At 43.3% G+C, this 64873-nt stretch overlaps 3 protein-coding genes across 4 annotated transcripts; all 3 read right to left on the bottom strand.

Moving 5' to 3' along the window:
- Positions 1-4936: 4936 nt before the first annotated feature.
- Positions 4937-7201, bottom strand: LOC124043388 (uncharacterized serine-rich protein C215.13-like). 2 transcript variants are annotated; one of them, XM_046361961.1, is made up of 5 exons: positions 7041-7201; positions 6869-6927; positions 5492-6786; positions 5178-5184; positions 4937-5004 (listed from the first exon to the last, which is right to left on the bottom strand). In XM_046361961.1, the coding sequence occupies exons 1-4, from the start codon at positions 7061-7063 to the stop codon at positions 5179-5181; spliced, it is 1383 nt and encodes a 460-aa protein (XP_046217917.1). In that variant the 5' UTR covers positions 7064-7201; the 3' UTR covers positions 4937-5004; position 5178. The 2 variants fall into 2 exon arrangements, with proteins under 2 accessions (XP_046217917.1, XP_046217916.1); XM_046361960.1 differs by having other exon boundaries at positions 5178-6786.
- A 14001-nt stretch (positions 7202-21202) lies between these two features.
- LOC124043390 (uncharacterized serine-rich protein C215.13-like) lies at positions 21203-23600 on the bottom strand. Its single transcript, XM_046361963.1, has 4 exons — positions 23440-23600; positions 23268-23326; positions 21736-23182; positions 21203-21574 (listed from the first exon to the last, which is right to left on the bottom strand). Exons 1-3 carry the CDS (start codon positions 23460-23462, stop codon positions 21765-21767), a joined length of 1500 nt encoding a protein of 499 aa, XP_046217919.1. The 5' UTR covers positions 23463-23600; the 3' UTR covers positions 21203-21574; positions 21736-21764.
- A 14015-nt stretch (positions 23601-37615) lies between these two features.
- LOC124043389 (uncharacterized serine-rich protein C215.13-like) lies at positions 37616-40009 on the bottom strand. Its single transcript, XM_046361962.1, has 4 exons — positions 39849-40009; positions 39677-39735; positions 38148-39594; positions 37616-37987 (listed from the first exon to the last, which is right to left on the bottom strand). Exons 1-3 carry the CDS (start codon positions 39869-39871, stop codon positions 38177-38179), a joined length of 1500 nt encoding a protein of 499 aa, XP_046217918.1. The 5' UTR covers positions 39872-40009; the 3' UTR covers positions 37616-37987; positions 38148-38176.
- Positions 40010-64873: the final 24864 nt, after the last annotated feature.

Below are 64873 nucleotides of genomic sequence, written 5' to 3'. Positions count from 1 at the left end.
AGAAGGGCCGGCTGTATCGACACACACAAAGGCTGTGTCCACACCATTAGAACAATTCAGATCGTTAGCAAAATATTTGCATATCTGATTTTAAAAAAACACATGGAATCGGATCTTTTGACTTCAAATTTATTCCACCTCCATATGTCGATATGAATCCTGATACAAACCTGATCCTTCATATGTGACCTCTGTCTGGATGCTCAGATCAGATTCCAATTTTTTTGCTCAGAATGATTAATTTTTTCTTCAAAACTTGCCATTATTGGCCTGATCACCAACAATGATGAGACAGCCTACAGGGAGGAGGCGAGTGCCCTTGGAGTGTGCTGCCAGGAAAATAACCTCTCACTCAACGTCAAGAAAACAAAGGAGAGGATTCTGGACTTCGGGAAACAGCACCCCCCTATCCACAGGGAGCACCCCCCTATCCACATCAACGAGGCCGCTGTGGAGAAGGTGGAAAGCTTCAAGTTCCTCAGCGTACACATTACTGACAAACTGAAATGGTCCACCCACACATACAGTGTGGTGAAGAAGGCTGAACAGCGCCTCTTCAACCTCAGGAGGCTGAATAAATTTGTCTTGGCTCCTAAAACCCTCACAAACTTTTACAGATGCACAATTGAGAGCATCCTGTCAGGCTGTATCACCGCCTGGTACAGCAACTGCACCGCCCGCAACCGCAGGACTCTCCAGAGGGTAGTGAGGTCTGCACAACGCATCACCGGGAGCAAACTACCTGCCCTCCAGGACACTCACAGCACCCGATGTCACAGGAAGGCCAAAAAGATCATCAAGGACAACAACCACCCGAGCCACTACATGTTCACCCTGCTATCATCCAGAAGGTGAGGTCAGTACAGGTGCATCGAAGCTGGGACCGAGAGACTGAAGAACAGCTTCTATCTCAAGGCCATCAGACTGTTAAATAACCATCAGTTGCAACTTAGAGGTTGCTGCGCTATATACATAGACTTGGAATCACTGGCTGCTTTAATAATGTTTACATATTTTGCATTACTCATCTCATATGCATATACTGTATTCTATTATATTGTATCTTCTATTCTACTGTATCTTAGTCTGTGCCGCTGCGACATTGCTCATCCAAATATTTATATATTCTCAGTGTTAATACTCTAATCATATTTTGTTCACATGCAAGATGGAGTGTGGACAGTCAGAAAAAAAGATTGGATATAGAAAGAAAATCTGATTTGGGTTCTTAGGGTGGCTGTGTAAACACAGCCCTATACACACATGCGTGCGCATGGACGCACACACAGGCTCTGGTTGGTGCTGAAGTGTTGGGGTCTGCTTTATCCTAAGACTGGCCTTGTTGGGGTTTTATGGCGTGGTACATTCCATCATAATGGTCTCTACCTAACGTAAAACAATGCCTCTTTTATCACAAGACTTCCATTCACTTCAGATTGGTCGACTAGGGGATTGAGCGCTCAGAGAGTTAGAAACGTAGGCATTTGGTCAAAACAAAAACAGCCATGTGAAGCAGAGGGAAATACTGAAACCACACTAATGTGGCTTCCCTCTGAAGTCTTCACACAACCATTCATCTGAGAAGTGTGTGTGGAAGCATGTGTGTGTATGTGTGTGATGGTTCCTTTGTCTGTCTATCTGGCCATGTGGCTTGTAAGAAGTTATGTTCTGTTGTAGCTGTGGTTGTGGTTGTTTAGAGGGGATGAGGTTAGGCAGTTATTAATTAGACATTCAGTGTTCCCTCGCACGCACGCACGCACGCACGCACGCACGCACACACACACACACACACACACTTGTGGGGATCAAACAATTGATTCCCCTTCAACATTTTCCCTAACCTTTAATCCTAACCCCAAACTTCTAACCCGAATTGTAACCCTGAATCTTTAAAAAAACCTGGATTAAGGCAGCCCCCTGCACCTCTCTGATTCAGAGGGGTTGGGTTGAATGCAGAAGACACATTTCAGTTGAATGCATTCAGTTGTACAACTAACTAGGTATCCCCTTTTTCCTTCGTTTTACTATCCTAGACTTCATCTCATTCATGCATCAATGGCCATCATTGTAAATAAGAATTTGTTCTTAACTGACTTGTCTAGTTAAATAAAGGTTAAATAAAAAATGATAAAATAAATGGTCTGATATCTAGTATTGATTTAAGCTGTGAGGACAAAGGGCCAAAGACCAAAACAATAAATTCATCTGGAAGCAGCAGTCATCTCAACACATCAGGGACCAGTTCCCTTTCCCTCTCATTAAAGGCCCACTGTGATCTCTCTCGTTAAAGGCCCACTTGGGGATATCACTCAGTGAACAAGAAGAAGAATTTTAGGGATGGTTTTCCCGAACACAGATGAAGCCTAGCCCTAGACTAAAAATCATGGTCAATGGAGATTCTCCAGGACAAGGCTTAATGTCCCGGAAACAAGCCCTCAGATCTATTAATCTCCTTTTCTCGATTTGAGATGGCATCTCGTTTCCTCACACAGCACATATCTGTCTTGTGAAGTGATTATAGGTATCAATTTACCAGTATGCCTAGTTTACTGAGTCAATTGGGACCTTTTAAATGCAGAAATAAAATGACACAAATGTATATGTAAAATTATTGTTATTGTGGTCAAAACTAAATCTAGATGTAGAGTTGGCAGCTATTATTGTAGTTAATATTATAGTGGCTAAAATAAATGCTTGTGTAATGCTAGAACTCTGGGACAGACTTGGACAGGGCTCTGCTTCACTTGTCATTTCTGATGATGAATCTGTGATCTGCGTGGTCACAGCGGTAGGCATGGCTCTCTATAGGTAGCTTGACCTCTCGCCTGTAGGGTGAGGAGTCTTATGCTTGTTATATCTCAGGTTATTATTACCTTCATTTCTTCACCACAACGACCAGATGCCGAAGCGAGAGGGGGCCTGGCGCGCCCGACAGGGATCTGAAGCACCTGATTGGCTGAGAGGAGAAGTACGTTCTGAAGGTCAAAGGGTAAATCTTCCAGAGAGGAGATGAGAGGAGACACAACCTGCCTGGTGTTGTGCTGACGGTCGCACCTCTCTCTGAATTCTACTACTGACATTAAAACAAGTAAAAGACAGGGACAGTCAGTGATGTAGGCATATACTGTACATCTGTCAACCTCGAACAATTCAATGAAGCCTACCTATCGCAAATATCACTATCACTACTACTATCACTACTGCTACCATCATTACAATCCCATCTACTACTATTATCACCACTATTGCTACCAATTATACTACTGCTACTGTCACTTATACTACTTGGCATAGAGCCAGAGAGCGAGAGATAGATGGAAAGAGAGAGCAAGATGTACGTTGTACAGTATGCCTATTATGATGAAACATCATGGGTGAAGCAGATTGTTCAATGGCCTGACAGAGTGTCATCATCCCATTAGAGAGAACAGTCACCTACGTCCTCTTGATTAATAGATCTCATTTTCAGTATGATTTATGAAACCTTTCTCTTCATGCAAATCTACAATCCATCTAAATGTCCTGTCAGAAAGATAGTTTCTGCTGATGCCAGTGGAAGGAAGAGATTTCTCTTTATTTTTTCTTCCACATGTTTTTTTCTCTTTATGAATGTTCCCAGTCACGATGGAAAAAAAGAGAGGAAACAAAACAGCTCCTAAAAGAGTTCCCTCTGTTCCGCCGCTACTTCCTCTGGCAGGAAATAGCATGGCTTTTATCTGAACCACCACACATGGCTGGTCAATGCATACGAGGTGTCGCTCACTCGCTCTCCATTTAACCGTGACAGACGGGGTAAATCTGTTGTTCCCCTCCTGGCTCGTCATACACCTCACTGTAAATGTCAAACAGGTCATCAATAACCTAACATCTCAAATGTAAGCAGTCATTCTGAATCTTGACTCCACGGCTAACTAGTCGGACCTGTGATCAAACTATTTGATCTCTCAAATACTTTGCGCTTGAGCCTGGCTGGACTGCCAGATATGGGTTTGTACTCTTGGGATTATTCTATTGGTGCCACTGAGCCAGGCACAGTCGACCAAGCACAGAGGAAGACTTGGATTGACTGAATACTATCTGAACCTAGGTTGTTTAGCAATGCCATGCGTCTGATTAGAAGAGGGTGAAAGTGGGACAGACAGCCTCATGGATACAAGGCCTAATGACAAACAGGCTCCTCTTGCTCAATCAGGACCGGACATTAATGAGCCTATCATTAACAGATTGACACCCGCCAGACAGATGTGTTAGAGAAGCATCCTACATAACTGGTGGCAAGGGTAATTACATGTAATATACTACCTAGTTATCCGCTTGAGTCAAATTGGTCAAGCAGGCACAAAAAACAAAAAAATGTTAGTAACATTCCAGGTAGGTTTGCAAAGTGAAATTACAGGTGCGACAAACCAAGACGCTGGGTTATAAGACATGCAAATACCTCAATAACACTGCCATTTTATTACTGTGGTCTCATAATTAGGGCCAGGAGTTCCCCATCTGACCATGTGTGACTCCTAGTCAGAATACATTTGTCTTGCTTATGGTAGGTATTAAGGCAAAATGTAGGGCTCATAAGGGGACATCAAGAGCAGAAATGTCATGGTCATTGGCATTAAATAAAAAGACAACGTATCAGGGGTCAAATAAATATGAGATTGAATTTCTGGAGAAAAACCAAATATATAATCCACTGATGGTTGTGATGTACACAAACTAAGTCAAGGTGCATTAGAACCTGAAGTGTGTTCTGGGTCTCCCCAGCTGCAGGGGGTGAATGAAGCATCAAATGTTAAGCCCAACACAGCTTCAGGCTCATTGTAGAGGTCCAGTCATGCAACATCTTAACAAATGCCAGCATTCAAAAAGTCCTGCTGGACCAAGCAGACATGTCAGTAAAAAGAAACTTAATGGATACAACAGTGAGACTGAACTTGGATAAGATTCAGCGTTATTTATTAAAACCATTGAAGTACAGCACCTGGCATCACTTCATGGTCTCAGCACCTAGAAGATAAACAGTAGATCATTAACAAGCAAACATGAAGACAGGCTGCCCAATTCTGATACTACTACCCCCCCCTCCACCCCCAATTTTCAAGAGCATAGTGGCAAAAAGATCAATAAGCTGCCCGTGTAAACCTAACAGGCTAAGTAGCATAAAAATAAACACCAATAACCTCAACTGGTGGTTACAGCTCTCAATTAGTCATGTTCTGGGCTCCCATCTAGTAGAGTGTGAGACTTGGACGTAGGGCGTGCTGGGACCCTCCTGTTTGGCAGGTGGAGTGTGGTTTTGCTGTGGCTTGTTAACACTTGAGCTGGTTTTGGAGTGGCTAGTGGAGGCACTACGCCCACTATGAATACTGTCTTTGAGCCGACGGATATGAGTGCCACCGTAGCGTGCTGGGATGTTGTAGACCAAAACAACGCTTTGAGGTGTGGTGGTACTGCTGGTCCTGCTCTGGGTAGGTCCTCTGGCATAGCTAGGGATTGACTTCACAGCATTGGGAGTATAGCTGCGCTGATAGCTTTGCCTGGGGGCAGGTTTAGAGGTGCTTGGTTTCTGGATCTCGGTTGAAGAACTGCCAGCCTGGGCAGAACTGTAGAGGATGGAGATTGGCCCACTACTTGCAACATAACTAGGCTGGTAGTCCCCCACCTGACCAGAGACTTGCCTGTGGTTGCTGTCTGCAGGTGTAGTGCTGCTTGGCTTCTGGTTGGCGGCAAGGACATTCTGGCTGTAGATTGAAGCACTGCCACCCTGGTTAGAACTGGAAAGGATGGAGATTGGCCCACTACTGACAACATAACTAGGCTGGTAGTCCCCCACCTGACCAGAGACTTGCCTGTGGTTGCTGTCGGCAGGTGTAGTGCTGCCTGGCTTCTGGTTGGCGGCAAGGACATTCTGGCTGTAGATTGAAGCACTTCCACCCTGGTTAGAGGTAAACATGCTCTGGCGTGATGTTGCACCAAGGGTAGAGCCAGGCTTGTAGGTTCCATAGGAGTTTTTACTAGGCGTAGAACTCTGGGTAAAGAGACTGGAGCTAGACCCCAGGCTAAGTATAGGGATGCTGCTTTTGGAGGCACCATCTATACTCTGGGAATATTGTCTAGAAGTTGAACCACTACTGGCGGAGGCATATCTACTCTGGTATGGCTTGACATATTGAGAGAAGCTGGGCTTGTACGCATTTGTTGCACTCCCACCTTCAGTAGACCCAAAATGCAGAGGACCTGATCTAAATGAAGTTCCTGAAGAACCACGTGAGGGAGCTTGAAGGTAAGGGGTGGAAGCCATTTCCCTTGCGGACTGGTAGATTCCACTTTGTGCCACAGAATTCTGGGGGGTTGCTTTGAATAAATGGCTTCCCAGGAAATTCTGAACAGATCCAGAGTTGCTTGAACGAGGCTGTAATGGAAAGGTTTTTGCTTCCCAACTTGAAACCATCTTCACTGCACTAGGGCTGGTGACACTTTGGCCTGAGGTTATACTGGCACGGGTGTGACGCTTGTTGTGGCTGACAGAGATTCTACTGGCTATAGAGCCAGAGAGGCCTAACATTCTTGGGGCAGGCTGGATAGCGCTTGAAGCAGAGCCTCTGCGGGATAGTTCCTGGTTATGGGTGTTGGGGCCAGTCTCTCTGGGAGTAGCGTCACTCTGGACAGATCCTGAAGTACTAAAAGTTGGTTTGATTGGATCCTGAGGATAGCCATCAGCTGGTTGTTTCTGTTCATCTTCCACTTGTGAAGAGCCAGAATACATGTAGCCTCTTAATCTCTGGGCATCTAAACAGATTAAGGGAATTATGAGTCACCGCAATTTTAAGGCTGATCTTCAACAAAACACAACGTATTGTTTATGCCTTACCATGTGGAGCACAATCAGATCTTAAATGTTCTGAGAATATGGAGCAAAGCAACACGATCCTGTAAAGAAAATCAATTCAGTACCTGTGCAACACAAGTGAAATTTAACAACATCAAAAGGTCAAGCAGGACCCATGTAGTAGATCAACAACACATTGTTCAAAGACTCTTACCACAAATTAATTCCAAAAGCCATATCTAAGTACCAACAGACAAGCCACCACTATAGTTGCCAAGTTGAACCCTTAAGCCCACTGTGATTTACTGCCTTGCTTAGTTGCCATACTAGCTGGGAGTATATTTATTGCCTGAACCTGCAACTGCCATTCAATCACTGGCTCATTGATTGATGACGTTCAGCTTTATGTCTTTGTTGAGAGAACAGATTTTAAATCAATCAAGGATGGAGGAAGGAAGAAGTTAAGGGGAGAATTGCTCTCTCTCCTCACCTCCTTCTCAAAACCCATTGAAGAAGCCGATCAGAGGGGCGGGAACTCTGGCTTTCTCATCCAATGGGTTTTGAGAAAGAGACAAGGAGAGAGGACTCGAAGAGTAAGCAATTGAGATCTTCCCAATCAGAGAGTTAAGAAATTCATCTAAACAAGAGGGCTATCGTTATGACATCACAATGACATGCAGCTGAACATGATCAATCAAGCAAACAGTGATGACGACTGCATTTTCATACAGGCAACCCAATTAAGATTTTTTTCCCACGCTAGTTGTTCTTTTTCAGAACTATTTTTCAGAGCTGATCTGATGGTCAAAAGACCAATTAGTGAGGGAAAAAAATCAGAATTGGACTGTGTGTCTAAACACAGCCAAACATACACCCAACTGATATACCAACTACACAAGGCAGTAAGGATGTGTTTCAACAAGCAGCCCAATTTAGATTTTTTCCCACCACTTGTCGGCCTTTCCACCAATCACATTGGATCTTTTCACATCAGATCTTTCTCAGAGCTTATCAGATTGGTCAAAAGACCAATTCGTTTATTAAAAGAAAATCTGATTTGGGCTGCCCAAACCTATGATTTTGGACCTTCACTTTTTTTTTACCAGAAAATGAACTTTATTCTTTTCACTTTTTTAGCTAGTCTGTACTCAAAAATAAATTAACATAATAGATAGTTATATATCATACACATATATAAGGCACTGCATCTCAGTGCAATAGGATGTATCACATCTGGCCGTGATTGGGAGACCCATAGGGCGGCGCACAATTGGCCCACACTAAATGCACTATGCATTATGTGGGTTGAATGCTGTAATAACACAGAATAAAACAATACATAAAAGTCCCTTGACGGTAGTGACTGCTTATCACTTATAAACCATCATTTATTCACATTACATTACTTTATAAAATATTTCAGTTGTTGTGTATATTACATTTGCTTTATTTTATTACTTTATTATTTAATACCAAATCATCATCTCTGTAGAGCTGCTGCCTATGCTGTCTGACAATATCACAATTTTTGATGTTCTTCAATGTAAATAAGGCCTATAGATCATGTATTTTCAGGTAGATACCTCGCAAAGCAACTGCTGTCTATCCCTCATTCGATCAAGCATGCATCTGTCTCTGCTCTCCCTCCCCTTCTCTTTCCTACACTAACCTAATGTAGCAGGCTTGAAAGAAACACAGAACCGACAAGTAGGCGCAAAATGGATTATGATCATGGTAGTTAATTACATTTTCTGCGCTAAACTGTGTTTAATATTGGCCTGTTGGAAACGCCCTACTACATCGCACAGTTCGGGCTTGATCTGGTATGCACATTGAGCTCACAGAAAAAACAATTGAACAGATGTCTGTCAATTAACCGAAAAACAACCTACATTTCGGCTAATCAGTCAGCACTAGGATTACGTCTGTTATGATTATCACGTCACATTGTGCGATGTACACCCATTTAAAATCTTGATACCAATTAGACTAGATTGTGATTACAGAATTGAAGCAAATCGTACAATCAAAGATTGGTTTGAGGCCACGTCGACTGCAGCGGTGTATTTGATCTGCGCATGTGCCAGCACCAGCAGCGCACCCCTTACTCTATGGATGAGTGAAGTGAGTTCCGAAAAACTGTACATTTTCACAGACAGTAAGGCATGCATGTTAGCTAAAACTCTTCTCCAATAGAAATCCCCGATCACACTTTTAGGTAATGTCATGGTGGCTTTGGCTAGCTAAATTCACGTGTAGAAACATGTCATCGGGTCTAAAGGTCGTCTCGCGCCGAACTGCGCATGTGCTGGCCGTGAACTCAAAGGGTCTCCTTCCATATAAAGTTGTTTGTGACGAAAATGAAAACGTGTCAGTTTGTCGCTTTCACGAAGTTGGAGTAATAACATGTTCAACTGTATGTAACCTGGCGCAAGTTATGACATTATATGAGGTTTCTGTGTTCTGCACTATATTCCATTACCATATATATGATTGAATATTATCTGCTGTTGGCTTGTCTGGATGTATGTATGTGTTATGCAACATAGCTGATTTGAAACATTGTTAACAGTTTCAGGGCCATGGGCCTTTCTCATGATGGAAAAATACAGAGTAGCATGAAGACAGGAACTGTTCAAGGAGTTGAGGGGGGCACATTCAGAGCGGGTTGTTGCGAGAACAAGCTGCCTTTTGTTAGATAACAGGAGCCAGGTGCGAGATAACGGTATCGAGCATGAGCGCATGGATGTTCTTCACAGCAATAGTTACATCTATCAACAGAAGCATCAAGAGGCGGGGACCCGCCTGAGCACCTGCAATAGGCTGAGCAAGTTTAAACCACGCCCAGCCTCTACTGTGATAAACCACGGCCAGCCTCTACTGTGGTTGGAACTATGTCTATCACAGTATAAAGAATACTGTTTACATACATCCTAGGAATAAATGGTGGTAGAAGCGGGGAGAAAAGCTATACAGGGAGTGGACAGAAGAAGGCAGCATTGCCGCGCCCAACGGGCTCCCAGTCGACAGGGAGCCTGGTTTGATATTGGAGACGCTAAAACGGAGAATAAGGAGAATCCTCGCTGAGGAAAAAGCTTGGGTCTTTGAATTGTAAAGTTTTCTGGGAATTGTCTCGGTGCCGGAGTTTGCTAGTATAGACAATTATAATCGTATGGTTATTGGCGGGGAAACTCAATCATTTGAATGGTGTTGGGGTAATGTTTTTGCCTTCGATGCGGGGGACTGGGGTTCGTTTCTCAGCCTTGACATCGATAGACAAAAATTCATTCTGATTGTAATTCAAATATTTATGGGTTTTGCCCGGATTGATACGGTTATTAGTATTTGTTCAAGATATGACTGAACGTTTTGATAGTTTGTTTAGGTTGAATTGAGAGACTAATTCGTTTGAGATAATGGGGAGGGAATTTCTATGTAATATATTGTGTTTCCCAAATTATCACTGGAATAGCCTATTGGGAATGGAGTCGTATTTATTTTATTTTTTTAAAGGTGCTGGGTCATGGGATGAGACAGTTATCTAAATCTGATGAATTCTAAATAATAATGAAGAGACAATTACGATAGATTTGTGCCCATCGAAATGTTCTTATGAATTTAGCGAAGTACATGGTACGTTTACATTTTGGGGTAGAGGAAGTTGGAAGGTCAAACTGCGTAATTACGTTGACTACACAATAACGTTCCTCAAATTATGACAGAGAAAATTGGTTGTGTCATTTAGAGGGAAAATGCGTGCATTATAGCTTTGAGTCACTTTACAGGAAAAAAAAGTTCCAAATATATATATATTTTTTAAGTAGCTGAATATCGTTTTACAATAATTGCCGGTTATTGATTTTTGGTTTGATTGTTCAGATAACACCATTTGAAGTTAAACAGGAGGTTAAGGTATACTAACATTAGAATCTGTTTTCATTATGGGGAACAATGAAAAGCCCGCAAAATGGATTGCAGGCTGAGTTTATTTTATGTTAAATGGACAGTGCACGTTTATCACAATTGTTTGAGTTTATTGGCAGGGTATAAAGCATTTTGGGGGAGACAATCCTTTAAAGAACTGAATGAGTTACATGAAACATTGAGGACATTTAACAAACAAATTATTTGAGGGTATTATTATAATTATTAGGTTTTGTTTGTAGCAAACGTTTTGTGTTTAAGGGGATTTCCATGTTCCCAGAGACAAGATATCTAAAACACTCACATATGGAATATTAGGAGTTTTATTTTCTGAGTTTTGATTAAACAATTTTTTTTAAATAAGATAAAGGGTTCTTTAATATGTCTAATATGGTATGGAACACATGTAAGGGGATGGTGTAACCTTTGACCTGCTTTCATGGCTCGCCCAAGTGGTCTGATCAGCACCAGGGGGGTGCCATTTGAATAAGGAATTTGTGGTCATAGGTAATACTTTAAAAAAAAAATATATATATATATATTTTATTATATTTATTCAGTTTTTATGTATTTTTTTAAGGTAAATTAATTATATAGTGGAGTTTAAATAACCTGTTAAGTCGACCCACTTTTTCGAACATTCTGTTAAAAATCGCGCAACATTTCAGCGCCCTGCTACTCAGGCCAGGAATATAGTATATGCATATGATTAGTATGTGTGGATAGAAAACACTCAGACGTTTATAAAACTGGTTAAATCACGGCTGTGGCTATAACAGAACGTGCGTTTCATCGAAAAGTGCAGGAATATCTGATCACTGAAAATGGAAAAAAATATCCATCCGCGACTTCAAGGAATTGTTCAAAGTGAATCGAATTAAATGAGGCCGAGGTTGCAGTGCCTACAGCTTCCACACGTTGTCTAGAGTCTTGTCATTTGATTCGCAATTGATTATTGGTCTAACCGAATCAAGGGAATCGATTCCCTCCGGTCTCCGACCGGATGTTTTGGTCGAGCTCTCTCCAAGACATTTTTTCGAAACAGACACCTATAGAATTGACATCGCCTCCTGATGAATTTTATCGCTTATTAACGTGTACTAATACCTAAAGTTGCATTACAAAAGTATTTCGAAGTGTTTTGTGAAAGTTTATCGTCGACTTTTTGAATGAAAAAAAATGACGTTACGTTATGAAACGCTATTTCTTTCCGTTTATCACACAGTCTTCATAGATCGATATCTAGGCTATATATGGACCGATTTAATCGAAAAAAAAGACCCAATAGTGATTATGGGACATCTAGGAGTGCCAACAAAGATGGTCAAAGGTGTAATGAACTTCGTCCGCTGTTTGAAGAGAGTCAGACCGAAATGCAGCGTGTAGGTTACTCATGACTTTTAATGAAGAAAATAGCGGTACATGAAATAACTGAAAATACGAAAACAACAAACGAGTGAAACTAATACAGCCTATCTGGTGACTAACACTAAGACAGGTACAATCGCCCACGAAATACAACGCGCACTCAGGCTGCCTAAATACGGTTCCCAATCCGAGACAACGAGAATCAGCTGACTCCAATTAGGAATCGCCTCAGGCAGCCAAGCCTAACTAGACACACCCCTACTAATACACACTCCTAATTAATAAAAACCCCAATACGAAATACAACATATAAACCCATGTCACACCCTGGCCTACCCAAACATATAACAAAAACACAAGATACAATGACCAAGGCGTGACAAAAGGTAATGAATGTTTTATATTTTATTTGTGCGGTTTGTGTAGCGACGACTATGCTAATTATTTTGTTTACGTCCCCTGCGGGTCTTTTGGGGTGTTACATGCTATCAGATAATAGCTTCTCATGCTTTCGCCGAAAATCATTTAAAATATGTTACTTGTTGCCTGGATTCACAACGAGTGTAGCTTTAATTCAATATCCTGCATGTGTATTGTAATGAACGTTTGAGTTTTAACTAATACTATTAGCATTTAGCGTAGCGCATTTGCATTTCCAGAGGTCTAGATGGGACGCCTGCGTGCCAGGTAGGACCAAGAGGTTAACCTATATAAGTACTTTAGAAATTGCCATCAGAGACATGTTTTTCTAAAAAATCCATGAGTTTAGATAAAGCCAAACAGTGAGACATTTAGTTCAAATTTGGAAACATGAGAAAAAGAGCTACAGACAGATAGGGGGAAAAGGCAGACAGAAGAGCCCTCCTCCGCACTGCAGAGACCTTGAAGGTTGGAGAGCAGAGAGGAGAAGTTTTAGAAGGGAGCCAGGACGAGCAAAGATAACAGAATGTGTAGATAACAGTTACTGAGTGGAGACAAAAGGAAGAATTGGACATGTGGAGAATGAAAGGGGCGATACTACATAATAATGTCAGAACATAAGGATAATACTAATCTTACCTAAGTCATTATTTAGAGTAGGTAAGGTTGTTACCTGGGCAGAGCCAGGTATCAAATGGGGGAGGGTGTCCGTATGGGGATTGCATGATAGCCAACTTGGGTCAGTTCTGGGATTGGAGAAGAGGGTATCCTTGTAGTATAGGGGATCCCACAAAGGCGGATAGGTTTTCCATGATATGGGGGAAACCTGGGAGCACTGTTGAACTCTGTAAAGGTGATGAAATCCTACTAACCATCAAAACCATTAAGCTCTCTGATGCAGGCACTTACACCCTCGGACTACAAAGGACCGGGACAGACACGATGGGTGTGTTTTCTATTAAGGTACTGCCAAAACCACAGAGGTCCCAGACGAACCAGAGCCAGACACACTCCTCTACCACCCCTGGATCGAGCCTACCACCCACCACCACTGTGTCAAATCCCAATCAGGTAATTAACGTTAGAGACGATTCATCTATTGATCAATTAGGCACTGAGACTGGTTTTGATGGTAGGGACAATTTGTGGCTGTCTTATATGAGGTATACAGCTAAGACCCTGAAAAGAAAGGCAATAACAGTTGCATCACAGGTACAGGTAGTGGCATGGACTATGGGAGATTGCCTGAAGCTGATTGCAGTAGTAACATGACCATCAATGCCACTTGGCCAGTTGCAGGCCTAAAACAAAACTAGTGGTCTGGCTGATGTGTGGTGGATATGTGGACCCACAAGAATACTGAGACCCATTCTTAGAGCAGACTGGCAAGGTACGTGTGCTCTGACCAGTTTGATAATTCCACTGACCATTGTTGATTTTACTGCTGAACAGCTGTTGGGTTCTGTATCCAGGGGGCCTGAAAACATTACATCCCATGGGAGACATAGATGTAGTGCTCCATGGACGGAGGATGTAGTTGACATACACACTAATCTGTTGGGGTTGCCTGTTGGGGTTCCTCATGAATTTCAGGCATTGGGTAGGAATGACGGACTCTGGCACTTACTACCTATTATAGGTCCAGCCATAGTGGATGCAAGACAGACTGCATGGATTAATTATATCTACTATAATCAACAGCGTTTTGTGAATTACTCCTGTGATGCACTCACTGGTATGTCTGAACAGCTGGAGGCCACATCTAGGGTTGCCAGACAGAATAGACATGGTAGTATATCTATCTGCTGAGATGAAGACCATGGCGGGGGTGGAGGAGTCTGGACTGTTCTCTTGGTTGGGAGCCTGGTTTGGTAAGTACACTGGTATGGCGGTTACTGGATTTCTGACCCTAATTCTTGTATTTTTATTATTGATGTGTTGTGCTGCTTGCATCATACCGTGTTTTAAGAAGTCTGTTACAGATGTAAGGGAATACCCCCCTGTATTGGACAAAAATGAATGGCAAGTCATTGGCATCGGACAAACCATATACACATTGGCCAATACCACCCAATTCGGCGTTGATTCATGCAAAGTGTATTGCAAATGCCATATGGCAATTGCCAGTTGTAACACTTTAAAAATCCAACAGGGGGCGAATCCGCTCCACCGGGGTTTTTCATATTGGAAATGTATTTTGTGGGCCAAATGCCATAAGAAATTTGACGTGCTCAAAAATCCTGCAGAAATGCAAAATTGACTGGCCTGATGAACTCGGGATGGCCGGGCAGTGATAGTTGTTCCTTTCCATCACTCGTTGTGTTGACTTCATCATGTCCATTTTGTGATGTTTTTTCACTATAGAATCATATTGCAAGTGCACGTGCATTTGCAATATGGTTCAATGGACAATTACCATATGAAATTTGACATGCTCAAAAATCCTGCAGAAATGCAAAATTGACTGGCCAGATGAACTCGGGATGGCCTGACAGTGATAGTTGCTCCTTTCCATCGCTCGTTATGTTGACTTCATCATGTCCATTTTGTGATGTTTTTTCACTATAGAATCATATTGCAAATGCACGTGCATTTGCAATATGTTTCAATGTGCATTTACCATATGAAATTTGACATGCTCAAAAATGCAAAATTGACTGGTCTGATGAACAAAGGATGGCCGAGCAGTGATAGTTGTACCTTTCCATCACTCGTTGTGTTGATTTCATCATGTCCATTAGGTGATGTTTTTACACTATAGAATCATATTGCAAATGCACGTGCATTTGCAATATGTTTCAATGTGCATTTACCATATGAAATTTGACATGCTCAAAAATGCTAAATTGACTGGTCTGATGAACACAGGATGGCCGAGCAGTGATAGTTGTACCTTTCCATCACTCGTTGTGTTGATTTCATCATGTCCATTTGGTGATGTTTTCTCACTTTTGCAAAGTCACTGTGCATTTGCAATATGGTTCAATGGGCATGTACCATCACGATTTTGTCATGCTATAAAAATGCTGCAGAAATGCAAAATTGACTGGCCAGATGAACTCGGGATGGCCTGACAGTGATAGTTGCTCCTTTCCATCGCTCATTATGTTGACTTCATCGTGTCCATTTTGTGATGGTTTTACACTATAGAATCATATTGCAAATGCACGTGCATTGTTGTGCAACTGGTAACCCAAAAATTAAAATATGGTTGTAAATGCATTTACCGGGACTCCTATTATCCATACCCGCTATGGGAGTACCCTACTAAGGCCCTCTATCTATGGGGGCAGTCCTGAGTGCTTGATGGACTGTTTAAAATATTCTGATGGATACGCATTGTTGTGCAACTGGTGATTGAAAATAAGCACCTGGTAACCCAAAAATAAAAATATGGTTGTGAATGCATTTACCGGTCATTCTGATATTAATGCCCGCTATGGGAACACAGGATGGCCGGGCAGTGATAGTTGTTCCTTTCCATCACTCGTTGTGTTGATTTCATCATGTCCATTAGGTGATGTTTTTTCACTATAGAATCATATTGCAAGTGCACGTGCATTTGCAATATGGTTCAATGGACAATTACCATATGAAATTTGACATGCTCAAAAATGCTAAATTGACTGGCCTGATGAACACAGGATGGCCGAGCAGTGAGAGTTGTACCTTTCCATCACTCGTTGTGTTGATTTCATCATGTCCATTTGTTTATGTTTTCTCACTTTTGCAAAGTCACTGTGCATTTGCAATATGGTTCAATGGGCAGGTACCATCACGAATTTGTCATGCTATAAAAATCCTGCAGGAATGTGAAATTGACTGGCCCGATGAACTCGGGATGGTTGGGCAGTGATTCTGGTTCATCTCAATGGCTCGTTAGGGTTGATTTCAGAATGTCACTTTTGGTGATGGTACCTCACTGTTTAAACATATTGCAAATGGACAAGAGTCACCAGCAAGTCACCGTCCATCAGTCAATTAGATATCATTCTGACACCAAACTGATACAAACTGACACTAAACCCACTTTTTCCAACCTGTTTAGTAGCCAACTATCACATACTTCAGAGCTGGCCCAAAATTCACAACGCTTTTGGTTCAAACCATAAAAAAAACATAAAACACGTAGTTACGTTCTAGCTGCGGGTCCATTTCTTATGTTACGTGTAGGCCTAGCTGAGGCGACCCCGAATCCCAAGTTTCGGCTCGATCGGTCATTTGGTGACCGAGCAAAACCCTAATTGGTGCTGAAAATCCACTTTTTTCCATGACTTGCTCTCGGTCCGAGAACCGTCTAGAGCCACGTAACTCACCATGCACTATCGACCTGAGGTCTAGAACAGGATTCTAAAGTTTCGGAACTCTAGGTCTGACGGTTCTTTAAAAGTTCCAACAAGGTTAACTAATGCAGGCAGTGTATGTCTCTACGCACCCCAATGGGTCCCTACTTCCAAGCTGTGTGTATGTGTGATTTAGTTTTCCTTTGAAATTTTATGGGGAAAATGACTGATTTACAGTTCATGGGGTTGTCTAATCACATATATGAAGTTTTGGAAAGATCTGACTTTTTTAACCCCTCGAAACAGCCCAAGAGACACCAATTATGGCACTTCCGGTTGGCACCGGAAGCTATAAGTCAACACATATCCTCACCGGGGTATGCTTTTACAGAATCCTGAGTTTTAAGTCCTTACGTTAAGAATTGACTGATTTACACAGGGTTGAATGCACTATGTCTATCAAACTGCAGGCAGGTAATGGAAAAACACTTTTAGGGTGATTTTAACCACTTCCGGTTGGTCCAGGAAGCGTAGAATCAACACAGGTAGACCTCATACTGGCCTGATGGACTGTCATCAAAGACAGGTTCATAAGGCATTCATAACCCATATAGACTTCAGGTTGAATTTAGGGGTGCAGGCAATGTATTCCTATGGGGAGAGAAGTCAATGCAAACTCTTTGAAGTAAACACCTTCTTTTAACTATTAAGGGTTAATGCCACACGGTCAACGTTAGGCTTGCACGGATCGGGAGGACCTTAGGAACGTACCTGAGGTCGAATTGTGCTTCTCACCCTAACGGTTCTCTCACTGTCACCCAAAAGCAAATGACATTGAGGGCCAGGCTTCATTTTGGTTCTGCTTTTTTCAAGGTCACTGCACTCAGAGCGAGCTACGATCAAGCGGGCGTCTCGTTGAACTCGGCACAGTCTGGAGACTATGGTGATGCCATTTTTTGTGTTGATTTCAGAATGCCATTTTGGCGATGGTCCTTCTCCGTTTAAACATATTGCAAATGTACAAAAGTCAACTAGCAAGTCAGTGTCCATCAGTCAATTAGATGTCATTTTGACACCAAACTGATACCAATTGACACCAAACCCACTTTTTCCAACTCATTTAGAAGCCAACTATCATATATGTCAGAGCAGGCCCATAATTCACAGCGCCTTTAGTTTAAAACATAATAAAAACGTAAAACACATAGTTACGTTCTAGCTGCGGGTCCAGGTCGGACATTATGTGAAGGCCTATGTGAGGCGACCCCGAATCCCGAGTTTCGGCTCGATAGGTCCTTCGGTGCCCGAGTAAAACCCTAATTGGTGCTGAAAATCCACTTTTTCCATGCCTTGCTATGGGGTCCTTGAATGAGCTATTGGACAGAAACGTTGGGGTCCGTCTCTATGGGCCGAGCCGGTTTCAATGCACCTAGTCTTGTGTCTCTGAGACTTTTCTAAATGTCGCCATTTTCGTAATGGTCAAAATGAATTGAAGTCATTGCAAATGTACGAGGCTGTTTCTCGGTCCGAGAACGTTCTAGAGCCACCTAACTCACCACGCACTATCGACCTGAGGTCTAGAACAGGTTTCTAAAGTTTCGGAACTCTAGGTCTGACGGTTCTTTTTTAGCTCGAACAAAGCTAACTATTGCAGGCACTGTCAGTCTCTGCGCACCCCAATACGTCCCTCCTTACAAGTTGTGTGTCTGTGTGATTTAGTTTTCCTTTGAAATTGTATGGGAAAAATGACTGATTTACAGTTCATGCGGGTTGCCTAGTCACACATATGAAGTTTTGAAAAGATCTGACCTTTTTAACCCTTGGAAACTGCCACTGTGACACCATTAAAGGCACTTCCGGTTGGCACAGGAAGCTATAAATAAACTCATAGCATGATTGGGATATGCCTTTACAGAATCCTGAGTTTTAAGTCTTTACGTTAAGAACTGAGTTATTTACGGAGGGTTTAGTGAGTGTGTGTTATTTCAGAAAATCATAGAAAATCACAGAAATCTCGCAGAGCTCCGCAGCACACTTTAAAAAGATTCGTAAGAACATCCTGCAACTGGATCTGTAACCGTTGGAAAAAAATGACGATAGATAAATGGCTGGTTCTTTTTTATTGACACCGGAGGCTCCTTGACTTTGACGTGAAGTGGAAAAATAATTTCTCTATTTTAATTTTGGACCTTTAATCCCAGATAAATTGCCATAACTCAAAAACCGTTGAGGCCTAGACGCCATCTTGTTCGGGGCCAACTGCCCATTATGCCGCCCCTACGCTCACCGAGTTTCGGCTTCTAAATATTTTCAGTTTTCGAGATAAGGCCCCGTCGTGAATCGTGATGTTTTGTCCAATAGCAATATGATTGCTTATGCCCTCTTGTGGGAATTTCCGGGACAGCGGAAAAATGACCTAAATCTTATTATTTTTGTAAAACGGAAACCGAATATCCGACAAAGTTCATTTGATGACTTCCTGGTAGGTCCGGCCCTGCCGCTCGGCCCAACGCCGTCCACAAATTTTACAAACGATTTCGGACGTCTAGTAAGGGACCGTACATTTGCAATATGGACTTTCTCACTAACCATGCAGGTACTGCCGAAATCTTCCCTTAAGGTATGTGAATGCTTTAAGCATGATGCCTTTGCTTGATGCTCCAGTTGGAGATGCTGATCCTGAATCATGCTTTCAGGGGAAACATGTCTGTCTCTTTTGTTGAATCTGAGGGTATGTTTATTACAAAACCAGACATCGCAAATTACTTTAATGAATATTTTACAGGCAAAGTGGACAAGTTGAGGAATGCTATGATTCCAACTGATGGCTCCATGTCATATACCCTTATAAAAGATTGTATCAGGCAATGCATGTTCAAATTTCACCAAGTAGAAAGGGAAGAAGTAGAAAGGATGCTGTTGTCTCTTTCGGATGACAATTCACCTGGTACAGATAATCTTCATGCCAAATTGCTTAGAGTTACAGCTAACCAACTATCTACCCTAATCTCTAAAATGTTTAATAAGTGTTTGATGTATGGGGTGTTCCCAGAAGTCTGGAAAGATTCCAAGGTTATTCCACTACCTAAGGATAAAAAAGCTGCATTCACTGGTCCTAATAGTCATCATATAAGCTTCCTGCCTGTGTCCAGTCAATTTGAAAAAAATTGTATCTGTACAAATCAAGGACTATTTCTCATGTAATGGTCTGATAACAGGTTTCCAACATGCATTCAAAGGGTATTCTACGAATATGGCCTTAGCACAAATGACAGATCATTGGTTAAAGAGTATGGATGATGTGGTTGCAAATATAACACATAGACAAATGCATAAGATGTATTGAATAGCTGAACACTAAAAACAGACTACATGAAGGGAAGGTGACATAGCTGCCAGGATAGCTGGACATACCAAGGCCGGAGGGATATACAAAGGAGGGGGTCAGTCAAATGACTAACTGATGACCAATAGACATAGTTTGCATATTTTTGAGCTAAGTGCAGAGCCAAAACATAGGGCTGTAAAACAGAGGAATGTATAGTATTTTTAGTATAGCTGGACACGCTAGAAACTGAGGAGACACAGTCTGCTGATCCTAGATAATACACAAACAAAAGAATGCATTTAGTTAAGTGCAGGAACAAAGCAAGGGTCTTATGATAATCGGACAGAAAGCAGGTATGGGCGTTATTGAGCTGAACAAGCAGGATGCACGTAATTTACATGTGGGATGGGCTCATATGCAATATGTGGATAAATACTGGAGCCAGGGCTCTGGAAAAGGGGTGGGTCCCGCGGGGCACTCCGGCTTGTTATACTCTTGTATTAAAAGTCTATAATTGAATTCAAAGTTCATTGTGTCATATTTGAACCGATTTTCCACTACAATGACAGGAAGTTAGTTGATGCAGTGTTGCTAGATTTCAGTGCTGCTTTTGATGTTGATCATGAACTGTTACTAGGTAAACTCAAATATGTTAAGTCTGCAGCTCTCTTGGATGAAAAGCTATCTATCCAGGAGAAGGCAAAAGGTGTTCTTTAATGGTAGCTTTTCTAACAGTAAAGATATACGCTGTGATCTTCCTCAAGGAAGCTGCCTAGGCCCACTTCTCTTTACCTCCAGTAATGAACAAAGCAAGAGTAGTAATATATGCTGATGACTCTACGATGTATACCGCAGCATCAGAATGTAATGAGCTAACACATGTACTGAGTAGTGACCTAAGAAATGGTGTCTGAATGAGTTGATATGAACAAATTGTGTTGAACTTTTCTAAAACTAAATGTATTGTATTTGGTTGAAGATATATGCTTGCTGATGATCCCTTATTGAATAGAAGACATGTAGAGCAAGTGAAAAAAACGAAACTACAAGGTATCATGTTGGATGCAGCTTTATCATGGTCAGAACACATAGATAATATTGCTATTAAGATTGGTAAGGTAATTGCTGTTCCAAGAAAATGTTCAGAGTATGTAACATCTAGCATTCTGAATCATGTGATTCAATCCCTGGTCCTATCACACATCAAATGTTAAGCCCAACACAGCTTCAGGCTCATTGTAGAGGTCCAGTCATGCAACATCTTAACAAATGCCAGCATTCAAAAAGTCCTGCTGGACCAAGCAGACATGCCAGTAAAAAGAAACTTAATGGATACAACAGTGAGACTGAACTTGGATAAGATTCAGCGTTATTTATTAAAACCATTGAAGTACAGCGCCTGGCATCACTTCATGGTCTCAGCACCTAGAAGATAAACAGTAGATCATTAACAAGCAAACATGAAGACAGGCTGCCCAATTCTGATTACTAACCCCCCAATTTTTAAGAGCAGAGTGGCAAAAAGATCAATAAGCTGCCCGTGTAAACCTAACAGGCTAAGTAGCATAAAAATAAACACCAATCACCTCAACTGGTGGTTACAGCTCTCACTTAGTCATTTTCTGGGCTCCCATCTAGTAGAGTGTGAGACTTGGACGTAGGGCGTGCTGGGACCCTCCTGTTTGGCAGGTGGAGTGTGGTTTTGCTGTGGCTTGTTAACACTTGAGCTGGTTTTGGAGTGGCTAGTGGAGGCACTACGCCCACTATGAATACTGTCTTTGAGCCGACTGATACGAGTGCCACCGTAGCGTGCTGGGATGTTGTAGACGTAGACCAGAACAACACTTTGAGGTGTGGTGGTACTGCTGGTCCTGCTCTGGGTAGGTCCTCTGGTATAGCTAGGGATTGACTTCACAGTATTGGGAGTGTAGCTGCGCTGATAGCTTTGCCTGGGGGCAGGTTTAGAGGTGCTTGGTTTCTGGACATAGGTTGAAGAACTGCCAGCCTGGGCAGAACTGTAGAGGATGGAGATTGGCCCACTACTTGCAACATAACTAGGCTGGTAGTCCCCCACCTGACCAGAGACTTGTCTGTGGTTGCTGTCGGCAGGTGTAGTGCTGCTTGGCATCTGGTTGGCAACAAGGACATTCTGGCTGTAGATTGAAGCACTGCCACCCTGGTTAGAGGTAAACATGCTCTGGCGTGGTGTTGCACCAAGGGTAGAGCCAGGCTTGTAGGTTCCATAAGAGTTTTTACTAGGCGTAGAACTTGGGGTAAAGAGACTGGAGCTAGACCCCAGGCTAAGTATAGGGATATTGCTGCTTTTGGAGGAAACATCTATACTCTGGGCATATTGACTAGAAGTTGAACCACTACTGGCGGAGGCATATCTACTCTGGTATGGCTTGACATATTGAGAGAAGCTGGGCTTGTACGCATTTGTTGCACTCCCACCTTCAGTAGACCCAAAATGCAGAGGACCTGGTCTAAATGAAGTTCCTGAAGAACCACGTGAGGGAGCTTGAAGGTAAGGGGTGGAAGCCATTTCCCTTGCGGACTGGTAGATTCCACTTTGTGCCACAGAATTCTGGGGGGTTGCTTTGAATAAATGGCTTCCCAGGAAATTCTGAACAGATCCAGAGTTGCTTGAACGAGGCTGTAATGGAAAGGTTTTTGCTTCCCAACTTGAAACCATCTTCACTGCACTAGGGCTGGTGACACTTTGGCCTGAGGTTATACTGGCACGGGTGTGACGCTTGTTGTGGCTGACAGAGATTCTACTGGCTATAGAGCCAGAGAGGCCTAACATTCTTGGGGCAGGCTGGATAGCGCTTGAAGCAGAGCCTCTGCGGGATAGTTCCTGGTTATGGGTGTTGGGGCCAGTCTCTCTGGGAGTAGCATCACTCTGGACAGATCTTGAAGTACTAAAAGTTGGTTTGATTGGACCCTGAGGATAGCCATCACCTGGTTGTTTCTGTTCATCTTCCACTTGGGAAGAGCCAGAATACATGTAGCCTCTTAATCTCCGGGCATCTAAACAGATTAAGGGAATTATGAGTCGCCACAATTTTAAGGCTGATCTTCAACTAAAAAACACAATGTATTGTTTATGCCTTACTATGTGGAGCACAAGCAGATCTTAAATGTTCTGAGAATATGGAGCAAAGCAACACGATCCTGTAAAGAAAATCAATTCAGTGCCTGTGCAACACAAGTGAAATTTAAGAACATCAAAAGGTCAAGCAGGACCCATGTAGTAGATCAACAACACATTGTTCAAAGACTCTTACCACAAATTAATTCCAAAAGCCATATCTAAGTACCAACAGACAAGCCACCACTATAGTTGCCAAGTTGAACCCTTAAGCCCACTGTGATTTACTGCCTTGCTTAGTTGCCATACTTGCTGGGAGTATATTTATTGCCTGAACCTGCAACTGCCATTCAATCACTGGCTCATTGATTGATCACGTTCAGCTTTATGTCTTTGTTGAGAGAACAGATTTTAAATCAATCAAGGATGGAGGAAGGAAGAAGTTAAGGGGAGAATTGCTTCTCTCTCCTCACCTCCTTCTCAAAACCCATTGAAGAAGCCGATAAGAGGGGCGGGAACTCTGGCTTTCTCATCCAATGGGTTTTGAGAAAGAGACAAGGAGAGAGGACTCGAAGAGTAAGCAATTGAGATCTTCCCAATCAGAGAGTTAAGAAATTCATCTAAACAAGAGGGCTATCGTTATGACATCACAATGACATGCAGCTGAACATGATCAATCAAGCAAACAGTGATGACGACTGCATTTTCATACAGGCAACCCAATTAAGATTTTTTTCCCACGCTAGTTGTTCTTTTTCAGAACTATTTTTCAGAGCTGATCTGATGGTCAAAAGACCAATTAGTGAGGGAAAAAAATCAGAATTGGACTGTGTGTCTAAACACAGCCAAACATACACCCAACTGATATACCAACTACACAAGGCAGTAAGGATGTGTTTCAACAAGCAGCCCAATTTAGATTTTTTCCCACCACTTGTCGGCCTTTCCACCAATCACATTGGATCTTTTCACATCAGATCTTTCTCAGAGCTTATCAGATTGGTCAAAAGACCAATTCGTTTATTAAAAGAAAATCTGATTTGGGCTGCCCAAACCTATGATTTTGGACCTTCACTTTTTTTTACCAGAAAATGATCTTTATTCTTTTCACTTTTTTAGCTAGTCTGTACTCAAAAATAAATTAACATAATAGATAGTTATATATCATACACATATATAAGGCACTGCATCTCAGTGCAATAGGATGTATCACATCTGGCCGTGATTGGGAGACCCATAGGGCGGCGCACAATTGGCCCACACTAAATGCACTATGCATTATGTGGGTTGAATGCTGTAATAACACAGAATAAAACAATACATAAAAGTCCCTTGACGGTAGTGACTGCTTATCACTTATAAACCATCATTTATTCACATTACATTACTTTATAAAATATTTCAGTTGTTGTGTATATTACATTTGCTTTATTTTATTACTTTATTATTTAATACCAAATCATCATCTCTGTAGAGCTGCTGCCTATGCTGTCTGACAATATCACAATTTTTGATGTTCTTCAATGTAAATAAGGCCTATAGATCATGTATTTTCAGGTAGATACCTCGCAAAGCAACTGCTGTCTATCCCTCATTCGATCAAGCATGCATCTGTCTCTGCTCTCCCTCCCCTTCTCTTTCCTACACTAACCTAATGTAGCAGGCTTGAAAGAAACACAGAACCGACAAGTAGGCGCAAAATGGATTATGATCATGGTAGTTAATTACATTTTCTGCGCTAAACTGTGTTTAATATTGGCCTGTTGGAAACGCCCTACTACATCGCACAGTTCGGGCTTGATCTGGTATGCACATTGAGCTCACAGAAAAAACAATTGAACAGATGTCTGTCAATTAACCGAAAAACAACCTACATTTCGGCTAATCAGTCAGCACTAGGATTACGTCTGTTATGATTATCACGTCACATTGTGCGATGTACACCCATTTAAAATCTTGATACCAATTAGACTAGATTGTGATTACAGAATTGAAGCAAATCGTACAATCAAAGATTGGTTTGAGGCCACGTCGACTGCAGCGGTGTATTTGATCTGCGCATGTGCCAGCACCAGCAGCGCAACTCTATGGATGAGTGAAGTGAGTTCGAAAAACTGTACATTTTCACAGACAGTAAGGCATGCATGTTAGCTAAAACTCTTCTCCAATAGAAATCCCCGATCACACTTTTAGGTAATGTCATGGTGGCTTTGGCTAGCTAAATTCACGTGTAGAAACATGTCATCGGGTCTAAAGGTCGTCTCGCGCCGAACTGCGCATGTGCTGGCCGTGAACTCAAAGGGTCTCCTTCCATATAAAGTTGTTTGTGACGAAAATGAAAACGTGTCAGTTTGTCGCTTTCACGAAGTTGGAGTAATAACATGTTCAACTGTATGTAACCTGGCGCAAGTTATGACATTATATGAGGTTTCTGTGTTCTGCACTATAGTCCATTACCATATATATGATTGAATATTATCTGCTGTTGGCTTGTCTGGATGTATGTATGTGTTATGCAACATAGCTGATTTGAAACATTGTTAACAGTTTCAGGGCCATGGGCCTTTCTCATGATGGAAAAATACAGAGTAGCATGAAGACAGGAACTGTTCAAGGAGTTGAGGGGGGCACATTCAGAGCGGGTTGTTGCGAGAACAAGCTGCCTTTTGTTAGATAACAGGAGCCAGGTGCGAGATAACGGTATCGAGCATGAGCGCATGGATGTTCTTCACAGCAATAGTTACATCTATCAACAGAAGCATCAAGAGGCGGGGACCCGCCTGAGCACCTGCAATAGGCTGAGCAAGTTTAAACCATGCCCAGCCTCTACTGTGATAGGCCAACTGACTGGTTGGAACTATGTCTATCACAGTATAAAGAATACTGTTTACATACATCCTAGGAATAAATGGTGGTAGAAGCGGGGAGAAAAGCTATACAGGGAGTGGACAGAAGAAGGCAGCATTGCCGCGCCCAACGGGCTCCCAGTCGACAGGGAGCCTGGTTTGATATTGGAGACGCTAAAACGGAGAATAAGAAGAAACATCGCTGGGGAAAAGCTTGGGCCTTTGAATTGTAATGTTTTCTGGGAATTGTCTCGGTGCCGGAGTTTGCTAGTATAGACAATTATAATCGTATGGTTATTGGCGGGGAAACTCAATCATTTGAATGGTGTTGGGGTAATGTTTTTGCCTTCGATGCGGGGGACTGGGGTTCGTTTCTCAGCCTTGACATCGATAGACAAAAATTCATTCTGATTGTAATTCAAATATTTATGGGTTTTGCCCGGATTGATACGGTTATTAGTATTTGTTCAAGATATGACTGAACGTTTTGATAGTTTGTTTAGGTTGAATTGAGAGACTAATTCGTTCGTGATAATGGGGAGGGAATTTCTATGTAATATATTGTGTTTCCCAAATTATCACTGGAATAGCCTATTGGGAATGGAGTCGTATTTATTTTATTTTTTTAAAGGTGCTGGGTCATGGAATGAGACAGTTATCTAAATCTGATGAATTCTAAATAATAATGAAGAGACAATTACGATAGATTTGTGCCCATCGAAATGTTCTTATGAATTTAGCGAAGTACATGGTACGTTTACATTTTGGGGTCGAGGAAGTTGGAAGGTCAAACTGCGTAATTACGTTGACTACACAATAACGTTCTCAAATTATGACAGATAAAATTGGTTGTGTCATTTAGAGGGAAAATGCGTGCATTATAGCTTTGAGTCACTTTACAGGAAAAAAAAGTTCCAAATATATATATATTTTTTAAAGTAGCTGAAAATCGTTTTACAATATTTCCCGGTTATTGATTTTGGTTTGATTGTTCAGATAACACCATTTGAAGTTAAACAGGAGGTTAAGGTATACTAACATTAGAATCTGTTTTCATTATGGGGAACAATGAAAAGCCCGCAAAGTGGATTGCAGGCTGAGTTTATATTATGTTAAATGGACAGTGCACATTTATCACAATTGTTTGAGTTTATTGGCAGGGTATAAAGCATTTTGGGGAGACAATCCTTTAAAGAACTGAATGAGTTACATGAAACATTGAGGACATTTAAAACAAATTATTTGAGGGTATTATTATACTAGGTTAGGTTTTGTTTGTAGCAAATGTTTTGGGTTTAAGGGGATTTCCATGTTCCCAGAGACAAGATATCTTAAAGGGGTACACTCACATATGGAATATTAGGAGTTTTATTTTCTGAGTTTTGATTAAACAATTTAAAAAAAAATAAGATAAAGGGTTCTTTAATATGTCTAATATGGTATGGAACACATGTAAGGGGATGGTGTAACCTTTGACCTGCTTTCATGTCTCGCCCAAGTGGTCTGATCAACGCCAGGGGGGTGCCATTTGAATAAGGAATTTGTGGTCATAGGTAATACTTTTTTCAAGTATATATATATTTTTATTATATATATTTATTCATTTTTTATGTATTTTTTTAAGGTAAATTAATTATAGTGGAGTTTAATTAACCTATACCTATAATTAACCTGACCTAGACTTTAGAAATTGCCATCAGAGACATGTTTTTCTAAAAAATCCATGAGTTTAGATAAAGCCAAACAGTGAGACATTTAGTTCAAATTTGGAAACATGAGAAAAAGAGCTACAGACAGATAGGGGGAAAAGGCAGACAGAAGAGCCCTCCTCACTGCGGCTTGAAGGTTGGAGAGCAGAAGGAGAAGTTTTAGAAGGGAGCCAGGAATAGCAAAGATAACAGAATGGAAAAAGATATCCACAGTTACTGAGTGGAGATTGTTCAAAGTGAATTGGACATGTGGAAATGAGGCCGAGGTTGCAGTGCATACAGGATAACACGTTGTCTAGAGTCTTGTCATTTGATTCGCAATTGATTATTGGTCTAACCGAATCAATGGGGAATCGATTCCCTCCGGTCTCCGACCGGATGTTTTGGTCGAGCTCTCTCCAAGACATTTTTCCGAAACAGACACCTATAGAATTGTCAGTTCTGGGATTGATGAATTTTATCCTTATTAAGTGTACTAATCCCACAAAGTTGCATTACAAAAGTTTTCCATGATTGGGGGAAACTGGGAGCACTTTTGAATGAAAAAAAGGTGATGAAATCCTACTAACCATCAAAACCATTAAGCTCTCTGATCAGGCACTTATGGACCCCGGATTTACAAAGGACCGGGACAGACACAATGGGTGTTTGGGACATTAGGAGTGCCAAAACAACAGATGGTCAAAGGAACCAGAGCCAGACACTCCTCTACCACTGTTTGAAGAGAGTCACCACCCAAACCACTGTAGGTTCAAATGACTTTTAATGAAGAAAATAGCGGTACATGAAATAACTGAAAATAAAAAACAACAAACTGAGTGAAACTAATACAGCCTATCTGGTGACTAACACTAAGACAGGTACTGAAAATCGCCCTGTCTTATATGAGGTAAATACAAAGAAAGGCAATAACAGGTTGCATCAAGGTACAGGTTCCCATGGACATGGGAGAATCAGCTGACTCCAGTAGTAAATGACCTCAGCCACTTGGCCAAGCCTAAACTAAACACTAGTGGTCACACTCCTAATTAATAAAAACCCCAAGAATACAACATATAAACCCATTCAAAGGAGACTGGCAAACATATAACAAAAACACAAGTTTGACAATTCCAGGCTGACAAAATTGAATGTTTTATATTTTATTTGTTGGGTTCTGTATCCAGGGGGCCTGAAAACATGCTAATTATTTTGGGAGACATAGACGGGTGCTTTTGGGGAGGTTACATGACTATCAGATAATAGCTTCTCATGCCTTTGGGGAAAATCATTTAAAATATGTTACTTGTTGCCTGGATTCACAACGAGTGTAGCTTTAATTCAATATCCTGCATGTGTATTGTAATGAACGTTTGAGTTTTAACTAATACTATTAGCATTTGCTATTATAGGTCCAGCGCATTTGCATTTCCAGAGGTCTAGATGGGACGTCTGAACAGCTGGAGGACCAAGAGGTTAACCTATATAAGTACTTTAGAAATTGCCATCAGAGACATGTTTTTCTGAGAAAAATCCATGAGTTTAGATAAAGCCAAACAGTGAGACATTTAGTTCAAATTTGGAAACATGAGAAAAAGAGCTACAGACAGATATGGGGGAAAAGGCATTTCAGAAGACCCTAATTCTTGCATTTGCATTATTGAAGTGTTGTGCTGCTTGCATCATAGGAGAAGTTTTAAGGAGCCAGTTACAGCAAAGATAACAGAATGTGTAGATAACAGTTACTGAGTGGAGACAAAAGGAAGAATTGGACATGTGGAGAATGAAAGGGGCGATACTACATAATAATGTCAGAACATAAGGATAATACTAATCTTACCTAAGTCATTATTTAGAGTAGGTAAGGTTGTTACCTGGGCAGAGCCAGGTATCAAATGGGGGAGGGTGTCCGTATGGGGATTGCATGATAGCCAATTATTTTGGGTCAGTTCTGGGATTGGAAAAGAGGGTATCCTTGTCAAAAATAGGGGATCCCACAAAGTGCTGGATAGGTTTTCCATGATATGGTCAAACCTGGGAGCACTGTTGAACTCTGTAAAGGTGATGAAATCCTACTAACCATCAAAACCATTATTTTTCTGATGCAGGCATACAGGATATACAAAGGACCGGGACAGACAATGGGTGTGTTTTCTATTAAGGTACTGTCAAAACCACAGAGGTCCCAGAAACCAGAGCCAGAAAACTCCTCTACCACCCTGGAAAAAAGCCTTTCACCCCCACCACCACTGTGTCAAATCCCATTTTCAGGTCAATTAACGTTAGAGACTGATTCATCTATTGATCAATTAGGCACTGAGACTGGTTTTGATGGTAGGGACAATTTGTGGCTGTCTTATATGAGGTATACAGCTAAGACCCTGAAAAGAAAGGCAATAACAGTTGCATCACAGGTACAGGTAGTGGCATGGACTATGGGAAATTGCCTGAAAAAAAGCTGATTGCAGTAGTAACATGACCATCAATCCATTTTGGCCAGTTGCAGGCCTAAAACAAAACTAGTGGTCTGGCTGATGTGTGGTGGATATGTGGACCCACAAGAATACTGAGAATTTTGACAGACTCAAAAATCTCTGACCAGTTTGAAAATTGACTGACCATTGATGAACTGCTGAACAGCTGTTGGGTTCTGTGATAGGGGGCCTTTCCATCCGTTGGTTGACATTCATCATGTCCATGGACGGTGATGTTTTTGACATACACACTAATCTGTTGGGGTTGCCTGTTGCATTTCCTATGAATTTCAGGCATTGGGTAGGAATGACGGACTCTGGCACATGCTAAAAATTATAGGTTGCCATAGTGGATGCAAGACAGACTGCATGGATTAATTATATCTACTATAATCAACAGCGTTTTGTGAATTACTCCTGTGATGCACTCACTGGTATGTCTGAACAGCTGGAGGCCACATCTAGGGTTGCCAGACAGAATAGACATGGTAGTATATCTATTGCTGAGATGAAGACCATGGCGGGTGTTGATTTCTGGACTGTCCTCTTGGTTGGGAGCCTGAATCATTTGCAAATACACTGGTATGGCGGTTACTGGCATTTCTACCCTAATTTTGTATTTTATTAAAAATGTGTTGTGCTGACTGGCATCATACCAGGATGTTTTAAGTGAAGTCTGTTACAGATGTATGGGATTTCATCATGTCCCCTGTGATGGACTGTTTAAAAATGAATGGCAAGTCATTGTTGTGCAACTGGACAAACCATATACACATTTTGTACCACCCAATTAAAAATGCTTGATTCATGCAAAGTGTATTACAAATGCCATATGGCAATTGCCAGTTGTAACCTTTAAAATTCTGTTGATTTCATCATGTCCATTTTGTCCATGGTTTTTCATATTGGAAATCATTTTGTGGGCCAAATGCCATAAGAAATTTGGTTGCTAAAAAATCCTGCAGAAATGCAAAATTGACTGGCCTGATGAACTCAGGATGGCCGGGCAGTGATAGTTGTTCCTTTCCATCACTCGTTGTGTTGACTTCATCATGTCCATTTTGTGATGTTTTTTCACTATAGAATCATATTGCAAGTGCACTGTGCATTTGCAATATGGTTCAATGGACAATTACCATATGAAATTTGACATGCTCAAAAATCCTGCAGAAATGCAAAATTGACTGGCCAGATGAACTCGGGATGGCCTGGGCAGTGATAGTTGTTCCTTTCCATCGCTCGTTGTGTTGATTTCATCATGTCCATTTTGTGATGTTTTTTCACTATAGAATCATATTGCAAATGCACGTGCATTTGCAATATGGTTCAATGTGCATTTACCATATGAAATTTGACATGCTCAAAAATGCTAAATTGACTGGCCTGATGAACACAGGATGGCCGAGCAGTGATAGTTGTACCTTTCCATCACTCGCCCAAAATTCTACCCTTTTGGTTCAAACCATAAAAACTTACAACACGAGTGTTGATTTCATCATGTCCATTTGGTGATGTTTTCTCACTTTTGCAAAGTCACTGTGCATTTGCAATATGGTTCAATGGGCATGTACCATCACGATTTTGTCATGCTATAAAAATGCTGCAGAAATGCAAAATTGACTGGCCAGATGAACTCGGGATGGCCTGACAGTGATAGTTGCTCCTTTCCATCGCTCATTATGTTGACTTCATCGTGTCCATTTTGTGATGGTTTTACACTATAGAATCATATTGCAAATGCACGTGCATTGTTGTGCAACTGGTAACCCAAAAAAAAATATGGTTGTAAATGCATTTTCCGGGACTCCTATTATCCATACCCGCTATGGGAGTACTCCTACTAAGGCCCTCTATCTATGGGGGCAGTCCTGAGTGCTTGATGGACTGTTCCAAAATATTCTGATGGATACGCATTGTTGTGCAACTGGTGATTGAAAATAAGCACCTGAAATTTTAACCCAAAAATAAAAATATGGTTGTGACTTTTTTAATGCATATAAGTCAACACATATCCTCACGTTTTCTGAGTTTTAAGTCCTTACGGGAAACGTCTATCAAACTGCAGGCAGGTAATAAGGATGAGCATTACCGGTCATTCTGATATTAATGCCCGCTATGGGAACACAGGATGGCCGGGCAGTGATAGTTGTTCCTTTCCATCACTCGTTGTGTTGATTTCATCATGTCCATTAGGTGATGTTTTTTCACTATAGAATCATATTGCAAGTGCACGTGCATTTGCAAATATGGTTCAATGGACAATTACCATATGAAATTTGACATGCTCAAAAATGCTAAATTGACTGGCCTGATGAACACAGGATGGCCGAGCAGTGAGAGTTGTACCTTTCCATCACTCGTTGTGTTGATTTCATCATGTCCATTTGTTTATGTTTTCTCACTTTTGCAAAGTCACTGTGCATTTGCAATATGGTTCAATGGGCAGGTACCATCACGAATTTGTCATGCTATAAAAATCCTGCAGGAATGTGAAATTGACTGGCCCGATGAACTCGGGATGGTTGGGCAGTGATTCTGGTTCATCTCAATGGCTCGTTAGGGTTGATTTCAGAATGTCACTTTTGGTGATGGTACCTCACTGTTTAAACATATTGCAAATGGACAAGAGTCACCAGCAAGTCAGTGTCCATCAGTCAATTAGATATCATTCTGACACCAAACTGATACAAACTGACACTAAACCCACTTTTTCCAACCTGTTTAGTAGCCAACTATCACATACTTCAGAGCTGGCCCAAAATTCACAACGCTTTTGGTTCAAACCATAAAAAAACATAAAACACATAGTTACGTTCTAGCTGCGGGTCCATTTCGGATGTTACGTGTAGGCCTAGCTGAGGCGACCCCGAATCCCAAGTTTCGGCTCGATCGGTCATTTGGTGACCGAGCAAAACCCTAATTGGTGCTGAAAATCCACTTTTTTCCATGACTTGCTATGGGGTCCTCGGTCCGAGAACCGTCTAGAGCCACGTAACTCACCATGCACTATCGAGTCCTGAGGTCTAGAACAGGATTCTAAAGTTTCTAAAGTTTCGGAACTCTAGGTCTGACGGTTCTTTAAAAGTTCCAACAAGGTTAACTAATGCAGGCAGTGTATGTCTCTACGCACCCCAATGGGTCCCTACTTCCAAGCTGTGTGTATGTGTGATTTAGTTTTCCTTTGAAATTTTATGGGAAAAATGACTGATTTACAGTTCATGGGGGTTGTCTAATCACATATATGAAGTTTTGGAAAGATCTGACTTTTTAACCCCTCGAAACAGCCCAAGAGACACCAATTATGGCACTTCCGGTTGGCACCGGAAGCTATAAGTCAACACATATCCTCACCGGGGTATGCTTTTACAGAATCCTGAGTTTTAAGTCCTTACGTTAAGAATTGACTGATTTACACAGGGTTGAATGCACTATGTCTATCAAACTGCAGGCAGGTAATGGAAAAACACTTTTAGGGTGATTTTAACCACTTCCGGTTGGTCCAGGAAGCGTAGAATCAACACAGGTAGACCTCATACTGGCCTGATGGACTGTCATCAAAGACAGGTTCATAAGGCATTCATAACCCATATAGACTTCAGGTTGAATTTAGGGGTGCAGGCAATGTATTCCTATGGGGAGAGAAGTCAATGCAAACTCTTTGAAGTAAACACCTTCTTTTAACTATTAAGGGTTAATGCCACACGGTCAACGTTAGGCTTGCACGGATCGGGAGGACCTTAGGAACGTACCTGAGGTCGAATTGTGCTTCTCACCCTAACGGTTCTCTCACTGTCACCCAAAAGCAAATGACATTGAGGGCCAGGCTTCATTTTGGTTCTGCTTTTTTTCAAGGTCACTGCACTCAGAGCGAGCTACGATCAAGCGGGGCGTCTCGTTGAACTCGGCACAGTCTGGAGACTATGGTGATGCCATTTTTTGTGTTGATTTCAGAATGCCATTTTGGCGATGGTCCTTCTCCGTTTAAACATATTGCAAATGTACAAAAGTCAACTAGCAAGTCAGTGTCCATCAGTCAATTAGATGTAATTTTGACACCAAACTGATACCAATTGACACCAAACCCACTTTTTCCAACTCATTTAGAAGCCAACTATCATATATGTCAGAGCAGGCCCATAATTCACAGCGCCTTTAGTTTAAAACATAATAAAAACGTAAAACACATAGTTACGTTCTAGCTGCGGGTCCAGGTCGGACATTATGTGAAGGCCTATGTGAGGCGACCCCGAATCCCGAGTTTCGGCTCGATAGGTCCTTCGGTGCCCGAGTAAAACCCTAATTGGTGCTGAAAATCCACTTTTTTCCATGCCTTGCTATGGGGTCCTTGAATGAGCTATTGGACAGAAACGTTGGGGTCCGTCTCTATGGGCCGAGCCGGTTTCAATGCACCTAGTCTTGTGTCTCTGAGACTTTTCTAAATGTCGCCATTTTCGTAATGGTCAAAATGAATTGAAGTCATTGCAAATGTACGAGGCTGTTTCTCGGTCCGAGAACGTTCTAGAGCCACCTAACTCACCACGCACTATCGACCTGAGGTCTAGAACAGGTTTCTAAAGTTTCGGAACTCTAGGTCTGACGGTTCTTTTTTAGCTCGAACAAAGCTAACTATTGCAGGCACTGTCAGTCTCTGCGCACCCCAATACGTCCCTCCTTACAAGTTGTGTGTCTGTGTGATTTAGTTTTCCTTTGAAATTGTATGGGAAAAATGACTGATTTACAGTTCATGCGGGTTGCCTAGTCACACATATGAAGTTTTGAAAAGATCTGACCTTTTTAACCCTTGGAAACTGCCACTGTGACACCATTAAAGGCACTTCCGGTTGGCACAGGAAGCTATAAATAAACTCATAGCATGATTGGGATATGCCTTTACAGAATCCTGAGTTTTAAGTCTTTACGTTAAGAACTGAGTTATTTACGGAGGGTTTAGTGAGTGTGTGTTATTTCAGAAAATCATAGAAAATCACAGAAATCTCGCAGAGCTCCGCAGCACACTTTAAAAAGATTCGTAAGAACATCCTGCAACTGGATCTGTAACCGTTGGAAAAAAATGACGATAGATAAATGGCTGGTTCTTTTTTTATTGACACCGGAGGCTCCTTGACTTTGACGTGAAGTGGAAAAATAATTTCTCTATTTTAATTTTGGACCTTTAATCCCAGATAAATTGCCATAACTCAAAAACCGTTGAGGCCTAGACGCCATCTTGTTCGGGGCCAACTGCCCATTATGCCGCCCCTACGCTCACCGAGTTTAGGCTTCTAAATATTTTCAGTTTTCGAGATAAGGCCCCGTCGTGAATCGTGATGTTTTGTCCAATAGCAATATGATTGCTTATGCCCTCTTGTGGGAATTTCCGGGACAGCGGAAAAATGACCTAAATCTTATTATTTTTGTAAAACGGAAACCGAATATCCGACAAAGTTCATTTGATGACTTCCTGGTAGGTCCGGCCCTGCCGCTCGGCCCAACGCCGTCCACAAATTTTACAAACGATTTCGGACGTCTAGTAAGGGACCGTACATTTGCAATATGGACTTTCTCACTAACCATGCAGGTACTGCCGAAATCTTCCCTTAAGGTATGTGAATGCTTTAAGCATGATGCCTTTGCTTGATGCTCCAGTTGGAGATGCTGATCCTGAATCATGCTTTCAGGGGAAACATGTCTGTCTCTTTTGTTGAATCTGAGGGTATGTTTATTACAAAACCAGACATCGCAAATTACTTTAATGAATATTTTACAGGCAAAGTGGACAAGTTGAGGAATGCTATGATTCCAACTGATGGCTCCATGTCATATACCCTTATAAAAGATTGTATCAGGCAATGCATGTTCAAATTTCACCAAGTAGAAAGGGAAGAAGTAGAAAGGATGCTGTTGTCTCTTTCGGATGACAATTCACCTGGTACAGATAATCTTCATGCCAAATTGCTTAGAGTTACAGCTAACCAACTATCTACCCTAATCTCTAAAATGTTTAATAAGTGTTTGATGTATGGGGTGTTCCCAGAAGTCTGGAAAGATTCCAAGGTTATTCCACTACCTAAGGATAAAAAAGCTGCATTCACTGGTCCTAATAGTCATCATATAAGCTTCCTGCCTGTGTCCAGTCAATTTGAAAAAAATTGTATCTGTACAAATCAAGGACTATTTCTCATGTAATGGTCTGATAACAGGTTTCCAACATGCATTCAAAGGGTATTCTACGAATACGGCCTTAGCACAAATGACAGATCATTGGTTAAAGAGTATGGATGATGTGGTTGCAAATATAACACATAGACAAATGCATAAGATGTATTGAATAGCTGAACACTAAAAACAGACTACATGAAGGGAAGGTGACATAGCTGCCAGGATAGCTGGACATACCAAGGCCGGAGGGATATACAAAGGAGGGGGTCAGTCAAATGACTAACTGATGACCAATAGACATAGTTTGCATATTTTTGAGCTAAGTGCAGAGCCAAAACATAGGGCTGTAAAACAGAGTAATGTATAGTATTTTTAGTATAGCTGGACACGCTAGAAACTGAGGAGACACAGTCTGCTGATCCTAGATAATACACAAACAAAAGAATGCATTTAGTTAAGTGCAGGAACAAAGCAAGGGTCTTATGATAATCGGACAGAAAGCAGGTATGGGCGTTATTGAGCTGAACAAGCAGGATGCACGTAATTTACATGTGGGATGGGCTCATATGCAATATGTGGATAAATACTGGAGCCAGGGCTCTGGAAAAGGGGTGGGTCCCGCGGGGCACTCCGGCTTGTAATACTCTTGTATTAAAAGTCTATAATTGAATTCAAAGTTCATGTCATATTTGAACCGATTTTCCACTACAATGACGAGAAGTTAGTTGATGCAGTGTTGCTAGATTTCAGTGCTGCTTTTGATGTAGTCGATCATGAACTGTTACTAGGTAAACTCAAATATGTTAAGTCTGCAGCTCTCTTGGATGAAAAGCTATCTATCCAGGAGAAGGCAAAAGGTGTTCTTTAATGGTAGCTTTTCTAACAGTAAAGATATACGCTGTGATCTTCCTCAAGGAAGCTGCCTAGGCCCACTTCTCTTTACCTCCAGTAATGAACAAAGCAAGAGTAGTAATATATGCTGATGACTCTACGATGTATACCGCAGCATCAGAATGTAATGAGCTAACACATGTACTGAGTAGTGACCTAAGAAATGGTGTCTGAATGAGTTGATATGAACAAATTGTGTTGAACTTTTCTAAAACTAAATGTATTGTATTTGGTTGAAGATATATGCTTGCTGATGATCCCTTATTGAATAGAAGACATGTAGAGCAAGTGAAAAAAAACGAAACTACAAGGTATCATGTTGGATGCAGCTTTATCATGGTCAGAACACATAGATAATATTGCTATTAAGATTGGTAAGGTAATTGCTGTTCCAAGAAAATGTTCAGAGTATGTAACATCTAGCATTCTGAATCATGTGATTCAATCCCTGGTCCTATCACACATCAAATGTTAAGCCCAACACAGCTTCAGGCTCATTGTAGAGGTCCAGTCATGCAACATCTTAACAAATGCCAGCATTCAAAAAGTCCTGCTGGACCAAGCAGACATGCCAGTAAAAAGAAACTTAATGGATACAACAGTGAGACTGAACTTGGATAAGATTCAGCGTTATTTATTAAAACCATTGAAGTACAGCGCCTGGCATCACTTCATGGTCTCAGCACCTAGAAGATAAACAGTAGATCATTAACAAGCAAACATGAAGACAGGCTGCCCAATTCTGATTACTAACCCCCAATTTTTAAGAGCAGAGTGGCAAAAAGATCAATAAGCTGCCCGTGTAAACCTAACAGGCTAAGTAGCATAAAAATAAACACCAATCACCTCAACTGGTGGTTACAGCTCTCACTTAGTCATTTTCTGGGCTCCCATCTAGTAGAGTGTGAGACTTGGACGTAGGGCGTGCTGGGACCCTCCTGTTTGGCAGGTGGAGTGTGGTTTTGCTGTGGCTTGTTAACACTTGAGCTGGTTTTGGAGTGGCTAGTGGAGGCACTACGCCCACTATGAATACTGTCTTTGAGCCGACTGATACGAGTGCCACCGTAGCGTGCTGGGATGTTGTAGACGTAGACCAGAACAACACTTTGAGGTGTGGTGGTACTGCTGGTCCTGCTCTGGGTAGGTCCTCTGGTATAGCTAGGGATTGACTTCACAGTATTGGGAGTGTAGCTGCGCTGATAGCTTTGCCTGGGGGCAGGTTTAGAGGTGCTTGGTTTCTGGACATAGGTTGAAGAACTGCCAGCCTGGGCAGAACTGTAGAGGATGGAGATTGGCCCACTACTTGCAACATAGCTAGGCTGGTAGTCCCCCACCTGACCAGAGACTTGTCTGTGGTTGCTGTCGGCAGGTGTAGTGCTGCTTGGCATCTGGTTGGCAACAAGGACATTCTGGCTGTAGATTGAAGCACTGCCACCCTGGTTAGAGGTAAACATGCTCTGGCGTGGTGTTGCACCAAGGGTAGAGCCAGGCTTGTAGGTTCCATAAGAGTTTTTACTAGGCGTAGAACTCTGGGTAAAGAGACTGGAGCTAGACCCCAGGCTAAGTATAGGGATATTGCTGCTTTTGGAGGAAACATCTATACTCTGGGCATATTGACTAGAAGTTGAACCACTACTGGCGGAGGCATATCTACTCTGGTATGGCTTGACATATTGAGAGAAGCTGGGCTTGTACGCATTTGTTGCACTCCCACCTTCAGTAGACCCAAAATGCAGAGGACCTGGTCTAAATGAAGTTCCTGAAGAACCACGTGAGGGAGCTTGAAGGTAAGGGGTGGAAGCCATTTCCCTTGCGGACTGGTAGATTCCACTTTGTGCCACAGAATTCTGGGGGGTTGCTTTGAATAAATGGCTTCCCAGGAAATTCTGAACAGATCCAGAGTTGCTTGAACGAGGCTGTAATGGAAAGGTTTTTGCTTCCCAACTTGAAACCATCTTCACTGCACTAGGGCTGGTGACACTTTGGCCTGAGGTTATACTGGCACGGGTGTGACGCTTGTTGTGGCTGACAGAGATTCTACTGGCTATAGAGCCAGAGAGGCCTAACATTCTTGGGGCAGGCTGGACAGAGCTTGAAGCAGAGCCTCTGCGGGATAGTTCCTGGTTATGGGTGTTGGGGCCAGTCTCTCTGGGAGTAGCATCATTCTGGACAGATCCTGAAGTACTAAAAGTTGGTTTGATTGGATCCTGAGGATAGCCATCACCTGGTTGTTTCTGTTCATCTTCCACTTGGGAAGAGCCAGAATACATGTAGCCTCTTAATCTCCGGGCATCTAAACAGATTAAGGGAATTATGAGTCGCCGTAATTTTAAGGCTTGTCTTCAACAAAACACAATGTATTGTTTATGCCTTACCATGTGGAGCACAATCAGATCTTAAATGTTCTGAGAATATGGAGCAAAGCAACACGATCCTGTAAAGAAAATCAATTCAGTGCCTGTGCAACACAAGTGAAATTTAAGAACATCAAAAGGTCAAGCAGGACCCATGTAGTAGATCAACAACACATTGTTCAAAGACTCTTACCACAAATTAATTCCAAAAGCCATATCTAAGTACCAACAGACAAGCCACCACTATAGTTGCCAAGTTGAACCCTTAAGCCCACTGTGATTTACTGCCTTGCTTAGTTGCCATACTTGCTGGGAGTATATTTATTGCCTGAACCTGCAACTGCCATTCAATCACTGGCTCATTGATTGATCACGTTCAGCTTTATGTCTTTGTTGAGAGAACAGATTTTAAATCAATCAAGGATGGAGGAAGGAAGAAGTTAAGGGGAGAATTGCTTCTCTCTCCTCACCTCCTTCTCAAAACCCATTGAAGAAGCCGATAAGAGGGGCGGGAACTCTGGCTTTCTCATCCAATGGGTTTTGAGAAAGAGACAAGGAGAGAGGACTCGAAGAGTAAGCAATTGAGATCTTCCCAATCAGAGAGTTAAGAAATTCATCCAAACAATATCGTTATGACATCACAATGACATGCAGCTGAACATGATCAATCAAGCAAACAGTGATGACGACTGCATTTTCATACAGGCAACCCAATTAAGATTTTTTTCCCACGCTAGTTGGTCTTTTTCAGAACTATTTTTCAGAGCTGATCTGATGGTCAAAAGACCAATTAGTGAGGAAAAAAAATCAGAATTGGACTGTGTGTCTAAACACAGCCAAACATACACCCAACTGATATACCAACTACACAAGGCAGTAAGGATGTGTTTCAACAAGCAGCCCAATTTAGATTTTTTTCCCACCACTTGTTGGCCTTTCCACCAATCACATTGGTTGTAACATTGAATGTTACAACCCACCAGCATGGCATTGTTTCTTAATCAGAAACAGCTGCAAAGGTATTCCATGAAGCAATTTAAAATAGGGTGTGCAAACTTATGATTTTGGACCTTCACTTTTTTTACCAGAAAATGATCTTTATTCTTTTCACTTTTTTAGCTAGTCTGTACTCAAAAATAAATTAACATAATAGATAGTTATATATCATACACATATATAAGGCACTTCATCTCAGTGCAATAGGATGTATCACATCTGGCCGTGATTGGGAGACCCATAGGGCGGCGCACAATTGGCCCACACTAAATGCACTATGCATTATGTGGGTTGAATGCTGTAATAACACAGAATAAAACAATACATAAAAGTCCCTTGACGGTAGTGACTGCTTATCACTTATAAACCATCATTTATTCACATTACATTACTTTATAAAATATTTCAGTTGTTGTGTATGTTACATTTGCTTTATTTTATTACTTTATTATTTAATACCAAATCATCATCTCTGTAGAGCTGCTGCCTATGCTGTCTAACAATATCACAATTTTCGTGGTTCTTCAATGTAAACAAGGCCTATAGGTCATGTATTTTCAGGTAGATACCTCGCAAAGCAACTGCTGTCTATCCTTCTCGATCACGCATGCTTCTGTCTCTGCTCTCCCTCCCCTTCTCTTTCCTACACTAACCTAATGTAGCAGGCTTGAAAGAAACACAGAACCGACAAGTAGGCGCAAAATGGATTATGATCATGGTAGTTAATTACATTTTCTGTGCTAAACTGTGTTTAATATTGGCCTGTTGGAAACGCCCTACTACATCGCACAGTTCGGGCTTGATCTGGTATGCACATTGAGCTCACAGAAAAAAAACAATTGAACAGATGTCTGTCAATTAACCGAAAAACAACCTACATTTCGGCTAATCAGTCAGCACTAGGATTACGTCTGTTATGATTATCACGTCACATTGTGCGATGTACACCCATTTAAAATCTTGATACCAATTAGACTAGATTGTGATTACAGAATTGAAGCAAATCGTACAATCAAAGATTGGCTTGAGGCCACGTCGACTGCAGCCGTGTATTTGATCTGCGCATGTGCCAGCACCAGCAGCGCACCCCTTACTCTATGGATGAGTGAAGTGAGTTCCGAAAAACTGTACATTTTCACAGACAGTAAGGCTAGCTAAAACTCTTCTCCAATAGAAGTCCCCGATCACACTTTTAGGGAATGTAATGGTGGCTTTGTCTAGCTAAATTCACGTGTAGAAACATGTCATCGGGTCTAAAAGGTCGTCTCGCGCCGAACTGCGCATGTGCTGGCCGTGAACTCAATGGGTCTCCTTCGATATAAAGTTGTTTGTGACGAAAATGAAAACGTGTCAGTTAGTCGCTTTCACGAAGTTGGAGGAATAACATGTTCAATAGTATGTAACCTGGCGCAAGTTATGACATTACCAACCAGAACGTCACTAATAGGTCCGGTATCACATCATCAACTTGTATCCACCACATTTTTACCAACATGGCAGAATATGGTTCTAAAGCTGTATCAGTGGAACTAGGTTGTAGTGATCATAAATTGGTTGCACTCTAGGAAAACTAAAATACCAAAGGCTGGCCCTAAAATAATCTACAGAAGGTGCTACAGAAGTGTGCAGTAAGGATGATCCTGAAATGTCAATAGGTTAGTTTATTAAATTATTTATGAGTATAGCTGATAAGCATGCCCCCTTTAAAAGAAAATGCACTGTGAAGTCAATCAGTGCCCATGGATTGATGATGAGCTGAGAAATTGAATGATTTTTAAAAAGCAGCAGATAAATATGGTACTCTGTTTGATAAGCAAAATTATTGTAAATTAAGAAATCTGGTGACCAAGCTAAACAAAGGAAAGAAGGGATTCTAATCAACACAAATTTGTATTTAACGAGGCAAATCAGTTAAGAACAAATTCTTATTTTCAATGACGGCCTAGGAACAGTGTGTTAACTGCCTGTTCAGGAGCAGAATGACAGATTTATACCTTGTCAGCTCGGGGATATGAACTTGCAACCTTTTGGTTACTAGTCCAACTCTCTAACCACTAGGCTACCCTGCCACCCCATATAAAGTAAAGGGTGATGGGTAAAAACTGGGGGAAACGTTGAACGCTATTATGGGTAGGAATTCGAAACATGTCTGTCTCTTTTGTTGAATTTGTTGAATGTTTATTACAAAACCACACGACATCGCAAATTACTTTAATGAATATTTTACAGGCAAAGTGGACAAGTTGAGGAATGCTATGATTCCAACTGATGGCTCCATGTCATATACCCTTATAAAAGATTGTATCAGGCAATGCATGTTCAAATTTCACCAAGTAGAAAGGGAAGAAGTAGAAAGGATGCTGTTGTCTCTTTCGGATGACAATTCACCTGGTACAGATAATCTTCATGCCAAATTGCTTAGAGTTACAGCTAACCAACTATCTACCCTAATCTCTAAAATGTTTAATACGTGTTTGATGTATGGGGTGTTCCCAGAAGTCTGGAAAGAGTCCAAGGTTATTCCACTACCTAAGGATAAAAAAAAGCTGCATTCACTGGTCCTAATAGCCATCATATAAGCTTCCTGCCTGTGTCCAGTCAATTTGAAAAAAATTGGATCTGTACAAATCAAGGACTATTTCTCATGTAATGGTCTGATAACAGGTTTCCAACATGTATACAAAGGGTATTCTACGAATATGGCCTTAGCACAAATGACAGATCATTGGTTAAAGAGTATGGATGACAGGAAGTTAGTTGATGCAGTGTTGCTAGATTTCAGTGCTGCTTTTGATGTAGTTGATCATGAACTGTTACTAGGTAAACTCAAATATGTTTTTAAGTCTGCAGCTCTATCTTGGATGGAAAGCTATCTATCCAGTAGAAGGCAAAAGGTGTTCTTTAATGGTAGCTTTTCTAACAGTAAAGATATACGCTGTGATCTTCCTCAAGGAAGCTGCCTAGGCCCACTTCCCTTTACCTCCAGTAATGAACAAAGCAAGAGTAGTAATATATGCTGATGACTCTACGATGTATACCGCAGCATCAGAATGTAATGAGCTAACAGATGTACTGAGTAGTGACCTAATAATGGTGTCTGAATGAGTTGATATGAACAAATTGTGTTGAACTTTTCTAAAACTAAATCTATTGTATTTGGTTGAAGATATATGCTTGCTGATGATCCCTTATAGAATTTGTCGATGAATAGAAGACATGTAGAGCAAGTGAAAAAAATGAAACTACAAGGTATCATGTTGGATGCAGCTTTATCATGGTCAGAACACATTGATAATATTGTTATTAAGATTGGTAAGGTAATTGCTGTTCCAAGAAAATGTTCAGAGTATGTAACATCTAGCATTCTGAATCAGGTGATTCAATCCCTGGTCCTATCACATTTAAAGTACTGTCTGGTTATATGGTCAAATCACACTTAGAGTACTGTCCAGTTATATGGTCAATCCCTGGTCCTATCACACTTAGAGTACTGTCCAGTTATATGGTCATCTGCAGCAACGAAAGATAGAAAAAAAGCTCGAAATGGCTTTAAACAGGGCTTCCTGATTGTCTCTTCATTGCTCTATCCGTATGAATATTATCCAAATGCATCAGAATCTCTCATGGCTTCACGTTGAAAACAAATGACTATCCAGTCTTCTGAATGTTATATTTACATTTTTAAAAACATTATTTTTCAGGCCAGTTCGTACATACTAGCAACATTCATAACCACCAAAGCAGACAGGTAAATTCAGGGCATCTAAGACAACCCAAGCCAAGGACAAATCACCTTAAATCTACAGTTTTATAGCTGAATGGGGCTCTTTACCAATGCATGTTTTTCAGGTAAAAAGTAAATCCACCTTCAAGAACAAAATAAAAGAACATCTGATGCGATAAGACCATATGACTGGACAGGAAATAGAAACCATCAACTCAATGTTAAATGTGTTTCCTGTCAGGTATTTTAATGATCTGTATTGTCTACTTGTAAAATGTTTTAATTTGTAATTGTTTGTAATGTCTTATTAATTGGTGTTGGACCCCAGGAAGATTAACTAACGTTACGGCCTAATGGGGATCCTAATAAAAATTCACAAAATATCTACTTTTAAGACATTGGCTCAAATCTAGGTTGTGCCTTTATATTTTGAGAAAATTAACAACTATGGAATCATTTTTCCCTTCTCTAATTGACTTCTCAAATACCAAAACCCTTCCTGGTCTGTTTGGTCTGTTTCACAAGCATTCCTTTCACAAGCATTCGGGTGAGGCACATTGTCATGCAGGTGAAAGAGGACCCAAAAGCGACTTGGCGAAAACAGAGTCTTTAATCCAGTAAAGTAAATACAAACAAAAAACACAACTTTCACTCGAAATGACGAGGACAAACTGGAGACTCGATCTTGAACAGCAGGTGAACAGCAGGTTGCCTCGGGAAGGCACTTGAACCAGACAGACTCAGACACCTGCTCACCACGCAGCATCTGAGGAAAACACGACACGACAGGGCGATACACAAACACAGCACGATGAATTCTAGACAAGGAACCGACAGGACAGGAACGGAACACAAAGGAAGAAATAGGGACTCTAATCAGGGGAAAGGATCGGGAACAGGTGTGGGAAGACTAAATGATTGATTAGGGGAATAGGAACAGCTGGGAGCAGGAACGGAACGATAGAGAGAAGAGAGAGCGAGAGAGTGAGAGAGGGAGGGGAGAGAGAGGGATAGAAAGAGGGAAAGAACCTAATAAGACCAGCAGAGGGAAACGAATAGAATGGGAAGCACAGGGACAAGACAAGATAATAAATGACAAAACATGACAGTACCCCCACTCACCGAGCGCCTCCTGGCGCACTCGAGGAGGAATCCTGCAACGGAGGAAATCATCAATGAGTGAACGGTCCAGCACGTCCCGAGACGGAACCCAACTCCTCTCCTCAGGACCGTAACCCTCCCAATCCACTAAGTATTGGTGACCCCGTCCCCGAGAACGCATGTCCATGATCTTATGTACCTTGTAAATAGGTGCTCTCGACAAGGACGGGAGGGGGAGGGAAGACGAACGGGGGTGCGAAGAAAGGGCTTAACACAGGAGACATGGAAGACAGGATGGACGCGACGAAGATGTCGCGGAAGAAGCAGTCGCACAGCGACAGGATTGACGACCTGGGAGACACGGAACGGACCAATGAACCGCGGAGTCAACTTACGAGAAGCTGTCGTAAGAGGAAGGTTGCGAGTGGAAAGCCACACTCTCTGGCCGCAACAATACCTTGGACTCTTAATCCTGCGTTTATTGGCGGCTCTCACAGTCTGTGCCCTGTAACGGCAAAGTGCAGACCTCACCCTCCTCCAGGTGCGCTCACAACGTTGGACAAACGCTTGAGCGGAGGGAACGCTGGACTCGGCAAGCTGGGATGAGAACAGAGGAGGCTGGTAACCCAGACTACTCTGAAACGGAGATAACCCGGTAGCAGACGAAGGAAGCGAATTGTGAGCGTATTCTGCCCAGGGGAGCTGTTCTGCCCAAGACGCAGGGTTTCTGAAAGAAAGGCTGCGTAGTATGCGACCAATCGTCTGATTGGCCCTCTCTGCTTGCCCGTTAGACTGGGGATGAAACCCGGAAGAGAGACTGACGGACGCACCAATCAAACGACAGAACTCCCTCCAAAACTGTGACGTGAATTGCGGGCCTCTGTCTGAAACGGCGTCTAACGGGAGGCCATGAATTCTGAATACATTCTCGATAATGATTTGTGCCGTCTCCTTAGCGGAAGGGAGTTTAGCGAGGGGAATGAAATGTGCCGCCTTAGAGAACCTATCGACAACCGTAAGAATCACAGTCTTCCCCGCAGACAAAGGCAGACCGGTAATGAAGTCTAGGCGATGTGAGACCATGGTCGAGAAGGAATGGGAGCGGTCTGAGACGACCGGCAGGAGGAGAGTTACCCGACTTAGTCTGCGCGCAGTCCGAACAAGCAGCCACGAAACGGCGCGTGTCACGCTCCTGAGTCGGCCACCAAAAGCGCTGGCGAATAGACGCAAGAGTGCCTCGAACACCGGGATGACCAGCTAACTTGGCAGAGTGAGCCCACTGAAGAACAGCCAGACGAGTGGAAACAGGAACGAAAAGGAGGTTACTAGGACAGGCGCGCGGCGACGCAGTGTGCGTGAGTGCTTGCTTAACCTGTCTTTCAATTCCCCAGACTGTTAACCCGACAACACGCCCATAAGGAAGAATCCCTCGGGATCAGTAGAAGCCACAGAAGAACTAAACAGACGGGATAAGGCATCAGGCTTGGTGTTCTTGCTACCCGGACGGTAAGAAATCACAAACTCGAAACGAGCGAAAAACAACGCCCAACGAGCTTGACGGGCATTAAGTCGTTTGGCAGAACGGATGTACTCAAGGTTCTTATGGTCTGTCCAAACGACAAAAGGAACGGTCGCCCCCTCCAACCACTGTCGCCATTCGCCTAGGGCTAAGCGGATGGCGAGCAGTTCACGGTTACCCACATCATAGTTGCGCTCAGATGGCGACAGGCGATGAGAAAAATAAGCGCAAGGATGAACCTTATCGTCAGACTGGAAGCGCTGGGATAGAATGGCTCCCACGCCTACCTCTGAAGCGTCAACCTCGACAATGAATTGTCTAGTGACGTCAGGAGTAACGAGGATAGGAGCGGACGTAAACGTTCTTTTAGAAGATCAAAAGCTCCCTGGGCGGAACCGGACCACTTAAAACACGTCTTGACAGAAGTAAGAGCTGTGAGAGGGGCAGCAACTTGACCGAAATTACGAATGAAACGCCGATAGAAATTAGCGAAACCTAAAAAGCGCTGCAACTCGACACGTGACCTTGAACGGGCCAATCACTGACAGCTTGGACCTTAGCGGAATCCATCTGAATGCCTTCAGCGGAAATAACGGAACCGAGAAAAGTAACGGAGGAGACATGAAAAGAGCACTTCTCAGACTTTACGTAGAGACAATTCTCTAAAAGGCGCTGTAGAACACGTCGAACGTGCTGAACATGAATCTCGAGTGACGGAGAAAAAATCAGGATATCGTCAAGATAGACAAAAACAAAGATGTTCAGCATGTCTCTCAGAACATCATTAACTAATGCCTGAAAAACAGCTGGCGCATTGGCGAGACCAAACGGCAGAACCCGGTACTCAAAATGCCCTAACGGAGTGTTAAACGCCGTTTTCCACTGTCCCCCCTCTCTGATGCGCACGAGATGGTAAGCGTTAGTGAAGGTCCAACTTAGTAAAGCACCTGGCTCCCTGCAGAATCTCGAAGGCTGATGACATAAGGGGAAGCGGATAACGATTCTTAACCGTTATGTCATTCAGCCCTCGATAATCCACGCAGGGGCGCAGAGTACCGTCCTTCTTCTTAACAAAAAGAACCCCGCCCCGGCCGGAGAGGAAGAAGGCACTATGGTTCAAGAGACACAGACAAATAATCCTCGAGAGCCTTACGTTCGGGAGCCGACAGAGAGTATAGTCTACCCCGAGGAGGAGTGGTCCCCGGAAGGAGATCAATACTACAATCATACGACCGGTGAGGAGGAAGGGAGTTGGCTCGGGACCGACTGAAGACCGTGCGCAGATCATGATATTCCTCCGGCACTCCTGTCAAATCGCCAGGTTCCTCCTGAGAAGTAGGGACAGAAGAAACGGGAGGGATGGCAGACATTAAACACTTCACATGACAAGAAACGTTCCAGGATAGGATAGAATTACTAGACCAATTAATAGAAGGATTATGACATACTAGCCAGGGATGACCCAAAACAACAGGTGTAAACGGTGAACGAAAAATCAAAAAGAAATAGTCTCACTGTGGTTACCAGATACTGTGAGGGTTAAAGGTAGTGTCTCAAATCTGATACTGGGAAGATGACTACCATCTAAGGCGAACATGGGCGTAGGCTTCTCTAACTCTCTGAAAGGAATGTCATGTTTCCGAACCCATGCTTCGTCCATGAAACAACCCTCAGCCCCAGAGTCTATCAAGGCACTACATGTAGCACCCGAACCGGTCCAGCGTAGATGGACCGACAAAGTAGTACAGGATCTTGATGGAGAGACTTGAGTAGTTGCGCTCACCTGTAGCCCTCCGCTTACAGATGAGCTCTGGCTTTACTGGACATGAATTAACAAAATGTCCAGCAACTCCGCAATAGAGGCACAGGCGGTTGGTGATCCTCCGTTCCCTCTCCTTAGTCGAGATGCGAATCCCTCCCAGCTGCATGGGCTCAGACTCTGAGCCAGAGGAGGGAGATGGTTGCGATGCGGAGCAGGGAAACACCGTTGATGCGAGCTCTCTTCCACGAGCCCGGTGACGAAGATCTACCCGTCGTTCTATGCGGATGGCGAGAGCAATCAAAGAGTCCACATCTGAAGGAACCTCCCGGGAGAGAATCTCATCCTTAACCACTGCGTGGAGTCCCTCCAGAAAACGAGCGAGCAGCGCCGGCTCGTTCCACTCACTAGAGGCAGCAGAGTGCGAAACTCAATAGAATAATCCGTTATGGACCGTTCACCTTGGCATAAGGAAGCCAGGGCCCTAGAAGCCTCCCTACCAAAAACTGAACGGTCAAAAACCCGAATCATCTCCTCTTTAAAGTTCTGGAACTTGTTAGAGCAATCAGCCCTTGCCTCCCAGATAGCTGTGCCCCATTCTCGAGCCCGGCCAGTAAGGAGTGAAATGACGTAAGCAACCCGAGCTCTCTCTCTAGAGTATGTGTTGGGTTGGAGAGAGAACACAATCTCACACTGCGTGAGAAAGGAGCGGCACTCAGTGGGCTGCCCGGAGTAGCAAGGTGGGTTATTAACCCTAGGTTCTGTCATGCAGGTGAAAGAGGACCCAAAAGCGACTTAACAGAAACAGAGTTTATTCAAGTCCAAACAGGGAATAACAGAAATCCTCTAGTCTGTAGAGGGGAATAACAGGAGAAGCGGCCACAGACTGCAGGTCGCTTCGGGTAGGCGCAGGCCGTAGTTGACAGAGACACCTGCTCACACGCAGCATCTGATGAAGGCAAAAAACACGACAGGACAGGCGATACACAATCACAGCAAAAACACGACAGGACAGGGCGATACACAATCACAGCACGGTGAATTCTAAACAAGGAACCGACAGGACAGGAACGGAACACAAAGGAATAAATAGGGACTCCAATCAGGGGAAAGGATCGGGAAAAGGTGTGGGAAGACTAAATGATGATTAGGGGAATAGGAACAGCTGGGAGCAGGAACGGAACGATAGAGAGAAGAGAGAGCGAGAGAGTGAGAGAGGGAGGGGGAGAGAGAGGGATAGAAAGAGGGAAAGAACCTAATAAGACCAGCAGAGGGAAACGAATAGAATGGGGAGCACAGGGACAAGACATGATAATAAATGACAAACATGACAGTACCCCCCACTCACCGAGCGCCTCCTGGCGCACTCGAGGAGGAATCCTGGCGGCAACGGAGGAAATCATCGATGAGTGAACGGTCCAGCACGTCCCGAGACGGAACCCAACTCCTCTCCTCAGGACCGTAACCCTCCCAATCCACTAAGTATTGGTGACCCCGTCCCCGAGAACGCATGTCCATGATCTTATGTACCTTGTAAATAGGTGCGCTCTCGACAAGGACGGGAGGGGGGAGGGAAGACGAACGGGGGTGCGAAGAAAGGGCTTAACACAGGAGACATGGAAGACAGGATGGACGCGACGAAGATGTCGCGGAAGAAGCAGTCGCACAGCGACAGGATTGACGACCTGGGAGACACGGAACGGACCAATGAACCGCGGAGTCAACTTACGAGAAGCTGTCGTAAGAGGAAGGTTGCGAGTGGAAAGCCACACTCTCTGGCCGCAACAATACCTTGGACTCTTAATCCTGCGTTTATTGGCGGCTCTCACCGTCTGTGCCCTGTAACGGCAAAGTGCAGACCTCACCCTCCTCCAGGTGCGCTCACAACGTTGGACAAACGCTTGAGCGGAGGGAACGCTGGACTCGGCAAGCTGGGATGAGAACAGAGGAGGCTGGTAACCCAGACTACTCTGAAACGGAGATAACCCGGTAGCAGACGAAGGAAGCGAATTGTGAGCGTATTCTGCCCAGGGGAGCTGTTCTGCCCAAGACGCAGGGTTTCTGAAAGAAAGGCTGCGTAGTATGCGACCAATCGTCTGATTGGCCCTCTCTGCTTGACCGTTAGACTGGGGATGAAACCCGGAAGAGAGACTGACGGACGCACCAATCAAACGACAGAACTCCCTCCAAAACTGTGACGTGAATTGCGGGCCTCTGTCTGAAACGGCGTCTAACGGAAGGCCATGAATTCTGAATACATTCTCAATAATGATTTGTGCCGTCTCCTTAGCGGAAGGAAGTTTAGCGAGGGGAATGAAATGTGCCGCCTTAGAGAACCTATCGACAACCGTAAGAATCACAGTCTTCCCCGCAGACAAAGGCAGACCGGTAATGAAGTCTAAGGCGATGTGAGACCATGGTCGAGAAGGAATGGGAGCGGTCTGAGACGACCGGCAGGAGGAGAGTTACCCGACTTAGTCTGCGCGCAGTCCGAACAAGCAGCCACGAAACGGCGCGTGTCACGCTCCTGAGTCGGCCACCAAAAGCGCTGGCGAATAGACGCAAGAGTGCCTCGAACACCGGGATGACCAGCTAACTTGGCAGAGTGAGCCCACTGAAGAACAGCCAGACGAGTGGAAACAGGAACGAAAAGGAGGTTACTAGGACAAGCGCGCGGCGACGCAGTGTGCGTGAGTGCTTGCTTAACCTGTCTTTCAATTCCCCAGACTGTTAACCCGACAACACGCCCATAAGGAAGAATCCCCTCGGGATCAGTAGAAGCCACAGAAGAACTAAACAGACGGGATAAGGCATCAGGCTTGGTGTTCTTGCTACCCGGACGGTAAGAAATCACAAACTCGAAACGAGCGAAAAACAACGCCCAACGAGCTTGACGGGCATTAAGTCGTTTGGCAGAACGGATGTACTCAAGGTTCTTATGGTCTGTCCAAACGACAAAGGAACGGTCGCCCCCTCCAACCACTGTCGCCATTCGCCTAGGGCTAAGCGGATGGCGAGCAGTTCACGGTTACCCACATCATAGTTGCGCTCAGATGGCGACAGGCGATGAGAAAAATAAGCGCAAGGATGAACCTTATCGTCAGACTGGAAGCGCTGGGATAGAATGGCTCCCACGCCTACCTCTGAAGCGTCAACCTCGACAATGAATTGTCTAGTGACGTCAGGAGTAACGAGGATAGGAGCGGACGTAAAACGTTCTTTTAGAAGATCAAAAGCTCCCTGGGCGGAACCGGACCACTTAAAACACGTCTTGACAGAAGTAAGAGCTGTGAGAGGGGCAGCAACTTGACCGAAATTACGAATGAAACGCCGATAGAAATTAGCGAAACCTAAAAAGCGCTGCAACTCGACACGTGACCTTGGAACGGGCCAATCACTGACAGCTTGGACCTTAGCGGAATCCATCTGAATGCCTTCAGCGGAAATAACGGAACCGAGAAAAGTAACGGAGGAGACATGAAAAGAGCACTTCTCAGACTTTACGTAGAGACAATTCTCTAAAAGGCGCTGTAGAACACGTCGAACGTGCTGAACATGAATCTCGAGTGACGGAGAAAAAATCAGGATATCGTCAAGATAGACAAAAACAAAGATGTTCAGCATGTCTCTCAGAACATCATTAACTAATGCCTGAAAAACAGCTGGCGCATTGGCGAGACCGAACGGCAGAACCCGGTACTCAAAATGCCCTAACGGAGTGTTAAACGCCGTCTTCCACTCGTCCCCCTCTCTGATGCGCACGAGATGGTAAGCGTTACGAAGGTCCAACTTAGTAAAGCACCTGGCTCCCTGCAGAATCTCGAAGGCTGATGACATAAGGGGAAGCGGATAACGATTCTTAACCGTTATGTCATTCAGCCCTCGATAATCCACGCAGGGGCGCAGAGTACCGTCCTTCTTCTTAACAAAAAGAACCCCGCCCCGGCCGGAGAGGAAGAAGGCACTATGGTACCGGCGTCAAGAGACACAGACAAATAATCCTCGAGAGCCTTACGTTCGGGAGCCGACAGAGAGTATAGTCTACCTCGAGGAGGAGTGGTCCCCGGAAGGAGATCAATACTACAATCATACGACCGGTGAGGAGGAAGGGAGTTGGCTCGGGACCGACTGAAGACCGTGCGCAGATCATGATATTCCTCCGGCACTCCTGTCAAATCGCCAGGTTCCTCCTGAGAAGTAGGGACAGAAGAAACGGGAGGGATGGCAGACATTAAACACTTCACATGACAAGAAACGTTCCAGGATAGGAAAGAATTACTAGACCAATTAATAGAAGGATTATGACATACTAGCCAGGGATGACCCAAAACAACAGGTGTAAACGGTGAACGGAAAATCAAAAAAGAAATAGTCTCACTGTGGTTACCAGATACTGTGAGGGTTAAAGGTAGTGTCTCAAATCTGATACTGGGAAGATGACTACCATCTAAGGCGAACATGGGCGTAGGCTTCTCTAACTCTCTGAAAGGAATGTCATGTTTCCGAACCCATGCTTCGTCCATGAAACAACCCTCAGCCCCAGAGTCTATCAAGGCACTACATGTAGCACCCGAACCGGTCCAGCGTAGATGGACCGACAAAGTAGTACAGGATTTTGATGGAGAGACTTGAGTAGTTGCGCTCACCTGTAGCCCTCCGCTTACAGATGAGCTCTGGCTTTTACTGGACATGAATTAACAAAATGTCCAGCAACTCCGCAATAGAGGCACAGGCGGTTGGTGATCCTCCGTTCCCTCTCCTTAGTCGAGATGCGAATCCCTCCCAGCTGCATGGGCTCAGTCTCAAAGCCAGAGGAGGAAGATGGTTGCGATGCGGAGCAGGGAAACACCGTTGATGCGAGCTCTCTTCCACGAGCCCGGTGACGAAGATCTACCCGTCGTTCTATGCGGATGGCGAGAGCAATCAAAGAGTCCACATCTGAAGGAACCTCCCGGGAGAGAATCTCATCCTTAACCACTGCGTGGAGTCCCTCCAGAAAACGAGCGAGCAGCGCCGGCTCGTTCCACTCACTAGAGGCAGCAAGAGTGCGAAACTCAATAGAATAATCCGTTATGGACCGTTCACCTTGGCATAAGGAAGCCAGGGCCCTAGAAGCCTCCCCACCAAAAACTGAACGGTCAAAAACCCGAATCATCTCCTCTTTAAAGTTCTGGAACTTGTTAGAGCAATCAGCCCTTGCCTCCCAGATAGCTGTGCCCCATTCTCGAGCCCGGCCAGTAAGGAGTGAAATGACGTAAGCAACCCGAGCTCTCTCTCTAGAGTATGTGTTGGGTTGGAGAGAGAACACAATCTCACACTGCGTGAGAAAGGAGCGGCACTCAGTGGGCTGCCCGGAGTAGCAAGGTGGGTTATTAACCCTAGGTTCTGGAGGCTCGGCAGGCCAGGAAGTAACAGGTGGCACGAGACGTAGACTCTGGAACTGTCCAGAGAGGTCGGAAACCTGAGCGGCCAGGTTCTCCACGGCATGGCGAGCAGCAGACAATTCCTGCTCGTGTCTGCCGAGCATGGCTCCTTGGATCTCGACGGCAGTGTAACGAGCGTCTGAAGTCGCTGGGTCCATTCCTTGGTCGGTTCCTTCTGTCATGCAGGTGAAAGAGGACCCAAAAGCGACTTAACAGAAACAGAGTTTATTCAAGTCCAAACAGGGAATAACAGAAATCCTCTAGTCTGTAGAGGGGAATAACAGGAGAAGCGGCCACAGACTGCAGGTTTCGGGTAGGCGCAGGCCGTAGTTGACAGAGACACCTGCTCACACGCAGCATCTGATGAAGGCAAAAAACACGACAGGACAGGGCGATACACAATCACAGCAAAAACACGACAGGACAGGGCGATACACAATCACAGCACGGTGAATTCTAAACAAGGAACCGACAGGACAGGAACGGAACACAAAGGAATAAATAGGGACTCCAATCAGGGGAAAGGATCGGGAACAGGTGTGGGAAGACTAAATGATGATTAGGGGAATAGGAACAGCTGGGAGCAGGAACGGAACGATAGAGAGAAGAGAGAGCGAGAGAGTGAGAGAGGGAGGGGGAGAGAGAGGGATAGAAAGAGGGAAAGAACCTAATAAGACCAGCAGAGGGAAACGAATAGAATGGGGAGCACAGGGACAAGACATGATAATAAATGACAAACATGACAGGTTCTGGAGGCTCGGCAGGCCAGGAAGTAACAGGTGGCACGAGACGTAGACTCTGGAACTGTCCAGAGAGGTCGGAAACCTGAGCGGCCAGGTTCTCCACGGCATGGCGAGCAGCAGACAATTCCTGCTCGTGTCTGCCGAGCATGGCTCCTTGGATCTCGACGGCAGTGTAACGAGCGTCTGAAGTCGCTGGGTCCATTCCTTGGTCGGTTCCTTCTGTCATGCAGGTGAAAGAGGACCCAAAAGCGACTTGGCGAAAACAGAGTCTTTAATCCAGTAAAGTAAATACAAACAAAAAACACAACTTTCACTCGAAATGACGAGGACAAACTGGAGACTCGATCTTGAACAGCAGGTGAACAGCAGGTTGCCTCGGGAAGGCACTTGAACCAGACAGACTCAGACACCTGCTCACCACGCAGCATCTGAGGAAAACACGACACGACAGGGCGATACACAAACACAGCACGATGAATTCTAGACAAGGAACCGACAGGACAGGAACGGAACACAAAGGAAGAAATAGGGACTCTAATCAGGGGAAAGGATCGGGAACAGGTGTGGGAAGACTAAATGATTGATTAGGGGAATAGGAACAGCTGGGAGCAGGAACGGAACGATAGAGAGAAGAGAGAGCGAGAGAGTGAGAGAGGGAGGGGGAGAGAGAGGGATAGAAAGAGGGAAAGAACCTAATAAGACCAGCAGAGGGAAACGAATAGAATGGGAAGCACAGGGACAAGACAAGATAATAAATGACAAAACATGACACACATGGGCTACTAACAGCTTACTGCACAATATTCACTTAGTATTACTTTCTTAGCTACAGTATACATATCTCCCTGGCAAATTACATAATTTATGCAGCAGCATGCAAGACATTTTTCCACTTACCCTCTTGTGCTGTGCTCACCTGGTGTGGTGGTCCTGTCTTGTGGGCAGATTTCGTCATTAAAGTCTGGCATTCTCTGGATTTATGGTGGGGAAATAAAACAAGGTCGAATCATGACGTCGGTGATCTTCAGGTTGGAGTTCTAGAAAGACACCCGAGTTTCCGAGTTGGATGACAGTTCAAAACGTATTTTCCCAGTCTGAGCTCATTTTTTTCAGAGTTGCAAGTTGTCTTGAACTCACTGAAGTCTGAGATTTCCCAGATCAGAGTTTCTAGTTTTGGATAGGCAGAAGTCATGCTGGATTGACAGCATGGCCAATTTATCCAACCTTTTCTTGCCCGTGATGTTGCATGTGAATGTTTATCCTTTTAAGCTTGGCAAAAAGACCCTTAAACCAAGACTTGGACCACACACCCTCTCCACCGAATAGCAGGCTAGTGATTGATTTTGCGGTTAGTCACTGATTCCTTCCAAACCACTCAAATTGCAATTTCCAACTTGTTGTGTAATGTTTATGTTCAATGGCTGATGAGCACCAATACATTGTACCTATTATTTATCTTCATATGACAAGGATTAAAAAGGATTTGCCAGTAGATTGTCGCCTTGATGCATGATGATGACTGCTAGCTAAGATTTTATACGTTTGATGTTGACATGATCAGTCCAATCAAAGATAATGTGATTTGACGTAATTCTATCTGTGGCCAATGACCTTGAGCTTTCTTGGATGGGCACTTCTAATGTAAAACTATTGCAGCACCCAAGGGTCTTGAACTTTCTAGCTCTCCCTGTACATTTTGCAATGACATAGTGTCCCCATGAGAGACAGAACACTGAGCCAATCACAGCACAACTAGAGAATATTACCAACACCTAAGCTCTGTATTTTCCTCTGGCTGCCCCACCACCACAGAAATCACTGAGCTAGGCTGAAATACCTGCATTTTGGAGCTGCCTTACTCAAGAAAGTAAAAAGGAGACCATGTTTGTATGCAGACTTTTTAACTCAATGATTTATTTGTTCATTTGTTAGGAAAATTCTATGTAATATGTATTAATGGCAAAATAACAAACAAAACATGCATACATAAAGCACATTAAAAAAATTGCCAAACAGGTGGGGCTCAAAACAGGTGGGGTTCTGGCCCACCTACCCTGAATGATGGGTCGCCACTGGGTACAAGACTGTGTATATACAGTATCTGGTTGTGTTGACAAAATCACGACATATCCCATCGAGCCAAGTGAGGAGAGGCTGGCTGTTGTCACAGTTCCAAGGCCAGTCAAAAATGTCCAGCTAATCCTACGCCAATGACGGCAGTGGATCTCAAAATTTAAATTGGGTCCGCCTTAAATAGCAACGATATTCTTCGCCACTGTTGTCTTACAACAGATATCTCAAACCAGTCATGACTAATCAACAAAATAGTATTTTCAGCAAAAGTCTGAGTTACATGATTGTATTACTAGTAAATTAGTTTTGAAGTTGAGGGTGCAGTATTTATGAACTTTGGCAATGAAGATGAAAACAAGCATAGCTCAGCTAGTCAGCTAGTTTAACCTGGAAAAGAATGGGGAAAACAAGCTTGGGCCAAGTCTAATTCAGGAGCCAGATTGTAGTTTTTGTGCCCTGATATCAGGAGCTGGCGGCAAAAAGTTTGAGTAAACAATTCAGAGACGAGCCCCCCGAGTGGCGCAGCGGTCTAAGGCACCGCAGTTCTAGAAGCGTCACTACAGACCTGGGTTAGATCCCAGGATGTGTCGCATCCGGCTGCAGCTGGGAGACCCGTGAGGTGGCGCACAATTGGTGCAGCATCGTCCGGGTAAGGGGAGGGTTTGGCCGGCCAGAATGTCCTTGTCACATTGCGCTCTAGTAACTGATTGTGGCAGGCTGGGCACATGCAAGCTGACATCGGTCACCAGCTGTACGGTGTTTCCTCCAATACATTGGTGCGGCTGGCTTGCGGGTTGAGCGAGCAGTGTGACTTGGCGGGGTTGTGTTTTGTGGGACGCTTGGCTCTCGACCTTCGCCTCTCCCGAGTCCATATGGGAATTGCCGCGATGGGACAAACCTGTAACTACCAATTGGATATCACAAAAAGGTGTAAAAAGTAATTATAATAATTTCAGAGCCTGAAACGAATAAATCAGATGACTTATATTTAAGGAGAGCGAATCGATATATACAATCTAGAAATCAGCTGTAGCTGTCAATAGTAAAACCAAGCTTAAAATGATGTTTGAGTGAACCCTGAATACAGAAAGCGAATGGTGAAGTCGCTTCCAGACATGGTAGACTCCTCCTCCTCAGCACTCTACTCACAATAATATTATTGTGTGCATACTCAAGTGCCTGCCGTGTTCCTATTGGTCAGTCACTGGGATCGTCTCATAACACCAGCGACACTATACGAAAAAACTAAAAACTTATGGCACTGCCAGAACTTTATCGGAGCCTACGACGACCACACATAGTGGTACTTATACAGCAGACCTAGACCCTATCACACTGAACAAGCCAAGATGTCCGACAATCATTTACGGTTTAAGAATTTACCCACGACGTTGAAATTTGGTCTGAGCTGATAAAATCGTGGCACAAGACAGCTAAAATTGTAGAGTCTGTGCGGGGCTTTACAAGCCAGAATGTTTAAAAGAAATTCATACAGCTGCTCTGAATCAGTTCAGAATTATTCAAAACAACCTCCCGGAATTCTGTGGCACAAAGCGGAAGCTACAAGTCCAGAGCCAACACCCCCACATCAAGCCACTACGGTCAAGGCTATGTTAGGTTTCAAGGTATTGTCCCTGGTATAGCTGGCTCTGTCTCCAGTAATTTGAAACCCTCGACTGGTGTATCTCCTCCTAACCACTATGGCTCTACCCAGAGTGGAATAAGATTTTCCACCTCCAGCCAACCCAACCAAGGTTGTGTCCAGACTCAGAGTAGAGGAGCCCCCTGCCACAGTGTTCAAGCTTCTACCCACACCACCTTCCTCACCCGCTATGACCAGGACCTCACCCGCTATGGCCATCTGTCCTGGTTTCCAGAGGACCAATAGCAGTTTCTGTTCAGTCTGGAAGGGAATCGTCTTACACACCTGACCGTCAAGTGGTCCCAAACGTCATTCAGAGCAGGTCCTCTGAGTTTTGGTTCTACTCAATGTAGGAGTGCAATAAAAAACTACTAGCCCAGCTTCTCCCAAAACGTCAAGCCAAAAACGTTCTCCCAAAGCGTCAAGTGGTTCAACCTCCAGTCAATACGCCCAAACCTCTGGCCATTAAAATAGATGGAGCCTCTACCTCAAGTCTCTTTTGCCTGAGCTCTACACAAAGTGGAAACTCCTGTGGAATCTACAAGCCTGGCTCTACCCCTGGTGCACCATGCCAAAACCTGTTAACTCTAACAGGGGTGGAAGTGGTTCAACCTACAGCCAGAATGTCCTTGCCACCAGCCAGAAGCCAAGCTGCATTACACCTGCCAAAAGCAAGCACAGACAAATGTCTGCTCAGATGAGGAGCTACCAGCCCAGCTATGCTGCCAGTAGTGGTCCAATCTCCGGCCTCTTCAGTTCTGCCCAGGCTGGCAGTTCTTCAACCTACATCCAGAATGCCCCTTCCCCCAGTCAGCCCAAGCAAAGCTATCAGCCCAGGCAAAGCTATCAGGCCATCTATACACCCAATGCAGTGAAATCCGTCCAGGTTTGGTCGGTGTAGGCCGTCATTGTAAATGAGAATTTTTTCTTAACTGACTTGCCCAGTTAAATAAAGGTTAAATAAAGAATTAAAATAGTGGGACCAGCAGCACCTCCACAACCCCTCAGCTCTTTGCCCTGGCCACCATCTAAAACATCCCAGAACACTACAGTGGAGCTTGAATCCATTGGCTCCAAGACCCTGTTCACAATGGGAGTAGTGCCTCCTCCCTTACTTAGTCACTCCAAACCCCGCTCCTCAAGTGTTAACAAGCCACAGCCAAACTATACTGCACCTGCCAAGCAGAAAGGCACCAGCACTACATGCATTAGAGTCCAGAGATCTAGTATGAGAGACCATGTGTTGAGATATCACTAAGCATCTTTGGATGTTAAAAAAACTTTATAATAGTTCACATTTGGTGGTGGTTAATGCACCTTACTGTTGGTTGCCAACTCCCATATGAAATCAGAAGAAGAAAGATGAATGAGGACAGATTAATCAAGGAAAACGAACTAAAAACAAACTAGGTTTTTACTTTTTATCTATCTGTGGATTTATTTTCAGTGTAGAGAACACACGATTTTGAATACTTTCAGCAAGCACTTCAGATGCTTTTGTGTGACTTGCTACTAATCTACTAATCTGTCTTCTAGGTGAGACTCAAAACTGATGTTATTTTGGACTTCAATAAAATGTTGAATAATTAATATTATTCTACCTGTCTTGTTTTATGTATTTTCAGTTGATTTGTCTTTCATTCAAATCAAATCACATTTATTGGTCACATACACATATTTAGTAGACGTTATTGCAGTTGTAGCGAAATGCTTGGATACTTGGGAAATGAGTCACTTGCATGACTGCATTTAGATAAATATTTCAAATAAACCATTCAATCAACAGTACATTTTTTTGTGTTAGGAATTATTTAGCCATTTACTGTGCCATCCTTGAACCCTAGAGACCAGTGGGCAGGCATTGAGATTACTGTGTGGAAAGTAGGGCCAACATGTCCATGCCCTATAGATGTGATGAAGGTGCCATCTACTGTTGAAAGGGTGCACTACCATTTTTGCTTGTGCTGTGTGTCTCAGCTTCAGTAATATGTAGATAGCATGACATGCTGACCAAAAAGGCTGTGTTGTGTGCAGTGTAGTTTAACTAGCAAAAATAAATGTACACACATACATGTTATTCAATAATTAAATCCAAACTGCTAGCCAGTCTCTAAAAATAGAACTTGGTTCTATTTTAGACACTTGACGCCCTGAAATCCCGCCTCTCCCATCTACTCATTGGTTTTTACAAGCATATAACCACAGATACATCAGTGAGACAGATATTTTGGAAGATGTATAAACGTGAAGCATCTGGTTGGTATTTCCACTCACTATCAAATATGATGGTGTGAGGAAGCTCAATGGTCGGCAGTGGGAGATGGGGCGAGGTGGATTTTCACCGACATTCTGCTCACTTTTTCATCAATGAAACATTTGATCTCAATATTATTCTGTGTTTCTAAAACTATCTCGTGCTTGGCTCTGCCCGCCTTGCTTGTTCGGCCCATAATGATTCATTTGCTCCCTTTGGAAATGACAGGCTGTGGTCTATCTTGGGCTAGTATAAAAAATCTCTGATGTAGCTATGTGGGTGATTAAAAGATGAATGAGGTCCACACTCCAGTCCAGTTGGTGGTGGTAATGTACCTTAAAGTTGGTTGCCAACTGCCATATAAAATCACAAGAAGAAAGATGAAAGAGGACAGATTAATCAATGAAAACAAACTTAAAACGAACTAGGTTTTGACTTTTTATCTATCGATTAATTGTCAGTGTAGAGAACACACGATTTCAAATTACTCAAAATGGGTAGAAATTCTACAAATATCCAGCAATGAAAAGGACCATATGTATTTCAGGTAAAGTAACAACCCAATGTTTATCTCTGAGGACAAATTCTCCAATGGCAGTTGGCAACCAACTTTGTCTCTGCCTGGCCGGTTCCCCTCTTTCCACTGGGATTCCCCTGCCTCTAACCCTATTACAGGGGCAGAGTCACTGGCTTACTAGGGCTCTTTCATGCCGTCCGTAGGAGGGGTGCGTCACTTGAGTGTGTTGAGTCACTGATGTGATCTTCCTGTCTGGGTTGGCGCCCCCCCTTGGGTTGTGCCGTGGCGGAGATCTTTGTGGGCTATACTCAACCTTGTCTCAGGATGGTAAGTTGGTGGTTGAAGATATCCCTCTAGTGGTCCTTCTGTAGCTCAGTTGGTAGAGCATGGCGCTTGTAACGCCAGGGTAGTGGGTTCGATTCCCGGGACCACCCATACGTAGAATGTATGCACACATGACTGTAAGTCGCTTTGGATAAAAGCGTCCGCTAAATGGCATATATAATCTCATATATATAGTGGTGTGGGGGCTGTGCTTTGGCAAAGTGGGTGGGGTTATATCCTTCCTGTTTGGCCCTGTCCGGGGGTATCATCGGATGGGGCCACAGTGTCTCCTGACCCCTGCTGTCTCAGCCTCCAGTATTTATGCTGCAGTAGTTTATGTGTCGGGGGGGCTAGGGTCAGTTTGTTATATCTGGAGTACTGCTCCTGTCTTATCCGGTGTATTGTGTGAATTTAAGTATGCTCTCTATGCTCTCTAATTCTCTCTTTCTCTCTTTCTTTCTCTCTCTCGGAGGACCTGAGCCCTAGGACCATGCCTCAGGACTACCTGGCATGATGGTTCCTTGCTGTTCCCAGTCCACCTGCTGCTGCTCCAGTGTCAACTGTTCTGCCTGCGGCTATGGAATCCTGACCTGTCCACCGGACGTGCTACCTGTCCCAGACCTGCTGTTTTCAACTCTCTAGAGACCTCAGGAGCGGTAGAGATACCGTGAATGATTGGCTATGAAAATCCAACTGACATTTACCCCTGAGGTGCTGACCTGTTGCAGGCTCTCAACCACTGTGATTATTATTATTTGACCCTGCTGGTCATCTATGAACATTTTAACATCTTGGCCATTGTCACGACTTCCGCCGAGGTTGGCTCTCCTGCCCGTTCAGGCTGTGCTCGGCGGTCGTCGTCACCGTCCTATTAGCCACTACCGATCCCTTTTCGGTTATCTGTTGGTTTTGTCTGATTGTTTTCACCTGTGTGTTAGTTAATTAGTATCTGTATATAATGTAGGTTGTCCCGCCCTTGTTTTGTGCGGGATTGTTTGTTTTTGACATTTCGTTTCGGCTGTCTGTGTTTTTGTGTTTTATTTCTCCGGTTTGTCTGTTTATTCCTGTTTTGGATATTTTCACCTTGTTTGTATTTTTGGGTTGTCCGTGTTTATTTGTTGTTCACCGGAGAATAAACCTTTATTCTTTATTTGCTCTCTGCGCCTGATTCCACCCACCTTGACTATTCGTGACAGCCATGTTCTGTTATAATCTCCACCCGGCACAGCCAGAAGAGGTTTCTTCCTAGGTTCCTGCCTTTCTAGGGAGTTTTTCCTAGCCACTGTGCTTCTACACCTGCATTGCTTGCTCTTTGGGGTTTTAGGCTGGGATTCTGTAAAGCACTTTGTGACATCAGCTGATGTAAGAAGGGCTTTATAAATAAATTTGATAGAAATTTGTTTGAATGTGTAGGGGCACCGGTGTCGAGGTAATTGAGGTAATATGTACATGTAGGTAGAGTTATTAAAGTGACTATGCATAGATAATAACAGAGAGGAGCAGCATCGTCCCAATCTATAACTAGGGTGGCTGGAATCGTTGACAATTTTTAGGGCCTTCCTCTGACACCGCCTGGTATAGAGGCCCTGGATGGCAGGAAGCTTGGGCCGTATGCAGGGTCGTTGCCAGAATTTAAAAAACACTCCCGGGCCCCTAACATAGAAATCATAATGTTTCAGATTAAAATAAGGTACTGAACAATGTGTTATTACATGTACTAACTATAAGCTTCTGCTGCTCTATACTACAATTGTGCAGATTCTAGTTTCCATCTTCATCCTTCATATTAACAGTATTGCAAAACAAAATTGGTTCCTAATGTTAACAAAAACTGTCTGTCATGAAATTTTCATTATGCTTTATTATAAATAATTACACAATTGGTGACTTGTTTTTTAATTGGAGTCAGTTTTAATGAAGAATTTGCCAATGAGTCATGTTTCAGATTAAATCATTTATTACCAATTCTTATAAACAAGGCTAACCCTTTTCTGCCTCTGTAAGATACTGGGTGTCGTGAGTGGGAAGTCAGGCGCAGGAAAACAGAGAGTTCAATATAGTGCTCCTTTAATGCACACACGGTGAACCACGGCCACACCACTAAACACTGGGTGCTCAAAACAAAATGCCCCAGACACGGGGAACGAAACACTCCAGCACTATACACAAACATAAACCAACATGTTCGACAATAACAAACACAAGGGTTACAATAATCAATCCCGCACAAAGAAATGGGCGGGCCGGCTGACTAATAAAGCCCAACTAATTACAACAAACTAAAACAGGTGATACCAATAAACACACAAGGAGGGGGAGGAAAGAAATCAGTGGCTGCTAGTAGGCCGGTGACGACGACCGCCAAGCGCCACCCGAATGGGAAGGGGAGCCACCTTCGGTAGGACTCGTGACAGCCTCATGCATAATTCCTAAATATATGCCTACATACCCAAAATAAAAATAAATCCTGAACTGTGTCGACTGTAGACATCAATGTGGTACCTACAGAGAACAAGCATCTGTGAAACTGCAACTGTTGTGTCAAGACATTATGTGGGCATTTCTGAGTAAGTTCAACAGGCGATAAACCATAGCAGAAAATACTCTGAAACAGTATTTTGCCCGTCCCCGTGCAGGCTTGGGTAGAACAAGTTAAGGCATGTGTCCTTGTGTTTGTTCCCTGTAAACAAAACTCAGAGGTTACCCTGCACCAAGAGCCCAGCATCAAGCCTTCTTGTTTATAATGTCATTAAAGTAACATTTTCTAGCAAACTGGTTTTCATTTGAAAGGATGGAAAGGCTGTTCAACCTGTCTTGGCAAATAGTGGATCTTAGATAGTTCTTTATAAGTTTCAGCTTACTGAAGGCACATTCACCTCCAGCAAATGTTACAGGCATTGTACAGAAGATTTTCAGTGCAATGCACACCTCTGCAAAAATGCTCTGTAGCTGCATCTTGAGGATGGCATTTACATGAGAAAAAACATCTGAAAAAGGGGCAATATACAGTGCCTTGCCAAAGTATTTATCTCCTTGGCATCTTTCCTATTTTGTTGCCTTACAAATTGTAATTAAAATAGATTTTAGGGGGGGGGGGGGGGGTTGTATCATATGATTTACACAACATGCCTACTACTTTGAAG

This window comes from Oncorhynchus gorbuscha, linkage group LG09 (assembly GCF_021184085.1).
Source record: "Oncorhynchus gorbuscha isolate QuinsamMale2020 ecotype Even-year linkage group LG09, OgorEven_v1.0, whole genome shotgun sequence".
NCBI lineage: Eukaryota > Metazoa > Chordata > Actinopteri > Salmoniformes > Salmonidae > Oncorhynchus > Oncorhynchus gorbuscha.
The sequence above is the reverse complement of the archived record's forward strand: the minus strand, read 5'-3'. Positions and strand labels throughout refer to the sequence as shown.

Excerpts from the sequence above, each read along its gene's own strand:
- LOC124043388 (XM_046361960.1), bottom strand. The coding sequence starts at position 7,063 with ATGGCTTTTGGAATTAATTTGTG. Across the intron at positions 6,928-7,040 it reads GCTTTTGGAATTAATTTGTG|GATCGTGTTGCTTTGCTCCA; the intron begins GTAAGAGTCTTT and ends TTTTCTTTACAG. Across the intron at positions 6,787-6,868 it reads ATCTGATTGTGCTCCACATG|ATGCCCAGAGATTAAGAGGC; the intron begins GTAAGGCATAAA and ends TAATCTGTTTAG.
- LOC124043390 (XM_046361963.1), bottom strand. The coding sequence starts at position 23,462 with ATGGCTTTTGGAATTAATTTGTG. Across the intron at positions 23,327-23,439 it reads GCTTTTGGAATTAATTTGTG|GATCGTGTTGCTTTGCTCCA; the intron begins GTAAGAGTCTTT and ends TTTTCTTTACAG. Across the intron at positions 23,183-23,267 it reads ATCTGCTTGTGCTCCACATA|ATGCCCGGAGATTAAGAGGC; the intron begins GTAAGGCATAAA and ends TAATCTGTTTAG.
- LOC124043389 (XM_046361962.1), bottom strand. The coding sequence starts at position 39,871 with ATGGCTTTTGGAATTAATTTGTG. Across the intron at positions 39,736-39,848 it reads GCTTTTGGAATTAATTTGTG|GATCGTGTTGCTTTGCTCCA; the intron begins GTAAGAGTCTTT and ends TTTTCTTTACAG. Across the intron at positions 39,595-39,676 it reads ATCTGATTGTGCTCCACATG|ATGCCCGGAGATTAAGAGGC; the intron begins GTAAGGCATAAA and ends TAATCTGTTTAG.